The sequence below is a fragment of the Saccostrea echinata genome, unplaced genomic scaffold (assembly GCF_033153115.1).
Source record: "Saccostrea echinata isolate AGI-Se365-2 ecotype Australia unplaced genomic scaffold, CSIRO_AGI_Sech_v1 ptg000053l, whole genome shotgun sequence".
NCBI lineage: Eukaryota > Metazoa > Mollusca > Bivalvia > Ostreida > Ostreidae > Saccostrea > Saccostrea echinata.
In genome coordinates this window covers 217,652-289,740 of record NW_026889802.1, presented here as the reverse complement: position 1 = coordinate 289,740, position 72,089 = coordinate 217,652, and the positions used below count along the sequence as shown (strand labels likewise).

The 72,089-nt window shown below is 34.0% G+C and overlaps 5 protein-coding genes across 8 annotated transcripts; 1 reads left to right on the top strand and 4 right to left on the bottom strand.

Moving 5' to 3' along the window:
• Positions 1–2,148: 2,148 nt before the first annotated feature.
• On the bottom strand, positions 2,149–15,303 carry LOC133204458 (uncharacterized). Of its 2 annotated transcripts, none has more exons than XM_061340193.1 (3): positions 15,266–15,303; positions 7,849–7,983; positions 2,149–2,998 (listed from the first exon to the last, which is right to left on the bottom strand). In XM_061340193.1, exons 1-3 carry the CDS (start codon positions 15,282–15,284, stop codon positions 2,775–2,777), a joined length of 378 nt encoding a protein of 125 aa, XP_061196177.1. In that variant the 5' UTR covers positions 15,285–15,303; the 3' UTR covers positions 2,149–2,774. The 2 variants fall into 2 exon arrangements, with proteins under 2 accessions (XP_061196177.1, XP_061196176.1); XM_061340192.1 differs by lacking the exon at positions 15,266–15,303 and adding an exon at positions 14,690–14,946.
• Positions 15,304–18,153: 2,850 nt separating this feature from the next.
• On the bottom strand, positions 18,154–19,504 carry LOC133204449 (tyramine/octopamine receptor-like). The gene has a single exon (XM_061340175.1). The coding sequence runs from the start codon at positions 19,334–19,336 to the stop codon at positions 18,368–18,370; it is 969 nt and encodes a 322-aa protein (XP_061196159.1). The 5' UTR covers positions 19,337–19,504; the 3' UTR covers positions 18,154–18,367.
• An 8,528-nt stretch (positions 19,505–28,032) lies between these two features.
• On the bottom strand, positions 28,033–38,559 carry LOC133204370 (RNA exonuclease 1 homolog). The gene is made up of 15 exons (XM_061340087.1): positions 38,393–38,559; positions 35,197–37,124; positions 34,917–34,994; positions 34,691–34,801; positions 34,198–34,365; positions 33,894–34,028; positions 33,483–33,729; positions 32,840–32,989; positions 32,575–32,688; positions 32,379–32,452; positions 32,071–32,184; positions 31,861–31,976; positions 31,285–31,423; positions 30,279–30,399; positions 28,033–29,990 (listed from the first exon to the last, which is right to left on the bottom strand). Exons 1-15 carry the CDS (start codon positions 38,496–38,498, stop codon positions 29,893–29,895), a joined length of 3,699 nt encoding a protein of 1,232 aa, XP_061196071.1. The 5' UTR covers positions 38,499–38,559; the 3' UTR covers positions 28,033–29,892.
• A 240-nt stretch (positions 38,560–38,799) lies between these two features.
• On the top strand, positions 38,800–64,013 carry LOC133204501 (terminal uridylyltransferase 7-like). 3 transcript variants are annotated; one of them, XM_061340250.1, is made up of 31 exons: positions 38,800–38,928; positions 40,704–41,067; positions 41,497–41,558; positions 41,698–41,811; positions 42,911–43,064; positions 44,186–44,259; positions 44,557–44,673; positions 44,881–45,064; positions 45,378–45,518; positions 45,704–45,900; positions 46,110–46,220; positions 46,419–46,499; positions 46,655–46,826; positions 47,145–47,896; positions 48,133–48,280; positions 48,686–48,772; positions 49,725–49,825; positions 50,115–50,276; positions 50,809–50,898; positions 51,307–51,420; positions 53,298–53,375; positions 54,548–54,725; positions 55,176–55,223; positions 55,589–55,680; positions 55,780–55,904; positions 57,285–57,574; positions 57,741–57,862; positions 58,103–58,327; positions 58,553–58,594; positions 62,082–62,142; positions 63,748–64,013. In XM_061340250.1, exons 2-31 carry the CDS (start codon positions 40,719–40,721, stop codon positions 63,852–63,854), a joined length of 4,578 nt encoding a protein of 1,525 aa, XP_061196234.1. In that variant the 5' UTR covers positions 38,800–38,928; positions 40,704–40,718; the 3' UTR covers positions 63,855–64,013. The 3 variants fall into 3 exon arrangements, with proteins under 3 accessions (XP_061196234.1, XP_061196233.1, XP_061196235.1); XM_061340249.1 differs by having other exon boundaries at positions 58,535–58,594; XM_061340251.1 differs by lacking the exon at positions 58,553–58,594 and having other exon boundaries at positions 63,748–64,012.
• Positions 64,014–65,466: 1,453 nt separating this feature from the next.
• LOC133204400 (dynein light chain Tctex-type 5-like) lies at positions 65,467–67,285 on the bottom strand. The gene has a single exon (XM_061340124.1). It carries the CDS (start codon positions 67,032–67,034, stop codon positions 66,372–66,374), a length of 663 nt encoding a protein of 220 aa, XP_061196108.1. The 5' UTR covers positions 67,035–67,285; the 3' UTR covers positions 65,467–66,371.
• Positions 67,286–72,089: the final 4,804 nt, after the last annotated feature.

The following is a 72,089-nucleotide window of genomic DNA, read 5'->3' as shown; positions in this document are numbered from 1 at the left end:
GAATGAGAAACTCAAGCATCTTTTTAATATTAATTTTGGAGTACTTCAAACTGCTTGCGTGTAGAATCAGAATGCCTTTTAACAAATTTGAAGGTCTATTATTCATCGTGGGTTGTATATAGTGTTGAAAAGTATGTTCTGATGCTATTGTTTTTGGTAAAATATTGTGACTTCAAAATTTCTGTAAGTTCCTGAAGATTTTAAGGATCCACATGTGATTAACACCACTTCTCGAATATGTCGTGGTACAATAATCCTGAAGTTTCAACTTCTTTGTGAGGATCGAAGAAAAAGGCTTGGTAGAACATTTAATTGGACCCGCTTTGTATCTTTGTAGAGATTTTTGGGAAGTTTTGGAATCTAGTATAGATATGGTAATTCAAATTTAATTTGGTTGTTGGGAATATTAAAAAAATCTAAGCTAAAAATGATTTTTAAAAAATTCCTCCCTAGAAAGGGAACTATGAATAAAATTTGGATTACTCTTTGTAGAATTAAAGGTTCCTCTAAAATGCAATTGTAATAGTGAGCCTATGTTGTTACCTGCTTTGTCAGTTGGAACCAGTACATATTGATCGTGTAATCTCTTCTTATTCTTTTTTCACTTCTGAATTATTGAAGACAGAAGGATAGATGGTTTTCATATTGCCCCTCAACCGTTTAACACGAAATTTCAACGTCCATCTTATACCTTTAATTCATTCTGACAAAGTATCAAGGTCTTCTCCTTCATATTTGATTCATCGTCTGGCATAATCCATAATGGCATAATCTTCGACAGAATTCATAATGTTTATGAAATTCATATTATAAGTGTCAAGAAAAATTCCATTACAAAATGCTAGTATGCGATAGTGAAAATTGGTAAATTTCTTGGGAATTGCAATTACTTTTTGTTTAGAAAAGGAACAACAAGGTACACTGGAGGAAATCTTGTATTACAATACAATACAAATGATATAAGTATTATTTAGAGAACTCGACAGGTACTGTATCATAGATACAAATTTGGGGGTGGACGAGTGCGTAGCACGAGTCTCCACCCCCAAATTTGTATCTATGATACAGAACCTGTCGAGTTCTCTAAATGATTTGTGACACGATCAATCAAAAAAACAAAAAAGCACCGCCCACTTCATACCTGTGCAGCATCCAAACTTCCGCCAGAGTTCGTTTGTTCTTTCTGTAGATGAGGCCTCGACGGGGAGTATACATCCGCAGTATATATATTTCCACGGACAACGTAAGATTTAGTCAGATTATTTTTGACAAGGGGGTAGACGTAACAGACTCGAAGTCAGTCTTAATTGATAAGGTGGACGATTTAACCTTGTTGTAGATGGAGATTGATCCTTATTTATTTCAGGGGTCTTAAAATCTCGGTTAACTATAGATACACATTCAGGCGATACAGACAGTTTTTCGATGGACTTTGATGTTACGATTTTTATTTTCTTATTGAAATGCGACATAAAAACGAAGTGAAAGAGATGTGCGGCAGTCGTCAGCGATAAGGATTTAAGATGAAATTAGAAAAAAACAACTGAAAAATGGACTTGATTGAGTTTGCACGAGAAGAGTGGAAAATGGGGGGAGGGGGAGTGCGAATTTCACGTAATGTATGCTGCATCCGCGAACCCATTGGCTTTACTATTTTGAAGGGGACACAAAAAGCAGGGAAAGCAAACAGGTTTTCAGGAATTTCTCCAACATAGAATGTTTTCCATAATTGCGAATTTTCCTTTTCGTTTGGATCGAAAGATTCTGTGTGGAATAATTTTTTTAAAAGTGATTGAGAAATTTTGACATTTTACATTCCTAAGGAAATATTTCTTCAAATTTATAATAGGAAAAAAAATCAGCATTTACTATTTGTACGTGCTTTTGATAAATTGAATCAGATTTATTTTTAGACCGTGCTGTATTTTAGATACAGAACAGTTGGCTAATACAAGACAGTATACAGGGCTAGTAGCTCCGCCCACTGTATTTCCGTTCTGTATTGCTAATACAGAACAGCAAACTTCAAAGAAAAACACCGCAATCGTGTCACAATCTTGTATTACAATGCAATACAAATGATATAACCTTGTATTACAATTACAAATGATATAATCTTGTATTACAATACAATACAAATGATATAATCTTACATTACAATACAATACAAATGATATAATCTTGTATTACAATACAATACAAATGATATAATCTTGTATTACAATACAAATGATATAATCTCGTATTACAATACAATACAAATTATATAATCTTGTATTACAATACAATACAAATGATATATAATCTCACTGTATTCTGACAAATATTAGCCTCTGTTTTATTTTTGTAACGTTCGTCCTCAGCTTTTATGACCGAATCTAAAAATTATCTAGGGCAAAACAACTACAATTCTATTACGTATTAGAAATATAAAATTGGAAAATTTTCATGTATGAAATAATATTAATAATCATAAGTGTTTATGCTTTTAGGCGAAAATATTAAGGATCGAAAATTTTCCATGATCCAGTAATTCGTCTGGATAGTTGCTCCTATAGTTCTTCAATTTTAAAGAGCTTACGCTTTTCAGTTTGTTTAAATATGAAAATTTTTATTGTTCCCGTTTGCTGTATAAATGAAAAAGTTCCTCAATATAAATCATCATAGCTGCTTTAACTACAGAATATGAGTGAAATAGTCTGATATTTTGCACGGCTCTATGTCTGAAACAGTTTTCTTATTATCGATGATAATTGTAATAAAGAGAGTTTTTTTTAACTATTTCGGCTCAATATTTTTGAAATGATCAAAGAGGACATTGACAAAAGAATTATGTGCAAAATGTAACCGGAAATGACGTAAGAATTGTTACAGCCATCCTCAAAGCACAGTATGTAACAAGTTTGCTTGTTGGCTGTCATGGTGTCGTTGACACAACCTTCCCTGTTAACTTTAGGATCCAAGGTGGAACAACTACGAACGAACGCCGTCTGTCGGCCTGAAATATCACATTGATAAAAATTAAAATAATGTATAAACTTAATGTGTCACAGAACGTAAAAGGTTTGATAATTTACGAAAGATTTGTTCTCGATGCTTAATTTCAAGCCTTGCACTGTTTTGTGACCAACAAGAAGGCTTGGAATTTTGCAGTAGTATTTGTATTTTGCGATTCAGATTAGGTAAATTTAGATTAATTGTTTTATGTTGTTAAACGTCCATTCGAGAATTTTTTCACTTATATAGAGATATCAACACATACCGGTGAAGGGCTTCAAATTTAGACGTATACTCGGCACTCAGGGTCATTGATAAGTAAGGGTTCTTTATCGTGCTAACGCCTACTGTGACACGGGACCTCGGTTATCCAGTGCCGGGCGCTTGGCGAAGGAGCAGTCACTACCTATGTTAAAGTCTTAGGTTTGACGCGGCGCGGCCAACAAGAATCGAACCCGGGCCTCCCGATCACGCCCTACCACTAGGTTACCGTGACCGAGACCGATAGCTATATATTGAAGAGTGGCTTGTGTTTCCGAAACACTTCAAACGAGTAAGAGCAGACACAAGAATTGTGGTTATACAAAAACAAAACTATTCAGTGATCTACAAGATTTGTTGTGCCTGTTTCACGTTAACTCTGGTTCAGATTTACTGCTTTGAATCTTAAAATGTCTCAGCGGAATAAAACTCTGTCTCTGTTTATGATCTTCCTAATTTGAGTAATATAGCATTTGTATTCAATTCAAATTGTCATATTGTCATAGTTATGGTTTCTAACATGCTCTCACGGTTATAATAAGAAAATGTATTTAAATGCACAGAACTAGTAGGAGTTGTGAACGGCCATGAACAATCTTACTTAACAATTAAGAACATACAAATCGTTATCGAGATTGCAATCCGGTTCTTTGATCAGTTCATCAGTAAAGAGGGCGGCCATGTTGAAATTATGTCAGCATCACTTCGGGAAATGTTTGTTCTAATCTCCTGAATTACCAAGCAACTTTTACGGATGATAATCTAAATACCTCCAAGCCAATCAAAAACCACTTCGGCCATACTGGATCTCAGATCTTAGACATCAACATTTCCTTTTTGATGAAAGGATCTGTTTGAAAAGCCTAATGGATGGGTCTCTTTTGCTGATATGAGAAATCGAGTGTATCTCAGTGACTTAGGAGGCGTGAAAATAAGATATAGCGCTTCTAACCAACAGTGTACTCTTGAAGTTCTGGTTACTTGACAAGCAGTCCTAGAATATTTATAAGTCAAACTTCGATGATATTTAACTTAAGTATAAAGCTTATTCTCGGGGGAAATTCTACTACCCTAAGTTCATCGAAAATCAAATATGAGGTGGGAAGATAATATATATGTAAATAAAATTTTTCCACAGATTCCCCCTGCATAATTAGTATTGCCTATACATGTATCTTTAAATTTACCGTCAGAAAACACCTACAATGGAGTTGTCTGAATAGAGAAATCTGACTGATTTATTAATCTTTGACGTCATATTTACATAGATCTGTGCAATGTGGTAAAAATTTAAAAAAAAAAAACTTCGCTAATTTGGGGGGATCGGACTTCAATATCGACGATAATCAAGATTGTCATTTTAAACGAACTATGGCAATCAGAAGTGAAAAAGTTATTCACTATTCACTCACAACATCACTTTTCTAATCCGAATCGTAAACCAGTGTGTACACACAGATCACGTGCTACCATAAGCTTGATGGCTTCTATATGTTGAATGAATCGTAAACTTATAGAGCACCAAATTAACATATTCCCAAATAATTTTAGACATTTTTAATTATTTGAAGATATCATCAATCCATTTGATCGTGCCACATTCAGTTAACGATCTCTTCATTTAATTCAGTTGTTGATATCGTTGATATCTAGTTCAGTTGCTGAATTGATGCTTGCAATAATTAATTAGTTTGTAGCTCTTTCCCAATAAATTACGCAATAATTCAATTAAAGACAGCAATAATTCAAAAAATGCAAGCAAAACTAAATCGTTGCTATGTTTGATTTAATGATATCGTTAATTCAATGAATGCGCGCAACACTTCCTTTTCAGAGAGAGAGAGAGAGAGCGACTTTTGATTAGTGATATCTTTAAATTAAGATATCCATAGCTGGAAAAAATCTCTTCAATTGAATTGTTGCTCTTTTTAAAAGTAAATGTGTGGATTAATTCCTCCGACAAAGTAGGTAAAAAATAATATTAAAGATAATTATCTTCAGTTGAATTAAAAAGATCATTCCTGGGTCTCATTCAATTTTTGCGAGCAATGAATCCAAATTGCATTTTAGAGATCAACAGTTGAATTTATGTGCGCGTTAATTGAATTGATAAGAGATGCGTGAATCAAATCATTGTTCTCATCAACTGAATTGATGAGAGCAATATTTGATTTGATGCGAGCATTGATTGAATTTTTGCATACAATAATGAAATTAATGATATCTTTAAATAAGCCTAATCAAAGATATCTTCCATAATTTGAGTTTCTGTTAATTTTACGCTCCATAAATATGAGTGGTGTACAAGATATATACCTGCTATCAATAAATTTATTGTTTTGCTTAAATTTCACTTTTAAAGTATAAATTAATTTAAATAAAATTTAAAGAAATTCTGTTTTAAGATGAATTGTATAGTAATTACTTTGAATACACGTAAATTCTTTAACAGACTTTCTACCTTGATAACAGAATGCTGATGCTAATATTACAGAAACAGTGTATTGTGATGGTGTGTTGTTAATATATATATATATATATATATATATATATATATATATATATATATATATATATATATATATATATATATATATATATATATATGAAAAATTATAGAATACAAAAATACAAATAAAAATTATTCAATACAAATAAAAAATATACAAAACAAATGGAAACTTATTGAATACAAATAAAAAAAATTACAATGCAAATGAAAAAATATAGAATACAAATAAAAATTTTACAATGCAAATAAAAAATATACGTAAAAGATCTGTTTACAACAGAAGGTATGAAAGATATTACGGATGTAAAAGAGATCATTGAATCAAAGAGTAAATACTTATGTGAATATCTAATAATGAAAAAAACAATTAAAAAGCTAAACATAGATTACTGTAATGTAAAAAACACTAATATACAAAAACCCTATTTTTATTTCCAAGGAAAAAGTAGAAACCCAGATTTTGAAAAATCAGGATTTTATTATAAAATTCTACTTTCTAAAAAGAAGCAAAGACCAATAATGGAAACGAAGTGGTCAAAAGAATTCAATATAACAAATGGTCAATGGAAAAATATTTATACAGCTAAGATACTAAATGTATTCGATAAACAGATAGCAGAATTCAATTTTAAACTTTTACATAATCAGCTGAATTGTAATTATAATGTAAGTAAATGGAATAAAAAGGTGGGGAAAAATTGTACAAGTTGATTTTAGAATGTACGGATACAAAAAGATTATGGGAAAAAATATCAAAAATATTGAAATTAAATATATCCTGGAAAAATATTGTTGTAGGATTTTTTAATGAGTTTAATGAAACAACAAAAATTTTTAATAATGTCATATCAATTGTAGGTTACAAAATATACGAGTATAAAATGAAATGTAGATTACAAAATGAAAATGTAAATGCACATGCAATGTTATCTTTTTTTAAAATCATCATTATATCAGTATTATTTAATAGCAAAGGATGCAAAAAGTGTTAAATTAAATTACCATCTTTTAAAAAAGTTAGCTGACCAAATATGATTTTCTTTGTGATTATATGTATTTTGAGAAGTATATAAATTAAGTATAGATATTTCATCTATAATACTTATTTTATTTACAAAAAATATCATACAATGATATATAAGCATATGTATAGAAATGAAATGTCAACAATGATATGTATACGTACATGTATTTTTTTTTCATTTAATGTATATAATTTTGTAAATTAAATATTATAATAAAAATACCGATCCAGGGAGCTCCTGGCACCCCAGGTGAGGTATATACAGAGGGCTTCTGCGGAAGTTTTGCCTCGATATTTTGTTGTATGTTAATGAAAATAAATATATTATTCATTAAAAAAAATATTGAATACAAATGGAAAATTTTACAATACAAATGGAAAATTATACAATACAAATGGGAAAAGATCAAATATTGCAACGTTTGACATGCCTCAGATTTGTTGATCTCTTTAATTCATTTGAAGATTTTTAATTATTTTAAAACGTCCTTGTTACAGGAATTAATGCGCGCATCATTTGTTTTAAAGGGAGTAACAATTCAATTGAAGAACTATGGATATGTTGAATTGAATATAACATTTATTAAATGGTTGCAGATCTAATTCATTAAATGGTTGCTCTCTCTAAAAGAATGTTGCGCATATTAATTTAGTTAATGACATGGTAACATAATTTAGTTATTGTGCACATTGCTTCATGAGTGCACAATTATTCAATTGAAAATTTCATTATTGCGCGTATATAAATTGAATTACTGCTCTCTTCAAATGAATTACTTTGCACATCAATTCAACTGATTTATCATATTTGAAGACAGCATCAAATCAGCAAATTTAACAATGATATCAAAACCTAAACTAATGCGCACAATAATTCAAAAGTGAAGTTATCATTACCTATTTAAAAAGATCTTTAATTGAATTGTTATGCGCATCAAATGAAATGATGATATTTTCAAATGATTAAAGATATCTTCAAGTAACATCTTCAATTATTTGAGTTAATGTTATATTGGCGCTTCATAGAAGTGTACAGGTGACACTTTCCACTTACCATTAACATATATCCTGGTTATGAGGCAGCCATTTCGTTTGCTTGTCCTCTCTAAACAATCAGAAGGGTTTGGCGGGTTGCTTTCACACTGTGGATCGCGCTTTGAGTCACACTGAGCACAAAGAGTCGTTGAATCTGGAATGAAAACGATGGAATTCAACACATAATGCTTTGATTTAAACATATTTTATTGATACATGATTAATTGGATTGGACACAAGTTTTTCCAACTCAAATTGTCTTCTCAAATACAAAGAAAATCAATAATAAGTACACGTGATGTACAAAACCAGCATAAATACGTTTAAAGCGCAAGAAGTAAAAGGGAAAAAGAGAGAGCAAAGAAAATTGAAAAGAAAAGGGGGAAAAGAGTGCAACGAAAAGGGGAAAAAGAGAGTAACGAAAAGTGGAAAGAGAGTGCAAAGAAAAGGGGAGAGAGAGTGCAAAGAAAAGGGGAAAAGAGAGTGCAACTAAAAAGAGAAGGGGTGCAAAGAAAAGGGAATAGAGAGTGCAAAGAAAAGGGGGAAAGAGCGTGCAAAGAAAAGGAAGAGAACGGAGTAGCAGAAAATGAGAATGGTTACGCTGATCATGATTATGTTATGCCATTAAAAGAGAAATTAACTTTCTTTTTTAACTAACCAATGACAGATAGTTCTTGCAAACTGCAATTGCAATGTAGAGAAAAGTCGTGAGTTTATGTACAGCCCAATAAATAAATAAAAAGATAAATATTTTAAAATAAATAAATTTATGAGTAAATAAATAGAGGATATTCAATGTTTTGTAGATTAATATGGAATTTATTTCACGAGTGGGACTGGATTTTTTTTTTATATTTTCACGAGTGCGAAACACGATTGAAAATATCAAAAAATCCTGTCTCACGAGTGAAATAAATTCCATATTTATCTACAAAACATTAAATTTTCTGTTTATTACATTTTCTTTGATTTTCCCTTTGACTCTGTCTTTTCGTAACAGGGTGTCATAGGCTGTGGCGTCATAGTTGAGCGGTTGAGACGTCATATGATAGCTATAAGCGATTGCGAGATTGAAAAACGGATTTTTAACAACATATTTGGAGAAACTTTGGCGGTCTTAGTCTCTATCAAGGCGGTTTAGTTACTATCTCTATCTTATGACAGGTCAGAAATTTTTTTACCTACTTTGATATCCTTTCACACTGTGAGAGAATATCACTTTGGTATCCTTTCACACTGTGAGAGAATATCACTTTTATTCAATATATAAATCACAGTATTTCACTGTTGAAAATGTAATAAATAAGCAAATTCAAGGAATTGTGGCCCCTATCCACACAACGTCAGGGGTCTTGAGTCAACACGTTGCCGTTGGGCCCCTGAAAAATTTTCATTCGATATCTTGCGGGCTGACTGCAGCGACGTCTTTCGGGAAAATTACAAAATTATTAGTCTTGATCTTTTTTCTTATCTCTCAACCAACAACTATGCGTAACACGTGCACTTTAGGTATCAACTGATTCCTTTCTATTTACATTATCTGTCTGCTTTAATTTGATTGATGCTTCTCAATGAGAGAAGCAAGCACGAAGATATCAATTGAAATTTGTCAGGGATCCAACGGCAAGTGTTGACGGCAAGTGGTGTTGTCATAGGTAATGTACATATAAAAATATGAAGGTCCTATTTTCTCTCATTCCAAAAGTTATCAGCAATGTTAAAATTTTTGAAAATTAGGTCAAACTTCAAGGTCAAAGGGTCAAATATATCACATTCGGAAATTTTTTTGACACTTAATGCACTGGTCAAATATGAACGCCCTATCATCTCTCATTCAAAAGTAATCACCAATGCTAATTTTTTTTTGAAAATTAGAACAAACATGAAAGTCAAGGTCACGTGGTCAAAAATCATAGCATGTTTGGAAATGTTGTTACAGGTAATGCACAAGTCAAATATGAAAGCCTTATCTATTCTCATTCAAAATTTTAAGCAATGTTAATTTTTTGGAAAAGTAGATCAAACTTCAAGGTCAAGGTAAAAGGGTAAAAAATCATAGTATATTTTGAAAGGTCTTACCACAGGTAATGTATATGTGAAATATGAAAGCCCTATTTCTTCTCATTCAGAAATTATAACCAATGATTTTTTTTGGGAAAATTAGGTCAAGCTTCAATGTCAAGGTCACAGGGTCAAAAATCATAAAATGTTTGGTCTTGTCACAGGTAATGTACATGTAAAATATGAAAGCCTTATCTCTTCTCATTCAAAAGTTATGACCAAGGTAAAAGTTTGGTATCATTTTTGAAAAGTAGTTCAAAACTTCAAGGTCAAGGTCACAGGTAGAAAATCACAGTATGTTTGAAAAAGTCTTGTCCCAGGTAATGTATTTGTGGATTATGAAAGCCCTATCTCTTCTCTCTCTTCACTTTGTTAAACCAAGTTTAACCTTGGTCATAACTTTCGAATGAGAAGAGACATGGCTTTCATATTTCACATGACATTACCTGTGACAAGACCTTTCGAGTTATACTATAATTTTGACCCCGTGACCTTGATTTTGAAGTTTGACCTACTTTTCAAAAACCTTAACATTAAACTGGTCATACCTTTTTTGAATGAGAAAAGATAAGGCTTTCATATCACACAAGTACATTACATGTGACAAGACCTTTCCAAATATATTATACTCGTATATATAATATGATTTTTGACCCCGTGACCTTGACGTACTTTTCAAAAAGTGTATCTTTGCTTATAACTTTTGATTGAGAAGAGATAGTGCTTTCATGTTTGACATGTGCATTACCTGTGACAAGAGTCACAAGACCTTTCCAAATATACCATGAAATATACTATGAATTTTTACCCCTTGACCTTTAAGTTTGACCAACTTTTCAAAATTTTTTACATTACTTTGAATTCATTATAAAATTTGAATGAGAAATCACAGGCCCGTAGGAAGCAATTTCAGGTTTTTTTTTTTTTTTGGGGGGGGGGGGGGGGGGGTACAGCCACACATTTTCAGTTGAGGGGGCACTACCAAAAATTTCCTGACAAGCAAAACAAAACAAAAAAAATAATTAAAAAAAAATATAATAAAAAAAATAAAAAAAAAGATCATCAACTACCAAATATTCCTTGACAAGCAAAAAAAAAAAAAAAAAGGTCATCAGACGTTTTTATTGAGGGGGCACAAGCATATCTAAGTTTACTATAGTAATCTATATATCGGCAAAATTATTGGAGGCACGCCCCCCCCCCCCCCCCCGGTTCCTACGGCCATGAATCAAAAGGTCTTGTCACAGGTAATGAACATATGTAATATTTCTCATTCACCCCCCTCCTCCCTAAGGGTTTAAAAATGAGGCTCTTTTATTTAATCTTTTATCAATACTGAGCTTTACCATCTCAGTCAGATGCCTGTGAAATGAATACTCTGTCTTTTCTGGAGGTGACAAATGAAGTGATTTCTAAGAATCAATACACGTCATCTACCGTACAAGATTACAGCCTCTACGTTAGGAATTAGCGCCCATTCCTTAATTCGAGTAGAAGAAATGAGTGAATCTAATTAAGACAAAGGACTGGTGAGGTTTTCTAATTAGATCTGATGTACAGAAAATCGACCAAATCGGTCACATCCATTTGGTTGATGAGGCATTTTAAATTCTGTCCAAAGAATCTGTACAGCTAATAATGATATTTTTTCCCTTGAAGTATATTTTTTCCATATTGGAACCATCAGTAACAGCTGCATCAGAACTTTACATGAACCGAAAAGGGGGAAGCAAACTAGAAAAAGTCAAAATTGAGTATGATTCTTGAAAGTGCTGCTAAAATGTTCGGAGGATCGATATATGATACAGAGACCCTATAAGAAATACTTGATCAAACTGTAAGTGTTTCTAAAAGGTCTGAAATTTTACAGAACGTAATGAATAAATAGCAAAAATTCAGAAAAAAAACTATAAGAAATACATTAAGTCAGAAAATGTTATACTGACAAGTTACAGGAGAAAAATGCAACAGTTTGAAAGAAAAGGGGGGGGGAATCAGAAACAGAAAGAGGATGTCCAAAACATTCAAAATAATCGCCTCCCAAAAATTGAAACAAAAAATATTGCATACTCTATATTGCATTCTTTGATTCCTTGTAACAATTAATTGTGGCACGGAAAAAAAGAGTATTCTGGGAAGAGAAGCAATAAAATTAGCTCCGTGGTAGCTTCTAAAACTCTCCATTTAGTTGTCATGCGATTTCCCATTAGATACTTCTATCTCATAAAGCACAATCACCACTCAACTGTGATACAGCACGTCATAAATACAAGAGGCTCAGGAGCTTCGACGCTCACGTACAGAACATCGTGTGAGAATTATATCTTGACTTATTATTATTATTCACAATAGTCACTGTAGCTTCTTTGAGAAATTTCTCTGTAACAGAATCGCAAAAAATAAATAAATAAATAAATAAAAAAAATCCTAGAAAAAAAAATACTTCCCCTTCTGATGACCTTGACATTTTCCAAATAATCTCAGCCAGAGCAGTGAAAAAAAAACACGAATAAAAAAAATGTGCTTAAGAATAAGAAAATACATTTTCATTTATAACAGCTTTGCTCGAACTCCAGACCCTGTTTCCTGAATCTCTAATTAATGAAAAAGGGCTTATTGTTTCATTTACTCATTTAAGGACGGATTCTTCTTATACTTATTGTATTCAAAATTAATGAAATTTTTACAGATTCAAGAAGAAAATATCATTAAGTGATAGCATCAATTAGATTTGGCCGTTTTATTTTAGGAACAAGTTCAGGTCAAGGTCATTAGATTTCCCTTGACATTTAGATTAAAAAAACTATTGTTTGCCAGTCATGTGATCCCCCCTTCTATTTCAAAAGATTAAATGGGTTTTTTTTTGCATAAAAAGATGATACTACAGAAGGTCTATCAGATGATACCACCAAACTGAGATAGATAATTTAACCAAATAGATAATGACAAACACGAATTTCCTCTATTTTTATGCCCCCGTATCGAAGATTCGGGGGCATATAGTTTTTGCCCTGTCCGTCCGTCTGTTTGTCTGTTTGTCCGCACAACTTTAACATTGCCTAGAACTTTTGATTGGTTGGAGCTATGGCTTTCATATTTCACATGTGTATTCCTTGTGACAAGACCTTTCTTTGGGTACCACCATATTTGACCTTTTGACCTAACCTTGGAGTTTGACCCAGTTTTGCAAAATTTTACCCAACTTTAACCTTGGCCATAACTTTTGAACAATTGGTGCTAGGGTTTTCATACTTCATATGTGTAATCTTTGTGACAAAACCTTTCTTTGGATACCAACAACTTTGACCCTTTGACCTTGGAGATTGACCTACTTTTGAAAAACTTTAATCTTGGCCATAACTTTTGAACCGTTGGTACTAAGGCTTTCATTCTTCACATATGTAATCCTTGTGACAAGACCTTCCTTTGGATACCAACAACTTTGACCCTTTGACCTTGGAGTTTGACCTACTTTTGGAAAACTGTAACCTTGGCCATAACTTTTGAACCGTTGGTGCTAGGGCTTTCATAATTCATATAAGTAATCCTTGTGACAAGACCTTCCTTTGAATACCAACAATTGTAATCCATTGACCTTGACCTTGGAGTTTGGCCTACTTTTGAAAAACTTAAACCGAGGTCATAACTTTTAAACGATTGATGCTTCAGCTTTCATATTTCACCAGTATATTTGTTGTGAGAAGGCCTTTTCTTAGGCACCATTAATTTTGACCAATTGACCTTGACTTTAACCTTTTCCATATCTATTCAATGGTTGCTGCTAGGGCTCTCATATTTCACAGGTATATTCCTCGAGACAAGACCTTACTTTGGGTACCAGCATATTTGGTTTGCATTTGAGATAGTTTAACCTTTGCTATAAGTTGCCATTCGGGGCATTAGTGTTTCACAAACACATCTTGTTCTTAAATTTTTAGGAAATATTAGTTATTTTTATAAGCTTCGTATATTTTAAATTTTCTTATTTTTACATATGGTGAAGTAGTCGTGCATAGATACAAAAATTAATGATATACCCCCCCCCCCTCCCCAAATGACCGTTTCATTAGAGAGAAAGTATTTTATACTGATTTTTTTTAATTCTTGCTCAATTTGTTCTTAAATTGAAGTCTTTCAAAAACAAAGAAGAATGTCGCTTGTTTTGATATGATTTAAAAGTTAAGTACATAATTAATAATTTCAGTTACTTCAATTTTTTTAAAGCCTTTGATTGTTTAAAATTGACAACTAATTCATTCTTCTGTAGTAATTCTGAGAAGCAGAAAAGGAGATTATTACACAGGCCGCCAAGCTTTATAAATAAACAAGTATATGGTAAGTTTGAAACAATAAACTACAAAGTTGTGGCAATGATATGGACGCAATATAAGATCATTTGAGTCGACATTAAAAAAAAATCCCTATTGTATTATAGAATCCAGAATTAGGGTTCTTTTCCTAATCCGCGAATTAAATCAATTTTCGCTCTCGTCAATTCAAAAGATGCGCGCATAAATTCGATTTTTGAGGTTTAGTTTACTTTTCAAGACAAAGAAAGTCTGATAAAAGCGACCATGGGAAGATCTAAAGCTCAAAGATTGCTATAATCTGTTGTTGTTTTTTAAGTAAATTGATAAAATCAATCTCTCCAAAATCTATTTAATTCTAGCCTTAAAAAACCAATATAGTATAAAATTTGTGAATGAATCAAATTTAAATTTAAAAGTTCAATTAAATCATTCAAGCCTAAGTCAACTTAAAGTATGGAAGACATCAGTAAGAATTTTAAATCTACTCACCTGTTATATGGCACAGAAAACCCACAAATATAAAAATGATCCCTGTCCATCTCGTCACATGAGCCATTGTCTTAAGGCATTACAAATTTGTCAAATTTACTAGGATCTACTAAAAATTCGAGGCTGATGATAATAAAGAAGTCAACAGTATCGTATTTTTGTTTGGGTCTATCCGAGACAATCTGAATAATATTTCCGTCCAATCAGGGCTTTGAAATTTACGTTCTTTTCAGAAGTTTCTTCCTCTTGAGATTTTGAGTGAGTTTCATACTATTGATATTTCATATTTACATTCATTGAGAATTTCCCGTGAGTAATAAGGCTGCTGGTACCGTGATTTTCCTAGATGTAAAGACCGCGGACCCACATCTGGTTAACGACCAATCTAATTATAAGCTTACTTTTGTATGGCGAGGGACGGCAATGACGGCCTGACGTATTAGGCAGCTAAAGATCACCACTTCTCACTATAAAAGCTTATTACTTCAATAATGCCAGTCAGTTCGGGATAAGGAATAAAATTAATTCACATACTATGCAAGAAAATATCATATCTTGCTTTAACTAAATACCGACCTTGCATTTGTAATCCCATGTTGGTTGATCTTTGTGAACAATCAGTCTGAAGACAGTTCCTTGACACTGTAATTATTGAAAAAATATTTATGTTTGCACAAACTCTCTCTCTCTCACTCTCTCTTTATATAAACACTATTAAAATTACCCACAGGCCCGTAGAATGCTAAGGGGGGGGGGGGGGCGCCCCCCCCCACTTTTTTTCTAAGTATAGTTTTTGCTATTATAATAGTAAATTTTCCGTTAGATGCTGATCCCCCCCTTTTGATGTTGTAAGGTCGAGCACAGGTTAATTCAAGGATTTGGACAGTAAATTAGGGTTTGGTTGTTTTTTTTTAATTTAGCTTGTCAGATAATTTTGGGAAGTTGCCCCCCCCCCCCCTCCCCCAAGTTTTGGTCAGTGTAGTTTTTTTTTTTTTTTTTTTTTTTTTTTTTGCTTGTCAGATTTTTTTGAGAACATTTACCCCCCCCCCCCCACTTTTGAAACCGTTGCTTCGCCTGTGTGGCGCAGTGGTTAGAGCGTCTGCTCTAGAGTCGCGGAGTAAGGAGCTGAAAGCATTAGTGCAAGATACCAGAGGAGGGTATTTCCTGTATAATAATATTGGATATTATTTGAATTGCTGATATCACATTTTTGGTATTTGTTTCTGTTTTAAGACATTTTGAAAATATTTTAAAATCACAAGATAATACTGAGTATAAATATTTTTATATATTTTACAGCAAGGTACGTGATAAGATATTCCTGGAACCTCTCGTTCTGACCTTAATAATTAGATTAATAAATCAATTGAAATAAAAGGAAACTCTTTAATAATACTTTAACGCTTTTTACCCTTTACGAGGGTTGTCCCAAAAAGTCGTAAACAGGGAAAAGAATTTATTTTCTCTTTGCTAAATTAAATTTCTTTTCTTGTCATAATAAAAAACAACATTTTATGATCACGAGTTTCAAGTTTGATGATAATAATTCAATTAATAAGAAAGTAATGTAGAAATGAAGAAAGCATGCAAGTGTACATCGGCGCACGAAAGCAAGCGTGATGTACGTCTCATAACGTCATGCATTACACGCATTCGCAGCAAACTCAATTCTAACAACACTGAAAATTATGACACCAATCCTCCGTCTCTGCTGCCATTTATGTGAAAATTTGACATATTACTAAGATTTCGTTTCTGGTTTCACTGATATAAATTTGAGTTTTATGTTCTGCATATTACTAGAAAAACAAATGAAATTGGAATAGTAACATACGTAAATTATTACCATGAAAGATATTTATTTAAGAATTCACTCTTTAAAGGAACATTGAATAAATTATGGCTATGGAAAATTTGGTTTGTATGGGTTGAATGTTTACAAAGTTATAAACATTGTCTACGACTTTATGGGACAACCCTCGTATATTGGTGAACTTTTTATGTACATGTATTTAAGACAACCGACGGAAAATCGAAAAATGGTGTGTGTGTGTGTGTTTCAAGAAATATAAAAGTATATTTATTACGCAATTCTGCGATTCTCGGAAGGGGGGTACTCCATGTATATTGTGTTATTATTATACTATGGTTAAAAATTTTATTACAGAAACAAACGCCTGTTATTACGGCTCCAACCCTCACTGGATTGGAGACAAGGTGTTTGCCATAGTAATCCATAAGGTCACTTCTTTTGAACCCAACGGAATGGCCTAAAATTCAATACTATGTTACCATGGCGTTTGGTGTATCAGAGTGAAAGTATTACTTAATGGTCAAGGTCACTGGTCAATGAAATATTGAAAACTCTGTTCGGGATACAAGTTTGGAAGGACTGACCTTGTTGTTGAAAACTTAACATACTAGTAATGCTGATGTAACGTCAGAACAGATCAATTCACTGATTGAAATTTACATTCGTATCCAGCCTATATCTTTATAATCTTAGAATAGAATGGTTGCTGAGCATGTAAATAATGCCGTGATTTTCTCACAAGATAATATCTCACAGTTCAAGGACACAGGCCGATGATACTATGTACTGAAAAATCGCAGCATTATCTTTTGTTCCCTGCATTTTAACCTTTCGGATAGTGCTGCCAATGTCCAAAGTTAGATTTGACCTCGACTCAAAATTATATCTCAAAGATCGAAGGCAATATTTTTATGACCATTGATTTAAGAACAATTACTTTTAAATTGTTACCACTAGCATTGGAGATGACCTCCTCAGTGTGAATTCCATCAAGGTCAAATAATGCTAAGGGTATGGTTCTTTCTCAGTGAAAAAAGAAATGTATTTGTACTGACAATTGCAAACTTTTCTTATTTGATAATCATAAGGAAAATGCATCGTTTATATAACGTATATATGTAGGATTTTTATAAGCGAAGTTGAAACTATCAATTAATTTTTGCAAACACTGATAAAACATCTGCTACATTTGTTGATAGAATTTTCTTTTTAAATACATGTTTTATTTATTTATTTATTTTGCAATTACTAGACAATATTGAATCTATTAAATCATTGGAACAACTCAATTTTTTGTTTCTCTAGAACCCCATCGCAAAATGTTTGTTTTATAACTTCTATATACATTTTCAGTTAATTGGCAAAAATCTATAATAAGAAATGGTACAAAACTAAAATAAAATATTTTTTGTTTGTATGAAAAGGTCTAATGTGGTAGCCTTTCTAATAAAATGACCAAAACCCTTACAATGTACAGACGACATTTTCTAAGCAGTACCAAAGCCTTAAAAATGTTCAGACATATTGGACAGAATACCAAAACCCTTACAACACACAGACATATTTGACAGAGTACCAAAACCCTTACAATTTAAACAAATATTGGACAGAGATACAAAACCTCACCATTTATAATTATACTGGATAGAGTCACAAAACCTTACAATGTACAGACCTATACATTGGACAAAATACTAAAACCCTTATCAAAATGTACTGACATATTGGACGGAGTACCAAAACCCTAACAATGTACAGATATATTGGACGGCAAGTGCAAAATTCGTCTTCATGTTTCCACCAAGACAGCTATACACGTATTATCTTTATGCAGTAACCAAATCATAATATCACTCTACAGTATATTAAACTGGTGTGATTGAGCTTGAGACAGCCAAACTCTCCTCACTAACACCCACTCCACACCGCAGCAAGTAAGTAAACGCTTTCCGGAACATCGCATTTTTCAGTCCGAATATAACCCAGTTCAGCCCCGAGTTGACCAGTCCCATTACAGATAGAAATTTTCTGATGGTCATCATTGTTGTGTTGTTCTCAAGAAATAGTGTGTCAAATATCACAACGATTAGATACGGACCCCAGCAGATGGCAAAGGCTCCCAGTAGAAGAATCATAATTTTGGTCTTTCTGTATGACTTGCTGGTAATCCTATGGCGGTCGCCGTGACGCTGGATAGGCTTGTCACAAATTTTAAACTGTCTCCATGCTGTTTTCACGACCTTAATGTACATAAAAAAGTTTACCACTATAGATGACGTGAAATAGATGAACATGATGCTCTTGAAAGCCTTTGGCCAAATCCACAATATATCACAAGGCACATTCTCTTCCCATTGGTTCCAACCGAGAAGTGGAAGCGAGGCAAGTAATATTGACAACAACCAGCACATCACAATTACTGTCGATAAGGATTTCCAAGTACATATCGCAGCGTGATGTAAAGGATGGACTACAGCGATGTATCGCTCCAATGATATTGCAAAGAGGTTCATAACGGATGCTCCGAGAAGCATATCGGACAGGGAGTGGCGGATCAAGCAGAAATACTTTTGTCGAGCAAGTTCTGGGTTAGATAGAAAGACAAGGTCATAAGGAATAAGGACAAGACCGATAAGAAGATCCGATACGGCAAGGTTTCCAACCAAAATATAAATTCGTTTACGGAGACGATGAAACCTCAGCAGACTAATGATGATTAGGAGGTTTCCAACGATGATCGGACCGATGATACTACACTCCACAACAAAATAGGTCTTGACCAAGGATTCGTAAGGAATATGCGTTATATTCCTCCACTCCTCGACTGCCGTCATCTTGTTGCCAATCCAGCGTAGAAATAATCAAATTCCTAAGTTGTCATGATTAATATCATTAATTGCAAGGTATCGATTCCATCAAAGATACTTGTAAAATGAGGCATGTTTACAGTGAAGTTTTAGAGACAATTACGGTATTGTGGCTGAAGGCATGCAATCAGTAATAATGGACATCATCCGCTGTTCCCTGTCATAACAAACGCGTTGGGAGAGCATTTTAATTGATACGCTACATAACGTATGTGTGGGCCATGGACAAGGTGTCAGTGGGTGGCAGTTGTAACAGTTGGTTTTAAAATTAAAATGAACTTATAACATAGACTAGAATATGTTAATAACAAGTCTATAAACCTAGATGAATTACATGCGTCTGACAAGAAACCCAACGAAAATAACATAATTGTATTGCATTTGAAGTGTTTGTTTTTCTTCATGTGTTTGATGGTGTCTGTATTCCCAGAAGATTCTTTATATGATAATCTTTGTCAATTCAAACTTTATTTCAGAACTCTGATTGCCTTGGGGAATGTTCTCTGTGATATAGAGCGTCACATGACCGATAATAGCTTTATAAAACTCATTGCCGCAAGGTTTCGCTAGTGACTGGGAACGAACGATGGCTGCTTGTGGTCCAGAGGCCAAGAGGTCAGAAATCTACTGGGTTTTGATACGTTTCTGACGATGATCAGGAATTTAATTACATGTCATTATAGCCTGGGACTCTGGATATTGACCCAGGTACTGACTAGAATTCGAAACTATCTTAGTAAAGAGGATTCGCCGAATTTGGAGGTCTGGTGCCAATCTTGAGAGACCTTGTGATACAGCTTAATTACTCCCTCGCCGAATCCTGAAGATAAATAATGAATCACACCAGTCTAACAAAATTCATATGCTTAAAATATGGCCCAACAAATTTTCAGCCAGCATCCGTTGGCCATAGACCTTGCCCTAATCACATTGATCTAACTTGTTGATAAATATGCAATAACATTAAAGCCCAGGTTTCATATACATAATGGTTTTCTCATTTCTTTTAACAAAGTAAAGCATTTTTGATTTGATTTAAAAATTTTGATTCGAAGAAGATATATTTCGGATAAGAGAAATTCTGATTTCATGATAAAAGGTCGCAGTAGCAGAATCGACAGAATCGGTCAAAACTTTGTCAACACTGGTCTACATCAGGGGGATTTTTACGAGTGTAAACGATATCTGAGGTAGCTACCTGAACATACAGTACTACACCTCACGGTACAGAGACTTTTTCATGTGCGGATCTAGAGGGGGGGTTCGGACCCCCCCCCCCCTGGAATTTATAAAAAGTATATACTGAAGCAAATAAAAAATGACCTTGGACCCCCCCCCCCGGAAAACGTTGACTCCACCCTCGCCACCATGAAATAGGTGTTTTTCACGTTTGGAACATGGAATTTACCTAAGAAATTTTCTTAGTTTATTGCGTTTGGGATGGGAATTTAGTTTTTTATTTTGTTTGTCAAGAAATTTTTGGGTTAGAATTTTTTTTGACTGGGATGCCCCCCCCCCCCCCCCGGAAAAAAAATTCCTGGATCCGCGCCTGTTTTTTTACGCTTCCCTACCAAACATTTATATCACACACGTTTTGCTGTAAAAACAATGTGTTCTGCGATATTGTATCTGACTGAACCATGGTATTAAAGTCATTAATATTTGCATTTTTTCTCCTTGTACTCCCAAATTTATCATAAATAAATGAATTTAAAAAAATTGGCTATGATAAATTTTCTGATACTCGGAACACTCACTTGTGACACTACAGTAAAACTCGGTTATAAGGAACTCTAACGGTTGATTCGATCAAGAACATATTCTACGTAAGAACAAATTCTAAACCAAGGCAGGCTACTGACAAATAAGTTGATAATGAAGAGTATTGACATTTTTTTGTTTAAAGTCAACATTTTTTCAATTTCTATGGTTGATACAATGACCTTGTTAGGTAACTTGAGTCACTCAGGTAACTTCTGATATCTGTTTTTGTCCATCTTCGTGCGTCACCCGTCGTTTTTTAGCATTTGAACATTTTCAGCTTTTTCTCTGGAACCGCTGAGCCATTTTCAACCAATTTGGGCATATGACATCTATGGATGAAGGGAAATAAAAATTTTGAATTTCAAGATCCCCTGGGGCCTGAGGGGTGAGGTTAAAGTCATCAAAATTAATGTCTCTTTCAAAATTCTTAAATTCATTGCCCCTAGGCCAGAGGTTCTGGTGTTAGGTCGGGGCTCTTGATTATATAGTGAAAATGCGCAAATTCTTTGAAAATCTTAATCTTTGTATTAAGCAAACAAGCAAAGTGCAAGATTATGATGAACAAAGGGTGCCTCTTTCAAAATTGTTAAATTCATGGCCCCGTGGTCAGGGATTTTGCATGGTGTTAGGACTGTGCTCTCTTCTGCGCTCTCTTGATCACATAGTAAAAATGCATAAATTATTTGAAAATCCTCCGTTTACCCGATCAAAAAATCAGTCAATATTGGAAACAGATTGCTCCATGGCACTTGATCCCACTTCTTATGTTTTTTGGGGTCTGTGTTTACCCTAAATCTGTATTGTTTGATTGGACTTTTGAGCATGATCTTCACATTCCATTTACCTACATTTGGATATCAAAGCGACAAAGGTGGGGGGATCTAAGGAGGGTGACGCTTTTTAGTTAAAATCTAAAACAGAACAAAATCAATCAAAAAGAGAAATATTCCTAGTCAGGGATTCACAGCAATAGCTAGTCAATAAAAAAAAAAGAAAAAAAAGAATATCTATTGTTGATGTGTATGATTCAATAACCAAGCGTTGAACGCTAATTCAACTGAGAGTATTGCATTAGCAATACTAGTCCCCTACCGGCAAGTGTAATCTGGTTCCCGTTAAAAAGTGAAAATGCCATAATTCCGTCAAAAGTCAAAGAAGAGGAACGAAATGCAGACTTGATCTATAACTCATCAAGGTAAAGTCACATACCAAAAATCAGCTCAATATCTGCAAGCATTTAGAGAAAAATTGCAGAAAACCCCGAAAAATTGAAAAGGTCATAATTCCGTCAAAAATCATTGAAGCGGAACGAAGTGCAAACTTGATCTGTAACTCATCAAGATACACTCACATACCAAAAACCAGCTCGATATCTGCAAGGGTTTAGAAAAAGTGTGGAAAACCAAGTGGGACAGACTGACAGACAGACAGAGGGACAGCTAGACAGCTAGACGGACGGAGAGACTCAGAGGAAACCTATAGTCCCCTCCGGTTTCCCCGGTAGGGGACTAATAATCGCCTGCTCCCAGGCTAGCTTCTATTCCTCAGAAAGGCCAAATAAAAGGAACTTTTCACTTTTTATTGTCTCCACTTGTCTTGGACTCTTTCCTGAAATAAAATTATAAACAATGTATTAGACAAGCTTTTTAGTGTCATGTTTTCTCATTATGAAGTTTCAGCGGCTAATGTAAATATTCTGCTATATTTTTCCACTTATTTTTAATACCAATACACCACTTATCTAAAATAGTATTAATATTTCATCTGTTCTGTTTTAGATTTCTTTCCGTTAAATTTATACACAGCATTGTATTTTATTTGAACGGGTTCTTACACTAACATTCATAAAATAAGCAGAAACAGCAAAGTTGAAAAAAAAAAATGAACATTGCCTTTCTGATATGGCATTGCTAAGACAATCTGTGTTTGAGAGAAATTTGTATATACGCCAAATACAGCAGGCTAATATAGAGGCCGTGTGTACCATTATTTGTTGTTCTAGACTGATATTGATGTTAGAAAAATGGCTAAATGGTTCTGTAATAGATCTAAAAGCCTTTTAACAAATTTCTAAGCCCCTAACGTTTTAGCAACCCATTTATCCTCTCAACATAAATTTGTTACCATGGAGTCCTTATTACATAATTTTCCTCGCTATATTTCTGTTTATACATACATGTACTTACAAGTGACCTAGCGCTTCCAAGCAGGCATACATACAAGGGAAAAAAGAATGCAAAAGCTAGAAACACATAAAATGTGGGTTCCCAGTGCATGCAATCCGCATTTTATCTGCTCTAGATAAAATGCACTCAGTTTTTATCAGAAGTTGAACTACGGGTATTTGTGGACAGGACCCTTTGAGACTTAATTTTTGTCCAAGTCATGTTAATAATGTGTTCCGTGTGATAATTCTGGGAAACTCTTAAACGATTACCCTAAACAAAATATACACAGTAACCGATTGTTCAAAGATAGATCGTCTGTGTACAGGTGTATATTTTTAATAGATCCGTTCATATAAAATGCATTGTAAATATATCAGAAAAATAATTTTTCATAAAATAGAAAACAGCTCAGAGTGTATACATGGGAGTTGTGAAGAACTTGTAATCGGACCCAGGTATACAACAAGATGTCCGCTCAGATATTATAGGATTTAGTACCCTACCCTCCCCTCCCACCCTCTCTACCTCTGCAACACTGATAGGTTCTGTGTAAACGAGTGTATTGCACACCTGATTACTTTTATTTATTTACATTTGCAAATATTTTTCTTAGATGAACCTATAGAAGAGAAAATATGTTCAATTCTGTATGAACTTATTTGGGGGTCAGAGGTCATGGCGTGACCGAATCACACAGCGAGACGATATCTTGTCTACATATTTCTGTCACAGTGACACTGGTTTCGGAACTTCTGAACCGTCAAAGCGATGAAAAAGATAAAATTATTGAAACATATATTTTTTTTTCGTTCAACAAATGATCGTTACATCTTTCTTCGGTGTGAAGAATGTTTCTAATTAGCCTAAAATCACGCTTACCTTTTTAACCCGAAATTCCTTTGAAGGTATGTAAACTGAAGACGATAGCACCGCTTTTGACTTTATATATAAAGAACTCGTACAATAATAGTAAGATAATTCCCAGTAGCTATCATTGTTTTTTCATTATGAACAGATATTTCCTGAACTGGACTGCTAAACATCAATGTAAGTATTCAAATGTTGGAGCGAGGCGAACTCTCAAGACCAAACAACTTCTAGGTCATTGCGCGTCACAACATAGCAATACGGCGGGCCGTTCGTGTAATAAATGCAGTTCTATTCAGAATATTCGTCTCAAATGTAAATAAAAGTAATAAACAACAATGTTAAAAAGTTCACTGGGAAATGAACTTGGTTGGTACGTGATCAAATCTTCTGAGAAGCCCTTCGGGCTTCACAGGATTTGATCACGTGACCAACCAAGTTCATTTCCCAGAGAACTTTTTAACATTGTTGTTTATTTCTTATGTAATTTGTCCAACGGACAGTGGTAAGCATTCCAAAAGTATCACTATAGAATAGAATAGAATAGAATAGAATTTATTTGCCAATCATGGTCCCACTGGGGACATAACATAGATACAAGCATAATTTGTAACACTCAAGAGGACAAAAAAAATACATGAACATACAGCAATACAGAACATAAAAATACTAGATGTTGAGTCTAAGCAAAACAGAGTTGATGAATAATTTCAATTATCTCCCTTACACCAGGAAGCCATATATGGCATTACAATTGAGTCCCTAAACTACAAAATATTTCAAGGGACAGTGCTCTAGGAAATACATTTCTCGCATTATTTTATCCAAAATAACGGCTTGCCATCACCATTGAAAAAATTATATTTTTAATTTAGCATCCTATTAAAAATCTGTAAACACCATCAAATAAATCGTACCTTAAAATGGTTTACACAGTATGTGTAAACTCAGAAAATGAATTTCAGTCCACTTAAATCATTCTGAATTAAATAAACTGGATTTAAAAAAAAAAACGATAGTGTAACATTTTAGTAGACTGGTACCCTGACATTGGTTAACGGGCGCAAGCGCCCTGAAAAACCAACGACAGGTAACCACTGCCATTTTATCGCGTCACAGGAAACAACAATGATGACGAGAATCTATATTTAAACTAGCGTAAATCCATAGTGCTTGTTATAAACAAACCTTCTTTCTGCACTCCACACTGCTGTTAACAAAGAAAGTAGACGGATTTTAACCATCTAAAACCGTTACGAAGTGCTGCCTTAAAAATCATTGGCAAGCGACATCATATGCCTTATTTAAATAACTCAAATGTGTGATTATTGACTTGCATATTTGCCATTCACCCATTGGTGTGGTAAATCATTGATTCCACTACGACACAAGATGTTCTTTTCCATCATTTATTTTATGTTTTCAAGTTTACACGGAATGATAGCGTTTAACTCGCCGCTCCATACTCCATAAATCACTGTTTATTTATGTGTTTATGCGTCAGGATCGCAATGTTAACACTATTGCTGTTAATTCCTAGCGGCAGCGACTGGAATCAAGGGCAGAGAACCAGTGCTAACATTTTAGAAGAATCCTTCCGCGACCTACAAATAGTGCCATTTAGAAAGTGAAAATACGACAATCTTTTGAATGAAAATAAGTTTGATTAAATAAATAAAACAACAACATTTTAAGAATATGTTACTTTTTTTAAGACATTGTTACAAGTATTATATAAGAAGGAATGTTTACGTTGCCGTTCGCAGCGTAGTAATACACAGTGTAAGACAGAAAAATCTCACACTGCTGTCTCACACTGGACAGGTCTATCTAACACCGGTGATTATGCGAGAAAAATAATCATTCATTACATACTCGTGTGGGATAGTGAAATTCCACCGAGGGGCCAAGATTCACTGTCTAGGACTCGGCAAAGCCTCGTCCTAGACCGTGAATCTTGTCCCCTCGGTGGAATTTCACTATCCCACACTCGTAGTAATGAATGATTCTATTAGTCTCAGAAGTGTAACTGTCTGGACAGCATTCCTCCTCATAACTTATGTAGAACAGTAATTCAATAATGTATGTATCATATAAAATAGAGAAAATGTACATAATTGAGAAATTTAAACAAATTTTACCATGGTGGGTGTATAAATGTAAATAGATTACAAGATAAAGGTGCATTAATGGTTGCCAGTCTACAGAAGACATCAAGGGACGGTGCTCTAGGAAATGCATGAATTCTAGTCAATTAAAAAAAAAAAAAAAAAAAAAAAAAACATGAGTAAAAATATGATAGAACCTTTTAAAGAATGAATCTGTTTCAGAGTAATCAATACATGCGTATTCCATATGTTGATTCATGTACTTTTATTTTTACACGAGGTCTTGATATACAATATACACTAGTACTTTTATTAAATGAAAGTGAGATACCCTACAGATATTTATTCACCCACAAAAATCATATTCCTTGCTGTCAAAGCCCGAGATGAATGTGATTAAACACTCATACCTCTATCACTTTCATGTAATATAATTTATTCTACCGAATCAAGCTAAAATTTTATACCGCTCATAAATACACTTTCAATTCAAGTCTGGGACAATTAAGCAACTGGCAACTCTTAATTTATTTATTCTAGGCCAAGAACGATAACTCTACCAGGAAAAAGTGAGTGTATTTCCTGAGATCATAGTCACTTGACCAACTAGTGTTTTTATAGCATTAAATTCTTTTCGGTTCTATTCCTATACCAGGTTTTGCTGATATCAGACCATGATTTTAACAGGAAAAGGGGTTTTCAAGATTCTAATTCATACTGTGACTATATTCATCAAAAATCAATACAAAGGTTAAAAATAATACTGCAATTTATGGAACATATCTAAGAAATATAATGTGCGATATTTATACAGGGATAATCTTGCAGTACCTACCTCAGCATCCATGACATTGTCTTCGGTTGTTTTCGGCAGTTATCAGAAACGTCATCAGAATATGAGTTTTTGCATAATTAATCAGATTCTCTTGGCAGACGAACTTCACAAAAACGACGATAATGTAGGATATTACTATTTTTTTTAACACTGAAGCACTATTTTACTCTTTTTTATATCAATACAAGTGGTTTTTAATGTTGAAAAATATATGATTTTGATTAGATATTATGCCTTTAAAGTAGTCCACTTTTGAAGCAAAATTTAATGAAATCAAAGCAAAAGAGCATTTTTTAAATATGAATTTTACAGTAATTTCATATTTAGAAACTATGGCAGCACTTTATCAAAACTCTTAGAGTAATGTTGAAAGAATTTAAAAGATTGCTCTAGAATATACTAATATATGAACTATCGCAAATTAATTAATAATTGAATATGCATATGCCTTTCATGTGAGCTTCCTATGTATTTTAATTTGAGATAAAAACGTAATAAAATTACTTTGAGTTACAAAGAATTTCTCATTTCATAATTATTGCAACATTGTTCATTGAAATTCCATATTAATCAAAAAACTACCTGTATATATATCTTGATGTTTTTTTTTGTTTTTTTTTTTTTCCAAAAAATTTACTCTCATAAAAACTAATGAATCCACAGTAGCTGAATCAGAAGAGTAGCTATGTGATTTTCTTTTTTTTACAGACAAATGGGTTGACAGACCACACTCACCTTACCTATAATAGCAGATATGTCTTCAACCAGTTGAGCTAAAAATAGAAAACTTGCAACTGAAGAGACCAAAAAGTACATTTCCTCTTATTTTGAAAAAGACTACTTGGGTCCACTGAACAACTTTAACAGCAAACATTCAATTTGTTTTGCAGGCTGACTAAAAACAAAACAAGAACATACATACACATATGGCTCAAAAACTAACAACTTTATTAGCATAATGATGCCCATTATTATCTGACACAACAATCTCTTTTGAATTTACAAGATAATATTTAAGCACATGATTAATCTCAGTAATTTACTGCACCAGATACAAAATTACACAAACAATAACACAATCACATTCCATGTGTCGCTCAAACACTCATGCTTCCTTCAACTAAGACCTCGGTGCTGATAAAATTGCACTGTTTTATTTTAACAAGAATATCCATGATTTAGGGTTAAAAAAAAATTACTGTAATATTCTCAGAATAATTAATGTATCAACTAAATGTGAACTTAGAAGAACCAAACAGCTAAGAAAGACACAATTTAAATCATATGCAGGTAAGCATGTATATGTATATGGCACAGGTGCATTAAATGCCTGCATGTACAAGTATAAATAAAGTTATATTTAAAGTGAAAGAGAGGTAGTATAGATTATTACAAAATACAAGCAAAACAGAAGTTATCCCATTGGACCTATCAGAAGTGTTGTATCTAAATAGAAACAAGAGGCCCATGGGCCACAGCGCTCACCTGAGTAACTTTGGTCTTGCTGTTTTTCACCTGATTTCTCTCCCCCCCCCTCCGTAGTACTTATTGTGGCCCCTCCCTACCCCAGGGGTCATGATTTGAACAATTGGAATCTACACTACCCCAGGATGCTTCCAAGTAAGTTTCAGCTTATCTGGCCCGGTGGTTCTTGAGAAGAAGATTTTAAAAGAGTTTTCCTATATATTTCAATATAAAACTTGGATTCCCTATTGTGGCCCCGCCCTACCCCCGGGGGTCATGATTTGAAGAATTTAGAATCTACACTACCCCAGCATGCTTCCACATAAGTTTCAGCTTTTCTGGCCCAGTGGTTCTTGAGAAGAAGATTTTTCCTATATATTTCAATGTAAAACTTGGATTCCCTATTGTGGCCCCGCCCTACCCCGGGAGTCATGATCTGAACAATTTAGAATCTACACCACCTTAGGATGCTTCCAGATAAGTTTCAGCTATTCTGGCCCGTGGTTCTTGAGAAAAGATTTCTTAATGACCCCACCCAATTTTTGTACTTTCTTGATTATCTCCCCTTTGAAGGGGACTTGGCCCTTCATTTTAACAATTTAAACTCCCCTTCATCCAAGGTTGCTTTGCACTAAGTTTGGTTAAAATTGGCCCAGTGGTTCTTGAGAAGAAGTCGAAAATGTGAAAAGTTTACAGACGGACGGACAGATGGATGGACGGACAGACAGACGGACGGACAACGGGTGATCAGAAAAGCTCACTTGAGCTTTCAGCTCAGGTGAGCTAAAAATGAATTGCACAATTTTTTTTCATTTTACAAATTGTTCTTGTTTTACTTCTAAGAATTGCAAAAGGAAGGAATTCTCCATACAATAACACCATGCTCCCAGAGAGTGAACAATATATAAATAAAACACTAATACTGTTAAGTACTATACAGTTCAATATCACTACATTTAACACAAAGATCTTCCCAGCATTCTACATGTATACATCATTATTTCTATAAGATCCTGCGAGTTAATACTGACAACAATCCTTATTCACTTTTCTTTCATTTTCTGTTCTAAAGCCTACCAGTTTCATGTGGCAGTTTTTAGACTGTTTATAGGAACAATGGCATTTTTTCAACTGTTTACAGATACTACAGCTGTTTTTTTGACTGTTCACAGAAACTGTGGCTGTTTTTCGACTGTTTACGGAAACTGTGGCTGTTTTTCGACTGCTTACAGAAACTGTGGCTGTTTTTTAATTGCTTACAGAAACTGCAGCAGTTTTTTGACTGTTTACAATCAGTGAGATTCTATTTTACAGGAATCAGCTACATCTTGGTTCTTTTCGAGCATCTTCTTTAACACGCCACTGCATCAACTCCATACAGGAAATGGCATCCTCTTGACTGTCATGGCCTCCCACTATTAGACAGAAGAAGAACAACATTAATATATACTGTAGTGTGTTTGTAATTATTTAAGTCACATTTTAAAGAAGATGTTAATTGAAGTAATAATTTAATGTAAGTTTCAGGTAGAGACAATCATACTGCTCTCTGGAATATCTCTGAATTTTACAATTTTTATATTCCTACATGTACATGTATCTTAATACGATAAAATTTGACACCCAGTGCATGCTAATTTTTTACATTCAAATAAATTAACCTTGAATATTACTGGTTCGTGTTACAACCATAACAGACTTACCATCGTCTTGAATAATTTTCTTCATATATTCTGCCATCAGTGTTTTGAGGGCCCTTTTATAGGGAGGCCCAAGGCGATGAGGAAACACTACTGATGTATCTACCACTGTATCATGTATAATCTGAAAATAAAACATAATATGCATTTTCATTGTCCATCAGATACTTTATTCAAAATAAAAATTGAAGGAAAAATTATTTACTGTCATTAATACTCCAAATATTTTCTTATTAATTACACCAGCTGGTTATGTGTATTTATATGTACATTAACTGAAGAAGAGACCATGAAAAAGTCTTTAGATGTGAAAGTCTGTACACACTGCATGGCAATAAATATTTCGCCAACGATTAATGCATAGTGTTCAGTTGAATGGTGGCGTGAGAAACATTCCCTTATCTTTCATACCATAGGAAATGAGTATTCTAAATGACTTGTGACATGACCTTTCCAATGACTTCACTAATTTACATGTCGACTTAAGAATTATCAACTAATCAGATGAATTTGCTGCAAATTGAAATGTTGGAAATTGTTACCAGTCACAACTAAAATTCTGAATATAGTGGACCTGCAGGTAACAGTCTGAAAATATTACTAGTTAAAACCATAATTGTGGGATTATTTTTTATCATTATTATATGCTTTTCTAAAGACTGTTTTGCCACTTCTGTTTATCTTCTGATTTTTTTTTTTTTTGTGGTTCCTTAGGGTTTACTCGCATTTTCATAATTTAATCAAAAAATTTAATACAAAATATTTTAAAACAAAAAAATATGTATTTTACTAAAGGCAAAAAAATTTCGATGAAAATCTCTCTTGGGGTAAATAGAGAATGTGTAACAATTTCATCCATCAGCTGTTATTGATCATAATGATCTGACACAAAATGCAAAATATTTTGATACATTAAAATGATGTGGAAAATGTATTTAAGACAACAGTATTTCACAGAAAATGTATTTAGAGGTGAAAATGACCTTCACTGGAAGACAGTAACACTGACCTTGACAGCTGCAAGGTCACTTTCCAGGCTGTGTCCAATCAGAATGGTTTTCTCTGTGAAGAGACTGAGCAGAACTGCCTGGACATCCCTGATGTTTGTAGTTACTTCAACCATATCATCCTTAGTGATCCCACTAAACCTGTCAACAAGGATAACCAATTACAACATGACTTAATGAACCTGTATACAAAACTAAGGTAACTCAACAACAACATGGCCCACTAAAACTTTGGATAAAACTAAGGATAACTAAACATAAAGCAACATAGTCCCAGGATATGGCCAGGATATCACATATTTAAAGTAAAGAACTGTTAATCTAGCTACAAAAACATTAAAAAATGCATAACAAAATACTCCTCTACATGGAATCAAAGTTATTGTGTCTTCTTCTACAAAACTAATTTCAACTGAATTGAATGAAAATTTAATTTTTCCTTTAGTACTGACATAGCCTTCATGCAAACCAAATGTGCCTATATGAGCTTCAACCTTCCTACACTGAAAAAGTCAACTAAAAAATCATACTTGTTGCTTATCATTTCAACACACCTACAAATCAAAATGGACTAGTACCTTGTGTTGTAATCTATGATTTTTCTATCTGGTCTCACCAAGGTCTCATATACTGAGTTGTTCTCACAATCTGTCACAGTAACTCTAGCGAGCTCCACACCACCCTGAGTGTACACCTAAAACAAAGAATATTTGTACACAGTTACTATAATCTTTACATTATAATCATGAATTGTAAATAAATATCTCGGGGTGATATGATGGCCTCACCATTTCACAGTCCATGGCATACACTCCATAATCTCCATCAGGGACGGGGGAACACGGGAGGGTCCTCATGTAACCTGTACGATTCTCCCACTTGTTTGTCTCATGAACATGGCACTGCAATAAACACTTCCAATATCACTAATAGTAAATGTTGGCAAGAGATCAGTGATTGTAATAATTTATATGCAAACTTTAAGGGATTTTTCCCTTTTTTCAACAACGTTTAAAGCAGTATTGCATGAAAAGTCTTCAAGTCTTATGAAATTGTTAACTTGTACACTACAGGTTACAGAACTTTAACGGTGTACCTTAGCAATTTGACAACCTTCTGTCCCTAAATCCCCTTGACAACAAGTATATCTAGTTTCAATATACCCAGCAACTGAAAGAGAAAGATTATTCCAATTAAATTTTGTTTTACACCATAACATTAAGTTAAGCAAAGTAATGTAACCATTTTTAATGATGGTCATATTAGCACTGCCTTTATAAAACGCCCCTCACTTTTCTTTTTCCAGGCTTTCCCCCAATGATAACTACACTCCTCCTGATGTGCATATGTCCCATTTGGAAACACCATAAATCGCTTCCCGCATCGCACACAAATTTTCTCATACGCTGAAAATAACCATGTCAAATTTAATGCAAATTCCAGGTGTCAAAATGATGATTAATATGAGCCTGACATATATGTATGGGCAAAGGGATAGGAGAAATATTTTTTTTTTCTATGTTATTTTTGGAAATCTAGCAGATTTTTTTTACTTACTTTTAAGTTTGGCACTATTCTGTTCCTGTTGGCTGACTGTGTATATTTTGGCTACTGAGCTGTTCTCACTATCTGGTCGGGGAAAGCCGTTCTCCTGAAGCTGTTCCTCTGTCATTATGTACCTAGCAAGTCTGTTATAAAATTCACTCCCTGAAAATTGAAATTAAATCTCTGCTGAGACTGTAGCTCAGGGCAAGCTTAATTTAAAACTAAAATTTTTTTTATTTCTCCCCAAAATACTTGTTCCTTCACATCCTTTTGAAATACATGTACATGCACTTGAATGGTTTCTTCAGTTCTTTAGGAATTATAGTGTCACTTTTTATTAAATTTTAAAAAATCAATACATATACAATTACATGTATGTAAAAGTAGCATTTAAAATTATTTATGAATTATTCTAAGTGACCATGAATACTGCGTTCATTGGACAGAGTGAATTATGCTAATTAAACCTGGTCTACTTTTGTACCAATGAAATCAGACCAGACTGAGGAATGCCAATTTCAAAAATTGTTTACATAGAGGCAAGCACATAAAATGTATGACAAACAATACCAATAAGCAATTCAATCAGTAGTGCAAAAAAGGACAAAGATTTACAGAGTAAATTTTGTTGTCCAATAACCAAGGTAAAATGTACCTTTGAAGTTTTCGATGGGTCCTTTTGTTGAGCCCCCTGATCTGTTAAGAGTGTAAGTTGTCTTGGTTGCATTTTTGCCTCCTAACACTGCTTCATGTGACATTTTCAGAGGGGAAGTAGGTTTTGTTGGAGAAGCAGTAAGCTCTGCTGCCTCTGTTCGAAGTCTTTTGATTGTGTTACATGCAACATTAAGGTAGACATTTTTGTTACTGGCTCTTTTGTACACTGAGAGTTCTTCCTCTAAACCCTGTCAGTAACATAATAAAAAGTATATTGTATGGTATTCTAAGTGTATTCTCATTATGATTTAGCATATATATACAGAAACAAAGACCGTTAGGTCTGCCTAAACACAACAAACACTACAAGTGAATAAGCATATATTCTAAATCTAAAGTGAATAATAAATACCCTCTTAAAAGCATCCTCTTCATTATTATAAAGAGGCAGACATTCATCAATAATTGTGTTGAGATATCGCTGCCTCACACTGATTGGGACCTTGCTGCCATATTCTGCTGGAATCGTTGGCCGCCTTATATTCTTCTGCAAGAAGAAGGTTCCAATTTGAAATCACCATTCTTTCCATATACAGAGAGAGAGAGAGAGAAAGAGAGAGAGAGAGGGAGTGGAGGAGAGAGCGAAGAAGATAGAGAGAGAAAGAGAGAAATCCATGATTTTTTTCTGTCTTGGTTTGATATAAGGTTTATCTTACCACATTAGGTACATGAGCTGTGCGTTTCTCCGTTTTGGACGCCGTGGAGACAATGGTTTTACCATTCACCCCTTTGGTCCCCTCTCTCCCATTCTTTACTTTCTGATTTACGTTACTTTGATGAGCAACCCTCTGTTTTCCAGATGAGGATGATGTTGAAGCTTCCTGCTGTTGTAAAATGTAATAAAAAATTAGCATCTAAAAAAAGATTTAATTTTTTAAATAATTTTTCAGCCACATTTTATTGGTTCAATGGTATTCCAAACATCTGCTTTCATGAAAATTTATGAAATCTGAAATAAGGTATAATTCAATGCTGGCTTTAAACAATCAATTTGCAAACATCAAGCTACCACTTAAAACACCAACCACTTCCTGGCAGTCAGTATAATTACATATAATTAGCTGAATCATATTAACTGGACCACCATGAAATATCTTTAACTCTGTACATTAAGATTACTAGTATTTAATTATTCAATGTTGAACTTACAGATCTTCCAGCCTCTTCTTGGGCCTGTTTCTGCATCATAACAAATCTGTTGTGCATGATCTGAGCTGGGGACAACTTAGTATGGGGTTTCTCTGGAATTTTCCTCGTCACCTATAAATTATTAATCAACAGTTACAATTATGAGTACCTCTTACTTCAAATAGCATCTTCATGGTTGCATGATTTGAATTCAGATAAGAGTATGATAAAAGTTGATGTCACATACCTCTTTGCTTCCTTTGTGGGCAGTCCTCTTTTTACCTGGGATACTCACACTCTCAGACTGATCAGTTTCACTGATACTCTGAAAATTAATCCAAATATAAATATATAAACATATATATACAAAGTGGATTGGTGTACTGAACTTCATAATATCAATAAAGTTAATATCATAAAATATTCTGCATCGTTTAACATAAGTTTTTTTGTTAAAACTTCGTTTTTCTCTGGATGTCTACAGCACTTTACTTTAACATGATCAAATAACTTCAATGCATATTTACCCTTTCACTTCGACTTTTTTTCTTGGGTGATGGTTTGGAGACATTACTTTCATTATAAATCCTCAGACATTCCTCGTACGGATCTTCCTCCTCATCACTGATTAGAGGAGGAATATCATCCTCATCACTGTCCACACCAAACAAGTCTAAATTGATATCTAGTATCTTCCTTTTGGACCCATTACTATCCAATGAAACTGATCTATCCCTTTTCTTGTTCTCTCCTTTCATGGAGTCCTTAGAAGTCTCCTTTGAACTTTTTGATCTTGATTCATGTTTACTATGCCCACTGGATTCATGTTTTTCACGCACCTTCCCAGATTGTTCTTTCTTTTTGTCACCAGAATGTTTATGATGGTCTTGCTTAGTAGAACTTTTATCACGTGCCGAATGTTTACTGTGCTCATGTTTTTGTTGTGAGGAGGAGGAGGAGTGCTTTTTTGGGGTCTCTTTTTCACTGGATGATTTGTGTTTGGAGGAGGATATGTGTTTGGAGGAGGAAGATGTAGAAGATTTGTGACGAGAGTGTTTGTGGGATGATTTGTCGGGGGTGGAGGAATGAGAGGAGCTTTGTTTCTCAGCTGGCTTTGTGGAGCCTTTTACAGAGGATTTGCTTGAAGATGCCCTAGATGAGGAATTTTCTCTAGATTTTGAGGATGAACTGTGTTTTGAGGATTTTGATGAGTCAAGTTTTGTACTGGCTCTTTCTTTATGTGAATGTCCATTTTTCTTTGTTTCATTACTGACAATAGATTTTGATGATATTTTTTCATGATTTGAAGAATTTTCCCTTGTTCTGACTTTTTTGGCATGGTCTTTTGTTTCAGAGCGAGACTTTTTCCCTGACTCTGATAACTTCTTCTTTGTATCACTTGAAGTTTCATTACTGTTGTTGTCATGATCCATAACTGGTAAAAGCAAATTTTCAAACACTTTCACATCAGTAATTATGGAAGGTTTCGATGAATCTTCCTCCTTGTCGTCAGAACTATCATCATCTTCCAGTGTTGGAAGTCTAATTTCTTCTTCTTCATCATCTTCGCTGAACATTCCCATTTCTCCATCATCACTTTCATCTTTGTCATAGTCTGGCATTGCTTCTTCTACATCTCCTTTGGCTCTTTTGGCAGGGTGATTGAATTCTGGTGTGGTGGGGTCATAGGTAAAAGTTCTTTTAATAGCCATTGGCTGAGAGGGTTTAAGTAAGCATGTTGTAGAAAAATTACTCTGTGGATCATATTCTTGCTCATTTTCATTTTCCAATGTGCCTGCTTGATATTTGGAGAGACTAGGTTTTAACTGATTGATGGGAGTGGGGTTATATTCGGGGAAATCTTTCGCTTCTGGGGTATATGTTTGTTTGTCAACAATGTCAACTACTGGTTCACCAGTGTACTTGTTTACTTTATGAACAGGTTTGTGTATTTGTAATTTTGGTCTTTGAGACTTAAGTGACTTTTTATCAGTTGGTCTGTATTTCTTACAATTTGAATTCACTTCTACTGTGTATTCATTAGATGGCTGGGTTACCATTTGTCCCCCATCATAATTTTTGTCTGTTGGATTATACTTCTTGCAATCTGAATTCACTTCAACTGTATATTCATTTAATGACTGAGCCACCACCAGTTCTCCATTATAATTCTTATCTGTTGGTTTGTATTTTTTACAATTTGAATTCACTTCCACAACATATTCATCTGATGACTGGGCCACCATTGGTTCCCCGGTGTACTTGTTGACATTATCTTGCTCCTGTGACACCTGCACATCTGTCCTTTCTGGGGTTGGAACCTCTGGTTCCCCGGTGTATTTATTTACTTTAACTGGTTCCCCTTTTAAACCAGATGGTCCACTTCCAGTTGTCCAGTTACAATCAATCTGTGCATCTGAATATCCACTGCCTGCAGCTTTACTTTGGGGCTTCTCTGAAAGATAAGAACACCATTTGTATTTGGCTATCGAAACGTTTGACATTGTATTCCTGATTGACATACATGATAACATCTCAACCAAGTAGAAATTTTCTATTCATTTAAATGGAGAAATGAAGCTGCATCACTCAAAATGAAATGAAGGTATTAATCAAATTTACTCCTAGTCTCTAAATGAGGCTTCTTTTGAGCAATATTTCAAGTTGTGCCAGTTGCTAATTTAAGAAGGAATCTTTCAACAGTCAGCAAATATTCAATAACAGGCCTAGATGATTTTCAAATTCATGTGGCTTCCAAAATTTACTGCATAATCTTGCTTTTTTAAACATTCTTGATATGACTCTCCCAAAATACCAAAATTCAGATTTTGAGAATTTACCTGTTAAATCATAATTTACTGAGCAATAAACAGGTCCGGCACAATTTCTTGATTTAGCTATATAGCTTGAAAAAGCTATATAGCTTTATTAAGCTATTCAGAATAGCTTGATTTAGCTATTTTATCACACTTTTTTCTTAAATGTGTTATTTTCTCAGCATGCACAAAAAGTCGCACCTTGGTGCAGTGATAATATTCAACCTTGAACTCTTCTGAAAATAATGCATGTAAAAATCACTCATCAAATTACGTCTCCTTAAGAGACTTTGTACTCCAAGTTCTAAAAGTTTTGGGGCTATATAAAGCAATTGATACAGTTACTTCTTCATTGAAATTATAAAAGAGGCCAATTATGGTCAACAAGATAATTGATTGGTAATAATTCAGTACAATGAGAAGCAATCATACTTATCCATGCCTCAACGCACACAAGGTGGTCTACAGTTACTCAAACAATGGAAATTCATCTTTTGCTTAAAAGTATTCAAATGCTGCAATGTTAGAACCATCTTTGAATTAGGTTGTTGTTTTGATAGCCCATAGTACATATATGAATAGTCAAATACTTGCGACTTTTTGTCTATTTCTTACAAAACACATTTTTCTGAAAAACTGCACATAAATAGCTTTATCAAGCTATTTTGAATAGGTTAATAAAGCTATATAGCTTTTTCAAGCTATATAGCTAAATCAAGAGATTGTGCTGGACCTGATAAACATGAAACTTGACCCCCTTCTAAAATATCTAAATGGCAATTTTTGTCAATAGCATGGTTTTCTGAATTTGAGATAAATTAATACAGAAAGATATCAAAGCATATCATTTATTATTTTAAGACACTTTTTCCACCGAAATATACAAGAAAACAAGTCTTTCTGCTACCTTCCTCTGTCTTCACATGTCGGTAGTGGCAATATGGACGTTCACAAAGTCCACTGGCGAAAAAAGGACAGTTGAAACCGCGGAAATACCCCCCGCTGGAGAACATGTTTTTCTAGTAAGCAAATACTTGCACATTTGTGAGAGAAATAACGTAAGAAATATATTTAAACCCCCTACATCTCAGCTACATGACAGTTTTCACGACAAATGGAAACAGTTTTTTGAGGCGAACCACAGTTTCGTAAATTTCATTTCTTTTTGTGTAAATCTTAATTTCTTTATTAATACTCAATCAATAAAGTTTTTTCAGCAATTCAATATTAATATAAGAGTCATAATTGATGTATTAAACGAGGTAATATTCTATTTTTTTCAATGTTAGAATTTTATTTCCCACAATTCATTGTCAAATATGTCAGCGCCCATAGTATTGTCGATTTTTATTTCTTTTAAAATTTCGTGGAAGACATGACATACTGTGTATATATACGTCTGTAGAAAATATTGACAAATTGTTTTAAATTGCAGTTTTAGAAGTAAGTGGGTATATTCTGTAAATGGAAAAGTCATGTCTATTTTATTCAAAAGGCACATCTTGAATATTTGTTTATTTTTACCCTTTACTTTCATTTTTACAGTTTAGATCAAAGTACATCTTCAGATATTACCATGTCTAAGCACCAAATCCTAGCTTGAATTCATTTTGAACCACAAATGTCAGTCAATATTTTTTGCGCTCCACATTCTGCTACCTTTTGATATTTTAGTTATTTGCAATGTGTTTCTGTTATGCCTTTACTTGAGAATGAAGTAGCAAACTTGTTTAGTTTCCTGATTTAGCACTGGTTTATTTGCAATGATAATCTAAAGCTAAGGCTGGAGTTATGTCTGTCACCATTCTTTAACTCTATTGATTAAAAGGACTTGAACTTGGCCCATAATTCCATATGAATGTGCATTAACAGAGAATGGTATTATACTGATTTAAGTTTCAGCATGTAGGTCCATACCTTGTATCCACTCCTTGTATTCCTCTGTTGGTTCCAGTTGTCATCAGATGGTCGCCAACCTTTTTAAGATGTTTCAACCCAAGACCATAACATCCTCCATTTGGAGAGTTAGTAGTGGTGGCAATCCACTAAGGGACCTAGTAGGAGACCTAGCTACTGCTTAGAGACTAGAGAGTAAGAGACTAGAGAGTGAGAGACCTACTGGTTAGAGATTAGAGAATGAGAGACCTACTGCCTAGAGACTAGAGAGTGAGAGACCTACTGCCTAGAGACTAGAGAGTAACAGACCTACTGCCTAGAGACTAGAGAGTAACAGACCTACTGCCTAGAGACTAGAGAGTAAGAGACCTCAACAAGAAAGCAACACTTGAACTGATCTTCCCTCTTTAATTTTGATCCTGTCAGCTTTCTCTCTGCTAATTCCCACTTCATTCATACTCTGTTGCTTTCACTTTCATATGGGCATCCTCAGTATGTCTCACTTCTGTTTGAACCATGCTTTACCTTTCTGAAGCTGTTGCTTTTGATGACTTCTGGAAGTGTGTCATTGGCACATGACATTTTGCCTCTCGGTACAATTTTCTTATAATATCCTGTACCTGAAAGTTCTTGTCTTCATGGTCCACTGATGTTGATGTCTACCACTGTCCTTCCTGTATTTGTTTTGATGCCTGCCCTAGGAACTTTGACATCTGCCTAGTCCCTCAGTGTCATGACTAGGCAACACATTGGTATACCTTGAATTCCTCCACTACAGATGATAGTTGTAGCTGGGATGAGCTGTGTAGAAACTTATCACTATATTTCAAAAAGAGATTACACATGAAGGCAACAGCAAGATGATAACTCTTAAGGCAATAGGTGCAATTCATTTATAGTTATGATGTTTTACTGGTTGTGTAACTTACATGTTGTATGTCAACTGATCAACTTTTCCCATACTCAAGCATAGAAAGAACAAGGGTCAACTATTGCCAAAGTATTTTCAGGATTCTCTTTTTGTGCTGAATGGCCTCACATCACAGCACCCTTCATTATGTTGAGACTTTCTTGACAGAACTATATGGAATGCCTTTTGAAAAAATAAATTTAAAAATTTGCACCTGTCTTAAAATAATTAAATTTGAATTTAGAATCAAATATGAGATGAGGACTTCAAATAGTTAAAGTGAAGTGAAGGTTAAGGTCTATTAGACCTTGATAGTATTTATTTATTTCAAGGAAGATGTATTAAAATCCGACATAGATTGCAGAAACTTTGTAAACATTTTTTTAAAATGCTGTGACCTTTCTATTTTTAGAATGATTGAGCAGATATGGCAGAAAGTAAAGAAATTTTAACTGCAGGTGAAATTGAATTTGATATCAAGAAAATATTGAAAATAGGCTCTGATGCAGAAGAGAGACCTTCACCCAAAGATGGCAAAGAGGAGTCAAATACACAGAATAGTCCAGATGAAACAGACTTTATTGGAGAGAAACCATCACTGGAGACTGATAATTCAAATAGCAAATTAGATTCAACAAAGGGCCAGAGTAAAGGAGCACTAGAAAAAGTCAATCATGCTGTTCCAGAAGACATGGTGGAGGTAACCATTTTGGACAAGAAAAAGAAGAAAAAGAAGAAAGGTGCTGGACAGGAACCTAAAGAGATTGATCAAGATGGTAAATATTTTTTATTTTTAGTTCATCTGAACCCCAAAAAGGCTTAAAGACACATGTTTGTGTCAAATAAATTTGTTTTCAATGTGTCATGTGTGTTAAAATGCATATAATACAGATTTGACGATGGACATCTTTTTTGTTATTACAAGAGACATTCTCTTTTTTTAATAGATTATTTTTACAAAGTTTTGATATCAACTTAGATTTAACCATGCATGGATGAGAATTACACCTAACACAATTTTGATGATGATTAGCATTTACCAGAACTTCTGGGATAAACTTTAAAAAATAAAAAGGAAAAAAAAACATAATAAGATGATTTCATAATGATATTTCTTTAAATTTAATGCAATGTATTTGTTGAGGTAATTTTAAGGTATAGGCATATGTATCTTTTACCACATAATGTCTTCATTCAAAATACAGGAGGTGAGGATCCTGTATTCCTGAGTGCATTGGAGAAAGAACACATTTTCCCTTTGAAGAATGTATGTTTTTGTCATTCTATAATGAGAGTCAAAGATTACATTTCTGTAAAGGATAATCCAACTTGTGGAATAAAATTATTTTCTCCTGTTAAAATCAATATAGACTCTTTGTCCTAATGCTACAATTTTTTTTTTACAGAAAATGAAGAAAGCTTTAGTTACTGTGTTCTTTTGTCGCTTATGCAACATACATCTGAATAGAGAGGCCATTTCTCTCCACATCGATGAACAGATGCACTTTCAGAGAATGAAGGTAAACCCTTTATATGTACTAAATGTTTGATTTCAAATTAACATTTTTATGCCCCGCCATGAATATGGCCGGGGCATATAGTGTTTGTCATGTCCGTCTTCCGTCCTTCCGTCCTTCTGTCTGTCCTTCCGTCACACTTTGCGTTTAGCTCTGTTCAAAGCTCAGTTTCAAAGAAACTATCCAAGATATTTTTATCAAACTTCATATGCTAATAGATAGTGATGAGAGCTATGCAACTGCATCAACATTTTTTGACCTTGACCTTTCTTTTGACCTTGTCCTCACACTTTTCTTAAATTAGTGTTTAGCTCAGTTTTAAAGATACCATTCAAGATAGTGTAATCAAACTTCATATGATGATACATACTGATGTAAGCTATTCAACTGCATCAACATTTTTTGACCCTGACCTTTCTTTTGACCTTGACCTCACACTTTTCTTAAATAAGTGTTTAGCTCAGTTTTAAAGATACCATTCAAGATAGTGTAATCACTTCATATGATGATACATACTGATGTAAGCTATTCAACTGCATCAACATTTTTTGACCTTGACCTTTCTTTTGATCTTGACCTTACACTTTTCTTAAATTAGTGTTTAGCTCAGTTTTAAAGATACCATTCAAGATAGTGTTATCAAACTTCATATGCTGATACATACTCATGAGAGCTATTCAACTGCATCAATATTTTTTGATCTTGACCTTTCCTTTGACCGTGACCTCACTTTTCTTAAATTAGTGTCAAACTTCATATGCTGATACATACTGATGAGAGCTATTCAACTGCATCAATATTTTTTGACCTTGACCTTTCCTTTGACCCTGACTTCACTTTTCTTAAATTAGTGTTTAGCTCAGTTTTAAAGATACCATTCATAATATTTTTATCAAACTTCATATGCTAATACATACTGATGTAACCTTTTCAACTGCATCAACAATTTTTGACCTTGACCTTTCCTTTGACCTTGACCTCACTTTTCTCAATTTGTGTTAAAATGTTGCATTACTAATATACCCTCGGCGGGGCATTCATGTCCTATGGACATATTTCTAGTTTATCATTTAAGCTCAATATGTTACTTTTCTCTTGTAAGAATCCAAAAAAGAAACTAAAGAATCCTCAAACATCTCAGGAGAAACCACAGGCAAAACACGATCGGGAACAAGGGAAAAAAGCAGAGAGCCAAGGTGCTCCTGTGTCCTCGTCTAAGTCACAGCAAGGAAAGGGATCCAAGTTATCTATTCAAGGTAAGGGATGTAGATCTTTCTTAGAAACAAAGTAAGGAATCTAGGTCACCTTTAAACAATATGGGATGTAAGTTATCTTTACAAGGTAAGGAATGTAGGTAAGGGATCTACATGTAGGTCACCTTTAAAAGGTTAGGGATCTAGGTCATTCTTACAAGGTAAGGGATTTAGGTTAGTTTTACTTGCTAAGGGATCTGGGTCATATTTATAAGGTGTGGGATCTAGGTCATCTTAACAAGGTAAGGGATCTATGACACCTTTTACAAGGTTAGGGATGTAGGTCTTATTTACAAACTAAGGGATCATGGTCATTCTTACAAGGGAAGGCATTTAGATTATTATACCCCTGCTCCGAAGGAGAGGGGGGTTTACTGTTTTACCCTTGTATGTCTGTCTGTCTGTGTGTCTGTCTGTCCGTAACAAAGTTTGGTCGCAGTTTTCTCAGCAACTACACATTGCAGGTGCTTGAAATTTTAGCACACTCTTTGTTAAGGCATGCCATATGGTGGGATTCATTTTTTTACAATTCCGATGTCAACTTCCTGTTTATCCGTGGGTCTGTCCGTACCATACATAACAAATTTTGGTTGCAGTTTTCTCAGCAACTACTCATCACAGATGCTTGAAATTTTAGCACACTCTTTTTTTAGGCATGCCATATGGTTGGAATCATTTTTGTATGAATCCAATGTCAACTTCCTGTTTATCCGTTCGTCTGTCCGTACCATACATAACAAATTTGGGTGGCAGTTTTCTCAGCAACTACTCATCGCAGATGCTTTAAATTTTAACACACTCTTTGTTTAGGCATGCTATATGTTGGGATTCATTTTTGTGCAAATCCGATGTCAATTTCCTGATTATCACTGTGTCTGTCCATAACTGAACTTGTGTATTCACATCAGAGCGGGGGTATTATTAGTGAGCACTGGCTCACAGACTTCTTGTTTTTTCAAGCTAAGGGACCTGTGCCATATTTACAAGGTATGGAATCTAGGTTTTCTTTACAAAGCAAGGGATCTAGGTTTTATGTTTCTTTCTTTATATGTTTCTTACATAGGGATATGTTTTGTGCAAGCTGATTTATTGTAGAAGGTAAACAAAATTTTAAACCTTTGTAGATATGGATGACAAGACTTCTACGGACATTTTACATAGTACTTTGGAGAAAGAGAAAATATTTCCCCTGAAAAAGGTGCTGTATTTTCCGATTCTGTAGTGTTGAATTCTCTCATGGATTTTTTTCTTAGAGTTATTCCTATAAGTTTAAATTATGTTGCATGTCTTCCAAATCAATTTTATATTAAATACAACAAATGATAAACTAAAATATACCTTTTTAGTATTTCAGTGAAATTATTCAATGTTAGATTGTTTAAAGTATATACCGGTTATGTGTATAAAAAACGTATCTAAGAAAGACCACATGCACTGTACATCCTTGTTGCATGTGGCTGATAAACATTGTCATGAGTTACTTATCTTCATACAGAAGTCAGTAAGGTTCCCTCGAGCCAGGTATTTCTGTCGGCTCTGTGATTATCACATGGATGCCGTGGAGGACTGTAAGAAGCACTGCCGAGATAGTAGACACAAGAGAAGAAACGAGGTCAGCATGTGGACATAAATTCAGTTTTACATCACTTCAGAGGCAGAGAGATTCTTTCTGTCAGTTTTAGTCACACATGTGTGATAGAATTTTATTTAGATAAATTTATACATAAACGTGTAGTTCAAACAAACAATGTCCATTTTTTGTACATATTCAGACTTTCTGTATGGTAAGATTTTAGTTTCGTTTTTACACACTTTTCAGGTCAGTAAGTTTGAGACAAAGTTAAAAAGCATTCCATGTCCCTCCACCAGCCACTTGGCAGCACTTGATGAGCTGGTAGAGAGAATATTTACAGAGAGGGGGTTATCTGAGGGGGATTTACAGTACAGGGAGGATCTAACTAGGTCACTGCAAGACAAACTGACAAAGGATGAACAGCTCAAAGGTAGGGATGATTTGTCAGTGCTGTGATTGGCAGTCTTTAGATAACAAAGCTTTATGTAGACTCTAACTGTAACAATTGAATATGATAATTATATATTTTATTTAATGAGCAGGTAAATTATGGCTAAGCACCTAAACCAAGATTTCGTTTTATATTGTAAAGAGTGTGCATTGTGATTATGTCTTCTTTTGTCATTTCTTTGGTAAAAATCATTTGTGTAAAAGTCAAATTAATCCAAATATCCATTTTGTTTTGTGAATTGGAGGTCTTGGATACATGATGATGTATGACATTAATGTTTCCTTTTTGACAGATGTAAAGTTAATACTGTACGGTTCTTCTCTTTCAACCACTGGAATGAAGGACAGTGATGTTAACATTGACCTAGTTGTTCCTCAGAAGGTCAACCAGGCAAAAGCCCTTACACATGCATATAAAGTTATCAAGTCTTTAGGTATGTAGTCATCACCATAATATGCACAATTTATAAAAAAATGTATGTTTAATATATTTCTCCAAATGAAGGAGGATTTTTAATTTCTATGTATAACAAAGTGGTTGTACATGTAAAACAGTGACTTTTACAAACTGGTCTGTAAGTTAAATGCACCAGAAATAAAGTTCCTGTGAATTTTACAGAGGAGTACAAGGATGTCCAGAGTAACTTCTTATCTGTAGTCCCCTGTGTGTTGTTCACCGACTCAGAAAGAGGCTTGAGCTGTCAGCTGACCATTGGGAGTGACCTAGCTCGAGAGACTAACAAACTTTTACTCATGTATACCAAGTGTGATCCGCGATTCAGGAAACTTGCTTTGGTCTTCAGATACTGGGCAAGGGTAAGTATCTTTTCTAATGAGACTGTACCTGTATTCACTGAGAGATGTGTAAATTCTTTACTGAATTAGAATCACAGTGTGCAATAAACCACATCAAGGATGGGGCTGCATCAAAGTACCCTTAAACATGTTGATTGAAGTTTGCTTGTTATTCACTACTGGTGGCTTTTTTGGATAGAATTGAATGTGTAATAATTTGTCTGTTCCAGATATGTAAAGTGGATTGTCAGATGGAGGGAACTGTGCCTGCGTACTGCTTTTTCCTGATGACTGTCTATTTTCTGCAGCAGTGTTCTCCCCCTGTCCTGCCTGTGTTACATGTATATTTGTACTTGAATTACATTTCTAATAGAAGCTAGAGCTTATTTTATAGTGTTTTAATAAACAGGCTGATTACATGAAAAGTATGAAATTGAGAATTTAAATGGTTTTAAAAAAATCAGTATGACAGATCAGTATGTCATGCATACATAACGCCAGAAAATATTAATAAATGTATAATCTACAAACAAATTTAGACATATGAAGAAGAAACAAAGTCTCAGCCTAAAAAGGCACCAGCTCCCAAGCACTTAAACATGGAACAGGTATCAGTTCAGGTTTGTGTCAAGCTCATAAGTCTTCATTTTAATGTAGAATGCTAATTACCCTGGTAAAGACTAGGGCTGCTTCATAAATAAAAATTCTAATTTAAAAGTGAAGAATACTGTAGTGGAGATTCCACCTTAACATTTATTTTATCTGTCATTTGCAGGCAGAGGGTTGGCATTCAGAGAACACAGACAGCGTAGGAAGTTTGTGGTTAGAGATGTTGGAGTTTTACAGTCTCAAGTTTGAAAACTCTGTAAACATCATTTGTATCAGACAACACCAGGTTCTTTCCAGGGTAGAAAGAAAATGGAACACAAAACGCCTGGCCATTGAAGGTATAAAAACACAAATGAGGAAGTTCTGTATGTTATATGTAAAGTAATATTTCTGTGGTAATTCTTGTTAAGGCCAGTATTCTCTGTTCCAATGTGTCACCACAAAGTTGTGAATTTATAAATAAAAATGTTTCTTTTAATGATGTTGCACATGCCTGGTTGAAGGCTAGGAACTACTCAGACAAAATCTCATTCACATGAAGGATATTTAGTTTGAAATATATTTACATTCAGTTTTATCCCCCCCCCCCCCCATTACTTGATATGTTTAAATGCTGATATTTATTCTTCTAAAGTCATTTCATTTATTCATTTCAGATCCATTTTCACCTAAAAGAAATGCTGCACGTTCCGTGAAAAGTTTTGAACTCTTTGAATATATATGGGACTGCATTAGGATATCTTATCTGTATTTTGGACTGCCATCTAATTTTTCAATTTTTTCTGATGAAGAACAGAAATTTGTCCTGGCAAAATCCAAAAAGAAGGTTGTTCAAAATAATACTGAGAATGAGAAATCAGGAGCTGGAATTTCTTCTGACATGACAGATTTAGGAGGGGGAGGAAGTGTGTTAAATGAAAGTGAAACCAGGAACACGCCAGATTGTGGTGAATCGGTGAATAGGAAATCAATGGACTCTGTCTCAGAACAGGTGTCTTGTTCCATTTGTCCAGAACAATCTGTGACGTCTGGGTGCGATGCATGTTCTGGTAAATCTAGTGAAGAATCTTCCAAGGAGGATGACAGACCTGCTGGTTCAGATAAGTCTGTGACAGAAAACTCCATATCATCTACGGATTTGTCTCAATCAGGTTCCATAGAAGAAATGGCTAAAGGCATTGTAGACAGTGTTCTTAAACATGCACTCTCAGTGTTTCATTCCCAGTATTCTCAAACACAAGATGACATGGCTGCTAGCAGTGATAAGTCAGGCACAAACAAATGTGAAAAAGTAAACGGTGGATCAAACAATGTTGATCCAATCAACACTGAGATTTCTGTGGAGAAAATGGATAAGGCTCTGGAATATATTTACACGTTTTCCTTGGATACTCTTTCTGATGGGAAGGTATGTTTCCACAAGATACATGAGAGTAATGTTTTTTTTTTAAGAATCAGTATTTTACATGCCTACTATTGTGTTTAGTCTTGGAGGAAAAAAAATAATAATATTATTAAAAGTATCTCCAAATACCTCTGCAGGTATACATTCTGTACAAAAAGGTCAAGGTCACTTTATTTATTTATTTATTTTATTTAGAAAATGTTTCCAATAGCATTTATTATATTTACAAATTTGTACAGGGCCCCAAAGTAATATGTGTGATCTGTGAGAAGGAGGGTCATCTAAAAATGAACTGTCCAGAGGATTCCCTACCAGAGTTAGTTCCCCTGCCAGACATGACAAAGGATCATCTAAGGCTACTTACAGAAGTCCTAAAACAAGTTCCAAGTAAGAGAACATGCAATTGTTATATCATTTACATTTTATATGAATCAAATTTTAGTTCTCTCAATATATCCTGTTTATCTTAATGCCATTAACAGTAGGAAATATCTCATTTAATTAAAAGTCAGTATTATGGTTTATATGTTTACTGAGGATGCACAATGAACTGTCGTGTACTAAATAAAAAGAAGAATTTTTCTGTTTTTAAAGTCTGTAACAGTTAGAGCTCTAAGTTTACAGAAACACACACATGTACATGTTTCTCCATAGAAGTAAATACAGATCTTGAAGAGGGGTAACTTCATGTTTTGAAGATATCCTTTAGTCAGGAAAATAAAAATGATGAAGACATGCATTGTGAATTCTTGTGCCTGATTATATTTTTATTTTTGTTTCTGTACATTTCAGAAGATTTTGCTCCCTCAAGAGAGGAGACTCGGGAGAGGGAAAATATAAGATGGGAACTGGAGCTCTTCATACAGGAACTTTATCCAAGTAGGTCTATTTTTAGTATGGGTGATTAAAGACTTTACTTCATGGGAGCAGAGAGGCGTGGCCTAGCTGCTGGACTAAATATCCAGGTCTAATGAATTAACACTTGTTATCCTCATTTCCTTTCACATTTAAAATTTTAGTGCTACGTAGAGCTACCTAGCCACTATAATCTGGAATGCATTCTTGATATTAATTGAATACAACTATCTAAGAATAGTATTGTACATGTGACATGTTTACATCTATGAATGGAGAAAAGAAACAAAGAAGAAGGTACGGTTTTAGCTTTATTGTGCCCTACAAATTTAATGTTCTCAAAAAGTTCTGAAACTGGCTTAAATATTAGTTGCGTATATGACTGTGATAAATCAGGAAAGAATGTGGCATGAAGGAGTACACTTTTGGAAATATGATGTCATTAGTTTGATGCATTTCTCTATTTTAAACAGAAAAAGCCTCAAAATGACCCATTTCAAGGGTTATTTTCCTTAAGAAAATAGTGTCCACAGCCGTCGCCCACTTTAATTTTTGGATATGTTGTGTAAAATTCTTTGAAAAATCACATATCTCAAAATCGTTTTGGGCGATGCCTGTGGACAATATTATCTGAAAGAAAATTCCATTGAAAATTGGTGTCTTCTGCAACTTTTTAAGAAAATACGGGAAAATGCACAAGTTTATGACGTCACAATTAGCATTTAGAAAGTCATGTTAGAAAAATGATTTGTATAATCTTTCTGCATGGAATTTCAATGATTCAGAAAGCATGAGTTTTAATTTTTTACATAACTTTTATTTTTAAGAAAAACACAGGGCAAGATTGGTACTGAAACCGAACCTTGTTCTTTACAGTTATGAAGATAACTGTAAATATTAATTGTAAATGAAAATCCTTTATGTTTCTGTTTGTTATCTTCACATCGTTATTTTACATTCTTCTTTTTGGTAATAGCGGCCCGACTAGAGCTATTTGGTTCATCAAACAATGGCTTTGGTTTTCGTCACAGTGACCTTGACCTATGTATGACCTTTGATGATCTCCCTGTTCCTGAGGTATAATGTGACATTTGGACAAATAAATACATTGTATTTCACATCTGTATTGAAGGGTTACTATTAATTTAGGTAAACTCTTGACTATCTGCCTTTCATTGATAGGAAATGAACACACAAAAAAATCAGAGAAAAGTCAAATTTGCATAAAAATCTTCAAATTTCTTTCTGTCAGATATCATAAAGTGTAGTTATAAATGCATAAAGTATATAAAGGTTTTCATTTCAAAGCAATGGTAATGACTTGTTAATATTATAACTAAGTAGACATGATGTTATCTTTGCACAGAACTTGGACTATGTAGACTGCATAGAGAAAGTCACAAAGAAGTTGAAAACACACAGAGGCTTGTACAATGTGTTTCCCATTACAACAGCTAAAGTTCCAATCATCAAATTCAAACACAGATCATCTCAGCTGGAAGGAGATATCAGCTTATATAATCTTCTGGTAACAAATTTACCTATGTTTACATATATATCTACTGATGTCTGGTAACAAATTGACCTATGTATACATGTATATCTACTGATGTCTGGTAACAAATTTACCTATGTATACATATATATCTAATGTTGACTGGTAACAAATTTACCTATGTATACATATATATCTACTGATGTCTGGTAACAAATTTACCTATGTATACATATATATCTAATGTTGACTGGTAACAAATTTACCTATGTATACATATATATCTAATGTTGACTGGTAACAAATTTACCTATGTATACATATATATCTACTGATGTCTGGTAACAAATTTACCTATGTATACATATATATCTAATGTTGACTGGTAACAAATTTACCTATGTATACATATATATCTACTGTTGTCTGGTAACAAATTGACCTATGTATACATGTATATCTACTGTTGCCTTAGTTTTAGCAGTCAGTTACAAATAAGATTTAAATACATGAACATGTACTTTGTGCAAGAGATGTATAGATAAGGAAATGATTTTTATTTCAGGCTTTACACAATACACGGATGATTAATTTGTATGCTACGATGGACTCAAGAGTCAGAGTGCTGGGCTATGCCATCAAAGTGTTTGCAAAGGTAAATGTCTATTTTCTCCACAATGCTCAATTAAAGCCCCTGACTATTTGACCAGGCTATCCAAGTAAATTTGATATCCCTGGCTCTTATATCTATTTTCTCCACAATACTCAATTAAAGCCCCTGACTATTTGACCAGGCTATCCAAGTAAATTTGATATCCCTGGCTCTTATATCTATTTTCTCCACAATACTCAATTAAAGCCCCTGACAATTTGACCAGGCTATTCAAGTACATTTGGCATCCCTGGTTCTTATATCTATTTTTTTGTGGGGGGATATGTTAGATTGGTGATGCTCTATATCCTGATATCTTTATTATTTTGATAGATATGTGAGATTGGTGATGCCTTGCATGGTAGCCTGTCATCTTATGCCTATATCCTGATATCTTTATTATTTTGATAGATATGTGAGATTGGTGATGCTTCCCGTGGTAGCCTGTCGTCCTATGCCTATATCCTGATGTTGATTTACTATCTACAGCAGTGTAAGCCACCAGTTCTCCCTGTCCTTCAGGAGGTGAGTAGTGAACTGATTCTCCTGTCAGGAAAGATAATTCTTTGTAAGATTCTTAGTCATCATCTGAAATGTTTATAAATATGAGGGTTGATTGAAAAGTAATGTCACAACTACTATAAAATCTTTAAAAATTGGAATTTATCAACAAAATTTTATATACTTATACCTCAATTTTTTCTTAAAATTTACCTTAAAATTTTATTTAGATATAAGCAAAACTTTTTAAAATACTAAAATAAGTACAGTGTTAGGTCTTGTATATTGCTAGAGTGCAAGAATGTGACCGATATCGTTATGATGTTACTTTTCAGCAGTCATTTTCAGGTCATCCATAAATCTTTTAAATCTCTCAGATATACATCTATTTCTTTTATGCACACTCCCACCTCTTGCTGAAGTGCCTAGTTTTGAGCTATTTCAAAAAATATTTTCACTTTTCATGGTGCATTTGCATATCCATTCCCCTGTGCATACCACCTCACACCTTCTTCCAAGCATCTGTCTAACTTGAGACTTACATTTCATTGGTATTTTATGTAACTTTTGTATTCTTATAATGTTAAATAATTTAATTTTGTTTGTATTCAAGTCTCTGATTGGTTAATATCCAAAAAGGAACACAAATTATTTCTGTATAACCTGGTTTGGTATGGGGACACCCCCCCTGACAACCAGCTGAATCATCAGTATGCATACAATCCTCTCATTTCCAGTCCTCGGGATTCATGGAAAATTCCAGATTTAATAAATATACCTTTAACTTCAAACAATAATTCCATCTTACCACATGTAAACAAACTGCTAAGCCTATGTATCAGTCTTTACCTCCCCTCGCTTCCCATCACTCCCGTTACTTCCGTTACTACAGTTGTATTATTGAGCGGCAAATTTGAACTAATAAAAACCAACGAAATTTTACACCCATAGTTATTTAATGATTTTAAAATTAAATTATAAGGAATGACTCTAATTCTTGGCCAAGAATTAGAGTCATTCCTAAAATATTTCCCTTATAAGTTGTTAATGTCTTAGATGTCAAGTCTGGCGTTAAGTCTGGTTATCAATCTTTTCAATATTTCAACTAGAAAGAAGAAAAATTGGACGATCCGTCAACCTTTAACATCACTTAATTTTTGAAGCTGACAATACATAAGATCTATGCCAAAGGAAAGAATATGAGTAAAATTTGGACAAAGTTCAAAGAATTTTAAAACTACAACTCCAAAAAATATGCTTTATAGAAAAATGGCAGTAAAGATTATTAAATACAAGCATGTGAGAGGTTATAGAGATTTGCGGATGAAAAGAAAATGAGTGCCGAAAAGAAATGTCCTGATGATTCGATGTCTGTAACATTTTTGCCATGCAGTGATACACAAAACCTATCTTTGTGTTAATACTAATATTTTAAAAAGTATTATATATGACTGAATGAAATTTTCAGGCAGAAGTCAAAATAAATAAGGTATTGGTATGTAAAATTTTCTTGATAGCATTTGATTATTAAAGATTTTTAAAGCGTTTGTGACCTTACTTTTGAATCAACCCTCGTATATATGTAATAGTGACAATACAACCCTCATATATGTAATAGTGACAATACAACCCTCGTATATATGTAATAGTGACAATACAACCCTCGTATATGTAATAGTGACAATACAACCCTCGTATATGTAATAGTGACAATACAACCCTCATATATGTAATAGTGACAATACAACCCAACCCTCGTACATGTAATAGTGACAATACAACCCTCATATATGTAATAGTGACAATACAACCCTCATATATGTAATAGTGACAATACAACCCTCGTACGTGTAATAGTGACAATACAACATAAAATATAGCTGTTTAATGTTTACATTTAGCTACACACAGAGCCTGATAAACCAGAGAGAGTGGTAGAGGGATGGAACGCCTGGCATTTTGATGACACTGAGGCTTTAGTATGTTGTTATGGTGATTCTTTGGCAAAATTATTTATTACTTTTTTCGATAAATAAAGTTGAAAAAACTGTTGAAACAGAAATAAAGAAAATATAAAGTAAAAGATATTGTTAGTACAAGTGTATAATGTCAATGTATGACTGTTTACATACAAGTGTATAATGTCAGTGTATAAATGTTTACATACGAGTGTATAATTTCAGTGTATGATTGTTTACATACGAGTGTATAATGTCAGTGTATGACTGTTTACATACGAGTGTATAATGTCAGTGTATAGCTGTTTACATCCAAGTGTATAATGTGAGTGTATGACTGTTTACGTATGAGTGTATAATGTGAGTGTATGACTGTTTACATATAAGTGTGTCATGCCAGTGTATGACTGTTTACATGCGAGTGTATAATGTCAGTGTATGACTGTTTACATGCGAGTGTATAATGTCAGTGTATAACTGTTTATATATGAGTGTATTATGTCAGTGTATAGCCCTTTACATACAAGTGTATTATGTCAGTGTATAGCTCTTCACATACAAGTGTATAATGTCAGTGTATGACTGTTTTCATATGAGTGTAATGTCAGTGTATGACTGTTTACATACAAGTGTATAATGTCAGTGTTTGACTGTTTACATACGAGTGTATAATGTTGGTGTATGACTGTTTACGTACGAGTGTATAATGTCAGTGTATGACTGTTTACGATGTCAGTGTATGACTTTTTATGTATGAGTGTATTATGTCAGTGTATAGCCCTTTACATACAAGTGTATTATGTCAGTGTATAGCTCTTCACATACGAGTGTAGAATGTCAGTGTATGACTGTTTACGATGTCAGTGTATGACTGTTTATGTATGAGTGTATTAAGTCAGTGTATAGCCCTTTACATACAAGTGTATTATGTCAGTGTATAGCTCTTCACATACGAGTGTAGAATGTCAGTGTATGACTGTTTTCATACGAGTGTAATATCAGTGTATGACTGTATACATACGAGTGTATAATGTCAGTGTATGACTATTAACGTGTGAGTGTATAACGTCAGCATATGTCTGTTTACGTACGATTATATAATCTCAGTGTATGACTGTTTACGTATGAGTGTATAATGTCGGTGTATGATTGTTTACGTTCGAGTGTATAACGTCAGTGTATGACTGTTTCAGCCCAGACTGTGGAGCCATTATGGTAAGAACAATGCCAGTGTGGGTGAACTCTGGACGGGCCTGTTCAGATTTTACACAGAAGAATTCAAAATGGATGAATGTGTTGTCTGTATAAGACAACATGAAACTCTTACAAAGTTTGAGAAGTTATGGAATGGTAAATGTATCGCAATAGAAGGTGAGACTTTTATAAAGTGATAAAGTGTAGAGGTATAAGATTATTGATTTCTAGTACTTCATGTAAATGATGAATGTTCACAAAAAGCCTGTGTGATTTACACACCAATAACATAGACAAACTATAAATTATTCCTTTCATCTAGATTTCACATGCATAAAACCAAGGAAATGCACTCACAATTTGAATTTGATGTTGCCCTATTTCACTATATATATCATCATATTTTCATTACCATCTCGGTAGCCTCATTATATCATGCAAGTTTATATGAAAATGGTTTTCAGATCAATTTCATAGTTTTGATTTAGTAAAAAAGAAAAATGCAGCAAATGTAAATATAGTAGAACATCGCATGATATCTTTGTATGATAAAAGATTGCTCTTGAAAATAATGTTTGTTTTTATTTTGTGTTTTATATATTTGTGTGTTGAACAACTTTATTTTAGATCCATTTGATTTAAACCACAATTTGGGCGGAGGCTTGTCTAGAAAAAGTAAGTGTAACAGTTCACTGTTATAAGGATCCACTTATATGGTTGATTATAAACCTCTGAACAATCTCTATTATTATATAAAAAAATCTGGTTCTCCTTTGTCATCTAGTTTCAGCTCTTGATAAAGCATTTCTATCTTTCATCCTGAAATGTTTTTTTTTAATTATTTCGAAAGGAATTCAAGTTCTTTTGCAATTCATAAAAGTAGGCCTTAGAAACTTTTGAAATTTACACTATTAACACATTATGCAATACAATACTCAGAAACACTGGGTGACATAGGGGAAATTATATTTAACTGCATGTTAATTGCATGTTGTTAAGAGTTCTATCATATTAAACAACTGTTCTTTAATTATTTTCAGTGCATCAGTATATAATGAAGGCTTTTGTCCATGGAAGACTGCTTTACTGCAAACCTGTAGACAAAATACCAACTACATTCTCTAGTCCAGCTGTACGAATAAGTATTTTTTAACGAGACACTCAGCTTTTGAACCTTGTAATACAATTGCTTTCAATTTTTAAAAATGAGAATTTTTAATGTTCATTTTAGGATTATTTCTTTGACAAAACCCAGTTGACATCGGGAAGTCCGCCCAATGATAGAGGTTGTAGAGTCTGTAATAAAATTGGACACATCGCAAAAGAATGTCCAGTAGTCCTGAACCGTAAAGAAAGGTAGGTAACCAAAATATACAATTATACAACTGTACTAAAAGTAATTAAGGAAAAAATATACAATAATACAACTCTAATGAAAGTAATTAATCACAAATATTGAAAATGTCTAAATGACATAAACAATTATCAAATTACTGAACTTTTGGTAAACATGAACATGTATATGTATATTTAAAATGTTATATACATGTCTCTACATTTGCCAATATAAATATATTTTGTTAATAACCTTACCAGATTAATATGGGGTTATACATTTGTAACCTCACTGCAGCTTTTGTGACTCTGAACAGCATGCATAACTATCGTATAAAATGTACTATACATTGTATCTGATTCAGAGGGAGGATTAAAGTAACTGTATGGTAAAAATATGAGTGTAACTTAATTTAGTGTGTATGAGGGTTGTCTGGTAAAATCATGGACCATAGTGAAAAATAAATCAATGCTGCATTCTAAAATTTTCATATTCTTTCACTATTCAACATTATTCACCAATATACATAGCAAATTTCAAATAGATATATGCTCAAAAAGACAAAAAATGGTATTTTATGTAATACAGTTAAAATGAATGTTCCACCATATTGGAATGAATAATAAATGGTGAATGTTCCAGTGGATTTGGTAAAGCAAGTGGTGAAAAGTTCAGTGAGACAGCAATTCTCTTTAAATAACAAAATGAGCCATAGATACTATCTCCTCCAACTTCTTCTGAAGACATTTAAATCGTACTTGGATTTCAAAGGGAAAAAATCTCTTCATACACATTATGTGCCACAAACTTAAGGTACACAGACAATGTCAAAGTACCCCTATTTTAACATCATTTTTCATTTGTTTTGAGTTGGATCAACCTACACCAATCCAAGAATTTCACTCTGTAAAGAGGCAAGGGACCCTCTTACACCCCATGGCACCTTCAGAAGTTTTGCAGTATGTAGTGTGCTTTTAATGGTATTCTCACCACAATCAAGCTCGAGAACGGTTTTTAGCTTACCTGAGCCGAAGGCTCAAGTGAGCTTTTCCGATCAAAATTTTCCATTGTCTGTCGCTGTCTGCGTTGTCTTTGTTGTAAAATGCATTGTCCACGATTTTACTTGACAGTCCACAGATTTTTTTGGTGTGTATGAAGATTAGAAATCACATTGGGGATGATAATTTTTGCATAAATAGTTAGCTGCTTCTGCAAATTATCATATGTTCCAATGTCAGTTATATCCTCATATACCCCAAAAATAGTTACTTATAAACAAATGGATACAATTCTCTGGACTTCTTCCTTATAGGTAGTGGAGATATGTTTATTTGTTTTTTGGTCTGGAAATTCAGCAATATGCAAAACTACAGAAATTTTGCTTTTTAAATGCATTAAAGGGAAGAAAAAGAAAGGGAAAGAAGAGCAATGGAAGAAAAAATTGCAGCTAGAAAACTTGAACAGGAGAGAGAATTCTTTAACCAGCAAATGAGGAACAGTCAACAGAGGGAGTATCATCACAATCAGAACAGCCATCAGAGGGAGTATCACCACAATCAGAACAGCCAACAGAGAGAGTATCACCACCACCAGAACAGCCATCAGAGGGAGTATCACCACAACCAGAACAGCCAACAGAGGGAGTATCACCACAACCAGAACAGCCATCAAGGAAATAATTTACCAAGAGGTGAAAAGATGTTTTGGTTGTAGATGGATCAATATGTATAAAAGTACAAATGCCCTGACATTAATGATTATACACTAGTAGAAGTAAACCCACAATAAGTAGAAAAGAAACAATCCACATTTATGAATAGCTTTATCTTGATGTAAACACATTTTTTTTCTTACAGCTTATAGAAGAAGTAACTCGGAGAGTCAGGAGTATGCTCCTCATACCAGACAGTCCTTACAGAATCCATTACTGTCACATCCTCAAATGCAAGGGTATATGTCTCCCCAAATCCACCAAAGGGTACGTAGCATAAATGTTAACCCCCTAATAGATTGTAACTCAATAAGACACATTTTTAGATCATCCACAAGGAAGTTTAAAGGGGTATCCTGGAATCAGGATGTTCATCCATTTGTCTGTAGATGCAAGGTTAAGCACATCATTTAGAATACTTTCTGGCTCACTTATATTAAATGTTAAAAAAATGACATACTTTATATCCTTTTGGAAACATTTTACTAATTTTTCATGGTATTTTAGGACAACAGACCCATCCCTCATAATTCACCCCAGCCTCATCTGTCTCAGGCCTACTCCAGATCCATGGGGGGCATGAAAATTACTGGCCCACCCCCTCAGCAGCTCTATAGGATGCCAGGACACGACCCACAACTGAACATGCCCAGTAACCAAGCTAACAGGATCTCACAGAGGAACCAAGATCCCAGAATGCATCAGTCCAGAAATCATGGTCCTTCAATGCAGGTATCTTCACCTATGAATGATTTGCATGAGCATCCACGGATTCAGGGGCACATGACATGTCATGCAAATAATTCACCTCCAAGAAATCAGAATCCACAGGATGATGATGATTGCCTTGGTGATATTTCTCCCACTAACAAATCCAATTTATTTCATAATCTTCCCACCATGTTTGTTTATCCATTGTATTTTAATCCATATCATCAGGGGACACAACTGTTACAGGGACAATTTCCTGGTTACTGGCAGGTGTTGTCTCCCCGACAGGTAGGGTTAAATCATTTTTACTGCACGCTTGTTACTGACAGATGCTTGTTTTACCCTCTGCCTACTCACCATGACACCAGTTTGATGACTTTGTTTTCTGTTTTGTTTTTGAAGCATGAAACAAAATCCTCTATAAGGAAGTATAATTCACCAGGAAAAGTTTTTAATATGTAAAAAGCATAAAATAAATTTTATAATGTTTTAGTATTAAAATTATAATAACATATACCATTTAGCAAAAAATAACATTTTTAGTTTAAAATATGAAAGAAGAAATTAACACTGCAACCAGTATAAGAGTTCAGATCTGCTGTTTACAAATCCGATGCTTTAAGCCACTGAGCTACCTATCCAGACACTGTATTTTAGAATTGGCCTTTACATCTTCAATTGTGAAGCACTGACATTAAAATAAATCGTGATATGTTATTTCTCCATGAATCTTCTATCACTTAATGCTTTGGATATGAGAAATGATGCTGCTATCATTTTCATTTTTCAAGAAATTTGTTAGTGAATACTGCTTAATTGTCCACTCTATATTTAACTTGAGAATATAAATACTGGTGGATTGTTAAATATAATTACATATTACTTTAAAGCTTAACTAGTGAATATTAAACATCTTCATAACATCATGCCTTTTAAATTGTGCATAGCCTTGAAATCTATTTATGCCCGTATTGATCTGCAAAATTATTGCTCTTTTATGTAATTATCACTGATATACATGTATTCTTGGTTATTTTTAAGATGAGGATTTCAAAATTGAGTTCAAAAATTATATATTTGTTACATAAGATAATATTAAAATTGGATTCAAATAGAAAGTAGAATGGAATTGGTTTGGTAATCAGTTGCACACAAACTGTATACATTTATATTCTCTTTGCCTGCTTGTTTATATGGATTCATTGTTGTATTTTCTGTGCACCTCTTAAAATTACTTGAAATTAATGGCTTGAAGAAAAACTGATATTTGTAAATCATTATCCGATAAAGCAGTACTTCATTTAGTATAGGACATATAAAATTATCTTGTTATTACAAGTAGACGACCCCATCCCTTAAAAACTTTAGACAATGTAATATTTTATTGTTGTATAGAAGATGCTGTGATGCACAACCTGATGTAGCAGTGGCATGGTTACAGAAATTTTTATGCCTATATTCTGGTTTTACATTTTACAAACTCTATGTGCTCTCTATTTTGAATTATTAGAAAAACAATTATGACTTCACATGAGAGATACATGTAAATAAGTGAAACAAGATATTAATACATAGAATCTCTGCTACCAACCACACAATATTTGTTTTTCCATGTTTCACACAATGTCTCGCCATGCGCCGACTACGAGTTTTTACATGATAATACTGCTCCTGTAATCAGTGAGTACTTGATCTTGCTATACTATCATGTATGGCGTCACACGTTTGTGCCTACATTAGCAGAGACTATGATGTTTATAAATTAAGTCACATGATCATGTGTCCTTCAACTCCTAAGAGCAAACTCTGACAAAGATGAGAAATTCTTTAAAGCTCTATGTTTTAAAGCGTTGTTCACTGCCAAAAACGATATTTTTAAAAAATCTAATTAATGCAGAAAATTCAATGTATCATATAGCCTAATGGTAGATTTTAATTTTCTTTGAGCAATGAGTCCGTCCTAAAAAAGGTAAACTAACCAAAGTAATTTGCTGAAGGAGACTTTTATTTAATTAGATAAGACTAAGACTTGACCCAGAAAAAGAACTGTTAAGGGATGTTATTGACTAGGGCCAATAAACAAGGGACAAAAATAGATAAAATATAAAAAAAAAGATATTATTGAAATTCATATTGCTTTCAGAGGGGGTATAATAATATTATGTATCATGACTGGTTAGAGTACAGTGTGCACAAACACAGTACATACATATATTGATTTATGCACAGTTTTCACTGAGCGAATGAAAATGTATACATGCTGTTTCCTATTTGAACAACTGGTTTGCTTTGTTCTAAGCAATTTTAAAATCAAATATAACAGATTGCTTGATCAATTCTTTTAGATGTGAAGTGCAATATATAATAGAAGGAATTATTTTGATATCTTACTATTAGGAAATTTTATTCATGTTTCATTCCTTGAATCTGTGTTCCAGTATCACTTAAAATGTGGGAAAATTAAGCTTATGGTAAAACAGAACAATCTCTAAGTCTGCAAATATATTTAGCTCACCTGAGTCAAAGGCTTTAGTGAGCTTTTCTGATTGAAAGGTGTCAGGTGTCTGTCTAATGTAAACTTTTAGCTCACCTTAGCCAAAGGCCCTAGTTAGAATAATCTAACTGTGTCTTGGGACAAGCCCTCACCACAGTTAAAATACGTCTCATATATTTGCAATGTAGCAAATCAAAGCGGATCCGCTCCGAAATGATTTTGAAGTATACAAAAGGAGTTGCACTGAAAATAACTACCAAATTAATCATAACAAACCTTTTTGAGATTGTATGTGATGAAAATTCAACTCATTTTCTCAACATTTTTTTCTCCCTTCAAATTTACATGCCATGTTGACATTCTGAACTCTCTGAATTGATCTTAGTAAATGCACTGAGTTCGAGTTATCGCCCGTGTTTATTTTGCTACAATGCCAATACACGGAATGAATTCTATCGTTAAACTGGGTCCGTAAGACAATATCATCTTAACGATAGAACATTCTATCTACAAAGGCCCAAGTGAGCTTATCTGATTGAAACTTGCCCATTATCTGTTGTTGTCATAAACTTTCACATTTTCATCTTCTTCTCCAGAACCACTGGGCCAATTTCAATCAAACTTGGCACAGAGTATCTTTAGGTAAAGGGGATTCAATTTTTTTCAAGTGAAGGGCCACGCCATCCTCCAACTGACCAAAGGGAGAAAATTAAGGAATTGTAAAAATTGAATGGGATCGTTTTGAAAATCTTCTTTTCAAGAACCACTGGACCATAAAAGATGAAACTTGTGTGAAAGCTTCCTGAGTCCTGACATAGTGTAGATTGAAGTTTGTTCAAATCATGACCCCCAGGTTAGGATGGGGCCATTATGGGCAATCAAGGTTTTACATTGGAATATATAGGAAAATATATAATAGGAAAAATCTCAAAACATCTTCTAGTCAAGAAGAACAAAGCCATGAACAGTCATATTTATATGGAAGCATCCCAAGGTAGTTTAGATGCAGATTTATTCAAATCATGAACCCTGGGGGCAGGGAGGGGCCACAATGGATAGTCAAAGTTTTACATATTTTGATAAAGAGCTGAAAACAGCAGGGCCATGGTTACTAGGTGAGCAGGTGACCTCTTATTCATACTGTAGCCACGGAAATTAGTAATACACTGTCATTCATTTTAAATCATGAATTTTTCATTGAACCATACAAGAATGTTCTGTCAGTATAATTTGTTCTTGTATAGCTTGTCCTGAACGTGGTACCTTTGTGTTATCTTGTAGGTCTCAAGTCAAGGATTAGAACAAGGTCGAATAGTCAATCCCAGTAATCAGCTCAACTTTGGTGAGTGTTTATTTGACAGTTACAAAGTTAAGCAAATTTTTTTGTTTTGTTTTGATGACTAGCAATAAAATTTTTGATGTGGGGCATTTTTTTTTAATGTAAAACAAATTGATTTTAGAGTTTTAAGCTCACCTTGGTGTCCATTTGTCTGTACTTCTTTTCACATGTTCTACTTCTTCTTAAGAACAACTTGGCCAATTTTAATCAAGCTTGCCACGAAGCATCCTTGGGTTAAGGGGATTCAAGTTTATACAATTAAAGGGCCACACTCTCCTTCAAAGAGAGATTAAGAATAAGTCAAAATTTAACAACATATTTATTATATAGGGATAAATGCAGCTAAAGTACAGTAGGGTCATAGTGACTCAGGTAGACATTGTGGTCCATGGGCCTCTTGTTATAGGAAAAAATATTTTGACATTTTTTAGTTTCAATCATATATTCATAATTATATATATAAATACATATATATTATACATAATTATATATATATATTTACATATATATGTATATATAGGTACAATTTAAGAATTTGTCACTACATGTAATAATGAAATTAAAAAAAGCCAACTCCACTAGGTTCACATAACCAAGAAAGGTAACTCCTGCTGCTATCTTCTAACTTTTAGACTGCTGTGATATATATAGTAAGAGACGACCAGTGCAGCAGGTTATTCATACACCATAGAATTAAATAATTCAATGATGACAAAATAAGGGATGCATGGTTTTATCTGTATACTGGTATATCAGGATTTTATTGCGCAATACTTATCATGATACGGAGACTTGAATACCTATATTTAATACATGATTGTAAATACAGGAAATGATTAATTTTATTTTCAAATTTTTAATTAAAATTACTGGAAGTGTAAAAAAAAATGTTGTTAAACAGTTAAAAAAGGACATCCTAGCATCCTAACAAGCTTATCAATATAATATTAAGAATGAAAAAAGTAGTTATTTTTTCACACCATTTCATAAGAAAAATTATGGAAATTCATTTAAAATCATAGTAAAAATTGCATTAAAAAATATCATGATATAATTGCGATATTTAAAAAAAAAAAAGGCAAGATATATCATGATACAAAATTTTCGGCGATACTCATCCCTAGACAAAATATTGGCAGGAATACTGTTTTCATTTGGATTAAGAATGTATAGTCAGACAAATTTGGAATGTTTTGATATTCAGAGCACTCGGAGCTTAGTAGAGCCAGAAGTTCAAGCAATCAGATTGTTCATTTTTTGACTCTCTTTTCTCGTAACTTTTCATTTCTTCTCCAGAACAACAAACCGCTTTTAACTGCACATGATATCTAAGGGTGAAGAAATTCAGATATAAATTTATCTAAGACCTTGTCCTTTGCAAAAGAGAGATGATAATAGATATGAAAGTTAAAGTATGATGGATACCATGCAATTTTGTTCTTGCATGAAATTAAAGAAATGTTATGTGTTCATTTTATTTGTCCATTTTCAGCTATGTAGCTACCAGGTATTCAATACAGGTTTGAATATGTAAAAGAAGGCTCTATTTTGAAATGAATAAAAAAAATTACCATATTTCATTACATCACTGTGGTATTTCACTTTCAGGCGTCACTGTTCCAAATGAATATTACAGGGGAGGTAACATAGAACAGCAGAGATTCGGTAATTCCCAGTATCGGGGGCAGCTTAATCGACCATCACCCAGGAAGTGAACAAATTGTGTATTAGGCTGTTAACTTTATAAATATTTTCGGACTGACTTAGTAATTTTACACTTAACTTTGATTCATCATTTAACCCAAATGGACATTTAGTGTTTTATAGATAAGATAAAATGTCTCTATTTTACAATGAAATAAAAAAAAAAAGAATCATTAGAATTAATAACACTGTTGCTCTCATTTTTTTTTTGTAAACTTAAGCATACAATAATTGTACGGGAAATTGATGGGGATGACTTAATTAAATAGTTGAGTAGCTTGAGTCTTAATGAATTTAATTAACTGGAAGACACAACAGTTAAGGCAGACTTGAGTTCCTTAATATATATTTTGCTTCAGCTGTGTTATGAGATTTAAATATTCAGCACATATTTTGTTCTTCTGTATTCAGATTTTTTTTTTTTGATATGAACATTTGTCATTGAAATTAAAAAAAAGTCCTTAACACTATAGGGAAAAAGAAGTTGTGAATAGTGAACATTTTGAGAACCCTAATCTTCTGTTTGATTCTCTACTCAAGGCTGTTATTATCTGTGTTCATTCTTTCAGTCTTTGGTTTTATGTTTAAAAGTTGAAAGTATCAAACAAAATTCAGTTTGTCATTAAAACAAATTTACTTTGTCAAATACGATTTGGTAGCATGTAATGTAAATACAGTGTTTTATACAAAATTCCCAAGTCCTTACTCAGAAAATGCCCAGACGCTCAAACATCTTAAGTTGTGTATTTTATAGTCCCGACAAATCTTGAACTCAGTAGTCAGAAGATCTGGTTGTTTGAAATCCAATTTTTAAAAAGTTCTTAAACATATTTCGTCCTACCTTATTGTACAATTTTTTTTTTAAATCATGTGTCTCCCAGAATATACTAGTTGTGAAATTAAATTCAGAATTGGAAGGAATTTTGGCACAAAGCAAGGTCTTAAACGTTTCTTTTATTATAAAAGAAAAAAAGGTAAAAATTTAATTTTTAAAAGCCATATTCTTGAAGATAGCTCTAAAACTTTTACTTAACGTTGGAGTTTTAATGATTTATGCTTCTCTTTTGTGATGTAGACATGTCGTCATCAGGTCACATGGCGTAGCTGTCAATCATTCCGTTTCCAAATTGGAGCCTCCTTTGTGCAGTCTTAAGAATATAATCATTTTCCATAATATTGAGTGACTTTTTAATCTTGGCGGAGGATTAGAGAGCGTTATGTGTTAAAAGTTTCAACTAATCCACAAGCAGACATAAGCCCTTTCCCTCCTCTAAACACTTGTATTTAAATTAAGTTCATTAATTAAATGGTACATGTCGTTGGATTCGTCGCCATTGCAGGTGCAGTCATAAAAGATGACTTTATAAAAGAACTACAAAATTTTCAAGCATATAAATTATAGTCAAATATATAAAAATCACAAATTGAGAAAATAAGATGAGATTTTACGAGGAATAGATTAATGAACCCGTGCATGACACAAATAAAGGACGGATAATGTTATAAATAGATACCGGGGAAACCTATTTTTCTTTTAATCATTAATCATCTCTATTTTATGTAGAATATGTGTAAGTATATTAATAAAAATATGTTTGTGCACAGAAACTCGGCCTGTTACACACCGTATCTATGCACTTAGACGGGTATTCACTTTGATGTTTGAAGAATCCATTATGAATCTTTTGTTTGCGCGGTTGTATGGAAGTTCAGAATTCCAGAGCGTCGAGGCTTTGGACATGGTCACGATATTCATTTTTTTTTCTTCCGATGACAAAAAGGGATGTGTTATACGTGAATTTAAATCTTCGACGACCCCATCGTTATCAACAATGTCCCGTTTATTCCAATTGATTTGTTTAAAAGCATTGTAAATTTCCTCAAACAAAAACTATTCATAAGTTATATGTGATCAATGCTATGACGTTGATTTTAGCTATGATAAAGAAAAGATTCAGCGTGATATAGTAGTTTTCTTTTTTTCGTTATTTTATTTATTGCAGGAGTAAAACAAATAATATAATATAGATTTTTCTCTCTGTTATTCAGAAAGATTCAATCAGGTAATATGGAAGGCTTGCATTTTGTCAGATCGATGAAGTGGACCAAATTTTTACAAGAAGAAAAAAACTGTTTAAAAGCTTAAAGCTGGAGAACCTGTCAACTCAAAGATTTCAATAGCTTTCAATTTCAATTAACATCTCACATAAGAATTTATGGGTCTCCAACAAATCCGACACACCAATAGGAAGTAAATAGACACAACTCAATTATATAGGCATTTTCAACAACACACTATTTCTGTTAAAACCTTTGACAACAGGCTTACGGGGTGCCTGGAATTGAGGATTATCATTTCACAGTACATGTTATATACAGTCATACAGTCCGTCCATCCAATACACAGGCGACACAGCACATTATTTCAAGTGCTCGTTAATAGTTGTCATTGTAAAATAACACACATTATGGCCGCTAAATTAATCACATTGTTCAATTCGTTGATATTCTTTCACAGAGCACCATCGTTAGTCCATGTACATCGCATAAACAAGTCCTACTGCGTACAGAGAGGCGTTTTTGAATGTATATTCTGAAAAATTATCCGTACCTTGGTTCCAGATGCAGCGACTAGTAAATGCAATGGAGGGATGGGTCTCATTTTGTCCAATAGCTACTACTACCACGATCTTATACCGAGGAAATCCGAGAATCTTCACAGAGTGTTTGATTTTCTCCGATAATGTTGTAGTTAAACTTATGCATTTCTCTTTGTCATATATCATGGTACCAAGGTCACGTTCAAAAATATCCTTGATAGTGTCGCGAACTTCAGCACTCCTGAATTTGACGTCAGGTTCCGTTTTATACGTATTTTCGTAACGAACGTTTGGTCGATGCGTATGTGCTGATGTCATAATCATCGTGGACCGGCCTGTGGTCGATTCCACAATGGACTGTTTCCGGTCCTGAGAGGGTCTTCTGGCGTGGTCCATCATCATAATTGATGGTCGACGACCGGCCGCACCGTGTTGCGGATCAAAAGACGCTTTTCTTGTGTCTGGCGGAATAACGGATGGTCGTCTAGCGTCCGGCGGGATCATAGACTGTTTACGGGCTGCCGCATCTGGCATCAGTGACTGCTTTCGTCCAAGAGGTCCACCCTCTTTCTTGGCAACACTTGTACTCATATCGATTTTTAAATTCCCTTAAACCAACGTATGTCCCGTATCCGATCAATGATTATTTAAACCACTCTTAATAATTATTACAATGATTATTCTTTAAGTAGAAGACAAGGATAGTGTACTAAAACCTCCTGGTCGGTGGCAAATCACCTGTTCGTGTAGATCCTCACAAATCGTAACGTGCACTATATATTGCAAGTCCTGCTACTGGTAACAATTTAACATTTGAACATCTGACACTTTGCGATCCCTCAGACATTTAAACTCCGATCTGATTTGTCACTAGTTACCAGGAGCTACAGTACCAATGCACCGCTTTTGACGGATGCGCGATGAATGCGTTTGGTCGTATTGTACCATTCCTAGCGCAATAAAAGACAATGTCATTGAGTCTAAACAAGTTCTTCTCATAAGGTATTCATGTAGAAACGATTTGCATTGTCTTTGATCGAGTTAAAATAACATCCACCGATTTATACCAGATCTTTATTGTGAATTCTTTACGATTGACTAGATTTAAACATCATAGAAAAGAATATTGCAATGAACCAAAAAAACTTCGAGTATAATTTAAATTTCTTTATTTAATTGTTAACCACATTTGTTTACTTTTAATTGAAATTGTAATTACTTATTTAGGAGAGAGAGAGAGAGAGAGAGAGAGAGAGAGAGAGAGAGAGTATTTATTCGTGATTTAATTCATAAAAGAACGGTTGCTATTTAGAGACACTTCAAAACATGGATTTAGTGCGAACGGCAAAAGATCGATGGTTTTAACTGAATAGATATAAATTAGGGCTACTTCATTTAATGGAGTAACTTGAAACGAAAATTAACTAGACTCTAATATTCTTTTAGTTCTGCGATGGCTTAAAGTCATTAGAGGGGCATTTGTTTGATCTTTAGGATATATTATGCTTGGCTTTTTCAGAGTTTTTCTTAGCCTTTAAATGTCCTTCTTGTTTTGGCGATTAGATTAAGATAACAGTTTGGCGGAGTTAACCATGTGTATATTCAGGTGTTAAGATAAATTACTGTCTCTTCATCTTATTAGATTTAAAATCCTCGATTAGAATTATTATGGACGGTACATATTTTTAAGTATTTTGTGATAATTGGTAGAATCCAGGCATTAAGGCTGTATTTCACTTTTTAAAAATCCGTAGCTCTGTTGGATATGTGATACTTAAAATGTTAGATTGTTTCATTCGCAAACCTTTAGTGTTTTTGAATTTACAATATAATATAAAGAAAAGACAAGAGAAAGGTTGCACTTACTTAGTAAATACGTGTCACGTTTGTTTTTTGATTTTTCTTTTCTCACGCATTCTAAATGGTAGCGTAAGGGCCGGTACACACGGTAAGGCTTGCCTTATAAGTCATGGAACTTAAGTTCTAGCCTTACCGTGTGTACACCCTTAATAAACGTTTTTTCAAGCCTTGCAAGTCTGACTTACGAATAGAGCACTGCTCTATTTCTTAATACAAGACTTAGCTGACATGTTCCTCTCAACCAATGAAATCCACTCACCCAAATTTCAATCTATTTTTATCAAACACTGGGTAGATTGAAGGGAACATAAGTATATTCGAATAAGATAATGAAAATATCCGCAAATGCTTTTGTTCAACGTCCTCTTTTTTCAGAAGTGTGAATGCACTGGTCTGTAAAATTATTTCAAAGTCCTAGCTAGTAATCTATACTTCTATTTTAATGATATGCACTGTTTACGGCTCAAAAAAACCTGGGATTTATGGAAATGTTGTTTATAATCTTGTAAGTCTTGCCTTAGCGTGTGGACGCCAGAGATGTACGTCCTGCAAAACGAAAGGTTTTAGACTTATAAGGCAAGCCTTACCGTGTCTACCGGCCCTAAAATGTACCAAAAACTACCGGAAGTACATGTCATCCTTGTTCTCTCTGCGAGTCCTCTTTATATTTGATATATTTTTTATATTTGAATTATTTAAAGGGCCATAACTTATTGTTGAGCCGAGGATGTTTTTCTTAATAAAAAGTAAACGAAGGACGGACAGTTCTTTCTTAATGTACAATGGGTATTTAATATACAGGAAATATTTAATGAAAAATACCTGAATACTAAGCATGAATTTTGCAAAAGTAGTCGACACATAGGAATGATTTGACATTTTTATCTATCGATTCCAATTCCCACTTCTAGTCGTTACGTCTTTAAAATTCAAATCCACTCATTTATCACGCAGTATGCAGCGACGCCCCGGTATGCACCCCTCTTAAGCCAAGCCATCAAAATCCCCACCATGACAAGAAAGATCGTCTGGGAATGCTTAATGTCAAATTTTAATTCTACACAAAATACGCATGCATAATTTATGACATTTAATTTAAGTCAGTGTTTTATTTTCCGATTCGTTCGAGAAACCTGTTTTTTCCCTTTGCATTATACCGACGTGGGAGATGATACAAGTTTTTTTTTCATTTACAGGAAACAGTGGCATTCTGATAGAACTCGGATTGTCCTTTTTGGTCTAATTTCCACGAGAAATTGATTTTCCTGCTTATAGTCGACACCTGATGCATATCAAAATGAATCTAACTAGATCTTAATCGTTCTATGTTTCTGATTCTCTGCCTATATCTAACAGATTGCCAAAATTATGTTCAAGTGCCCCATTTATAAATGTACTCGTCTAAATCGATTGTTTTGATAAAGCTTACATATCTATTACATTTGAAATACATCTACTTAAAACACGAGTGCAACAGCTGTGTGGAGTATTTGTAGCGGTTAATCCAAAGGTTGCAGCTCATAGAAGATCGTTGATGTCTGGAAGAAGTGAAAGACACATGTTAACTTCAACTCTATAGCATTCAGTGGTCTAATTAATGCGGGAGTCTAAGAATGAGCACAGTTGTTTTTTTTTTATAATAGTAAATACTGATATAGATCACGAGCCACCAGTAGACAAGATCTGCCTCTGCACGCAACCAGTGGTCAAACTCCGCCTCTGCACGCAACCAGTGGTCTAGTTGCGCCTCCGAACAACCAGTGGTCTAGTTTCATCACCGCACAGCCAGTGGTCTAGTTTTGTCTCCGCACAGCCAGTGGTCTAGTTTTGTATCCACACAGCCAGTGGTCTAGTTTTGTCTCCGCACAACCAGTGGTCTAGTTTCGTCTCCGCACAGTCAGTGGTTTAGTTTCGCCTCCGCACAGCCAGTGGTCTAGTTTTGTCTCCGCACAACCAGTGGTCTAGTTTTGTCTCCGCACAACCAGTGGTCTAGTTTCGTCTCCGCACAGTCAGTGGTCTAGTTTCGCCTCCGCACAGCCAGTTGTCTCGTTCTGCCTCCTCACAACCAATGGTCTAGTTTTGTCTCCTCACAGTCAGTGGTCTAGTTCCACAATTGCACGCCACTAATGGGTTAGTTCCACCTACAAGTACGAAGAGAAGCAGAGGAACGGGACGTATCCGAACGTTGACACTTTATGTAGCAGCTAGAATTGTTTAAACATTTGGCAAGCTGGTTTACTGACAAAACACCTGTGATTAAAAGAGATTGATCTATTCGTATAAAGAGATATTTCTCAAAAAAGAGAGATAATTCATTAGGTCTAAGAGACATCTTTTCCCCACAAGAATTTTTTTTTCCATCAGAGATATCCCTTTTACAGAAAGAAATCACTTTTCCCTTAATTAAGAAATATCCATTTTCTCATACGAAATATCTCTTTTTAACCATTAAGGTCAGACGACACGTTCCTCAATAATATATAATTTTCCCCTAGAATTTGTCATTGAAGTACTGCTACTTTACAACTTCTTCACAAAAATTGAGGTACCTTACCAGGCATTTGTGCAAGATACCAGAGGGTGGTGTTTCCTAAATAATCATATTTGAAATCATTTGAATTGTCAATATCACTATTTTTATGTACATTATTTCCTAAGACATTTTAAAAACAGTTTAGAAATCACAAGATAATGTTAATATTATGAATATTTCTTATATTACAAGGAAAAGCAAAACAGAAATTTGAGGAACGCGTGTCGTCAGACCTTAAATACTTTCAGATATCTCTTTCATGATAAGATATACATCCCTCCATGAATCCTAAAATGAGATACCGTTTTTTTAAAGCGATATCGCTGTGTCGAAAAGAAAAATTTCTTTTGACGAATGTGCTCTTGAAAACGCTTCATGCATCCGTCGTTAACAAGTCGTATAAATGAACAATTGGACAGTGAAATTCATTGTACTGATGAAACAAACATACACACACCCTCACACATGACTCTATGCTTGCCCTATTCTTATTATTTGTATTTATGGGATTTATGAGATCGATCCCAGGACTCTATGCTTGCCCTATTCTTATTATTTGTATTTATAGGATTTATGAGATCGATCACAGGACTCTATGCTTGCCCTATTCTTATTATTTGTATTTATGGGATTTATGAGATCGATCACAGGACTCTATGCTTGCCCTATTCTTATCATTTGTATTTATGGGATTTATGAGATCGATCCCAGGACTCTATGCTTGCCCTATTCTTATTATTTGTATTTATGGGATTTATGAGATCGATCCCAGGACTCTATGCTTGCCCTATTCTTATTATTTGTATTTATAGGATTTATGAGATCGATCACATGACTTTATGCTTGCCCTATTCTTATTATTTGTATTTATGGGATTTATGAGATCGATCCCAGGACTCTATGCTTGCCCTATTCTTATTATTTGTATTTATAGGATTTATGAGATCGATCACATGACTCTATGCTTGCCCTATTCTTTTTATTTGTATTTATAGGATTTATGAGATCGATCACATGACTCTATGCTTGCCCTATTCTTATTATTTGTATTTATAGGATTTATGAGATCGATCCCATGGCTCTATGCTTGCCCTATTCTTATTATTTGTATTAATGGGATTTATGAGATCGATCACAGGACTCTATGCTTGTCCTATTCTTATTATTTGTATTAATGGGATTTATGAGATCGATCCCATGACTCTATGCTTGCCCTATTCTTATTATTTGTATTTATGGGATTTATGAGATCG

What these genes read in the sequence shown, in the direction of transcription:
- LOC133204458 (XM_061340192.1), bottom strand. Translation starts at nt 14,756, where the DNA reads ATGGCTCATGTGACGAGATGGACAGGGATCATTTTTATATTTGTGGGT. An exon ending in TTTTCTGTGCCATATAACAG is followed by an intron (nt 7,984 to 14,689) that starts GTGAGTAGATTT and finishes TTTTCATTCCAG; the next exon opens with ATTCAACGACTCTTTGTGCT. An exon ending in AACCAGGATATATGTTAATG is followed by an intron (nt 2,999 to 7,848) that starts GTAAGTGGAAAG and finishes GTGATATTTCAG; the next exon opens with GCCGACAGACGGCGTTCGTT.
- LOC133204449 (XM_061340175.1), bottom strand. Translation starts at nt 19,336, where the DNA reads ATGACGGCAGTCGAGGAGTGGAGGAATATAACGCATATTCCTTACGAA.
- LOC133204370 (XM_061340087.1), bottom strand. Translation starts at nt 38,498, where the DNA reads ATGTTCTCCAGCGGGGGGTATTTCCGCGGTTTCAACTGTCCTTTTTTC. An exon ending in CAGCTCATGTACCTAATGTG is followed by an intron (nt 34,029 to 34,197) that starts GTAAGATAAACC and finishes TTCTTCTTGCAG; the next exon opens with AAGAATATAAGGCGGCCAAC. An exon ending in AAGAGGATGCTTTTAAGAGG is followed by an intron (nt 33,730 to 33,893) that starts GTATTTATTATT and finishes TGTTACTGACAG; the next exon opens with GGTTTAGAGGAAGAACTCTC.
- LOC133204501 (XM_061340249.1), top strand. Translation starts at nt 40,719, where the DNA reads ATGGCAGAAAGTAAAGAAATTTTAACTGCAGGTGAAATTGAATTTGAT. An exon ending in TAAATGTATCGCAATAGAAG is followed by an intron (nt 54,726 to 55,175) that starts GTGAGACTTTTA and finishes ACTTTATTTTAG; the next exon opens with ATCCATTTGATTTAAACCAC. An exon ending in CGGAGGCTTGTCTAGAAAAA is followed by an intron (nt 55,224 to 55,588) that starts GTAAGTGTAACA and finishes AATTATTTTCAG; the next exon opens with TGCATCAGTATATAATGAAG.
- LOC133204400 (XM_061340124.1), bottom strand. Translation starts at nt 67,034, where the DNA reads ATGAGTACAAGTGTTGCCAAGAAAGAGGGTGGACCTCTTGGACGAAAG.